The sequence below is a fragment of the Schistocerca piceifrons genome, chromosome 10 (genome assembly GCF_021461385.2).
Source record: "Schistocerca piceifrons isolate TAMUIC-IGC-003096 chromosome 10, iqSchPice1.1, whole genome shotgun sequence".
Classification (NCBI taxonomy): Eukaryota; Metazoa; Arthropoda; class Insecta; order Orthoptera; family Acrididae; genus Schistocerca; species Schistocerca piceifrons.
In genome coordinates, this window is record NC_060147.1 from 125,558,528 (window position 1) to 125,630,616 (window position 72,089).

Below are 72,089 nucleotides of genomic sequence, written 5' to 3' on the forward strand. Positions count from 1 at the left end.
CACGCAGCACTTTATTCACGCCAACGCCAGCACACGGTGAATTGTAGGTTGTGAACTTTGTTCGAAATGGCACGGAGAGTACTACTATCTGATTGGGAAATAAGTGACTTATTCAGGAAGAGTTTTTAGATGATACCGAGTGTGCAGAAGAAGATGAGGAACAGAATGGCATTTTTGAAGGTACATGAATTATTACTTGTAGGTATTAAAATTCATGGAGAAGAAGTAAAAACTTTGAGGTTCGCCGATGACATTGTAATTCTGTCAGAGACGGCAAAGGACTTGGAAGAGCAGTTGAACGGAATGGACAGTGTCTTGAAAGGAGGATATAAGATGAACATCAACAAAAGCAAAACGAGGATAATGGAATGTAGTCAAATTAAATCGGGTGATGCTGAGGGAATTAAATTACGAAATGAGACACTTAAAGTAGTAAAGGAGTTTTGCTATTTAGGGAGTAAAATAACTGATGATGGTCGAAGTAGAGAGGATATAAAATGTAGACTGGCAATGGCAAGGAAATCGTTTCTGAAGAAGAGAAATCTGTTAACGTCGAGTATAGATTTAAGTGTCAGGAAGTCGTTTCTGAAAGTATTTCTATGGAGTGTAGCCATGTATGGAAGTGAAACATGGACGATAACTAGTTTGGACAAGAAGAGAATAGAAGCTTTCGAAATTTGGTGCTACAGAAGAATGCTGAAGATAAGGTGGGTAGATCACGTAACTAATGAGGAGGTATTGAATAGGATTGGGGAGAAGAGAAGTTTGTGGCACAACTTGACTAGAAGAAGGGATCGGTTGGTAGGACATGTTTTGAGGCATCAAGGGATCACAAATTTAGCATTGGAGGGCAGCGTGGAGGGTAAACATTGTAGAGGGAGACCAAGAGATGAGTACACTAAGCAGATTCAGAAGGATGTAGGTTGCAGTAGGTAGTGGGAGATGAAGAAGCTTGCACAGGATAGAGTAGCATGGAGAGCTGCATCAAACCAGTCTCAGGACTGAAGACCACAACAACAACAACATGAATTATTACTTATACATTTCATGGTGTTGTTACTATTTACACAAAAAAACTTACACCATGTTATGCATTTTGTTAGGCTTGTTGCAACCACACTGTCACGGGCTTTATTATTCTTTTCAGTTGACGATCTGAATGAAAGTAGCTCGTCAGGAGGAGCTGGAAGCGATGATGAATTTCAGTACACATTGCTTGATGTTTCTGTTGCTGAAACTGACGTCTGGATTTTTTACTGTCTTTGCCTATCAACACAATGCTGAGGAAAATACTTTCAGACATCTATTCTACAAGTTCGGTATATGACTGTGCTAAAGTATTTCTAACAGATGAAGATATCAAAGACCTGAAGGCACAAACAAATCTATATGCAGCACAAACAATTATAAAGAAAAATAGTAAAAATGAACTGAAACCTCATTAATTATTGAGTTCGTGGAAGCCAGTTACGTTGGATGAAATAAGGTGTTTCTTGTGCATTGTCTTCCATATGAGCGTTTCCAGACGGTCAAGAATGGCAGATCACTGGTGCTCTAATCCAGTTGTAAGTTGCAATTTATGTCCGCATACAATGAGTAGTTGGTGGTATGATCAGATACTGTCTTGCTTACATCTCACTGATAATCATAAGCAAAAAAAGCCAGGAGAAGAAGGATTTCATCCACTCTTCAAAACCCTTCCTTACTACAACAGGCTGAGGGAATGTTGTATTCAAGCATATCGTCCATTAGAAAAACTTACAATAGATGAAGGTTTATGCCCATTTCGAGGTCGTATAAGTTTTCGAGTGTACATACAGATCTCACAAATACGGCTTGACTCTCTACACTGTTGCAGACGCAAGCATTGGTTACGTCCTCAATTTTGAAGTGTATGCTGGAAAGCAGACACTCGACAACGCGTCATTAGCAGTTTGTTTGAGGCTCCTGTCTGAAGACAATCTGTTGCATAAAGGCCACACTGTGTACTGAGACAGATTTTACTAGAGTCCAGATCTGTTTCAGCAGTTGGCTCAAGCAGGAACTGGTGCTGTAGGCACTGTGAGCAAGTCAAGGAGATCGATGCACAAAGATTTAGTAGCAACTAAACTACAGAAGGGAGAAATGACATATAGTCGTAGAGGTAATGTGTTGGCAATGAAATGGAAGAACAAGACGGATGTGTATTCATTATCAACTAGACATACGGCATCATTTGGTACACACACAAAAAGGAATGGTAGATTTGTACTAAAGCCACTTCAAGTTCTAGATTACAATTGCAACAAGGCTGGGGTCAACCTTGCAGACTGACGCTTACAGTACAATGTATTTCGACACACAACAGTAAAATGGTGGAGGAAATTGGATTTTCAACTGCTGCTTATGGGAGTGTCAAATTCATTCTTCTTCTAGAAGGAAGTAGAATTTAAATGCTGGGCAATTTGTCAAAATATATTTACAAATGCCACCACAGCAGGTCTCTAAATATTGATAAAATTGTCTGGTTTCTGGAGCCGGATACATAGAACAGGGCTGGCACAGAGTGTTAAGGCAAGAAGTGGTCCAAGTTCATGAGCCTCCTGTCGACCGCTGTTCATTAGTTTGGGTATTCTAACATTGGCCTCTCAATATATATTCTTTAATGCCATTTCTTGTTAACAATATCAGCTCATTCCTGAGAAATAGCAGCTTTCACTCAGTTAATACTAAGCATAAATCCAATATGCATTTGGATCACACTTCCTTGACTCTTGTGCAGAGAAGCGTGCAGTATACTGCTGCATCAATTTTCAATAATTCAAGCCTCTCAATATATGTTCTTTAATGTCGTTTCTTGTTAACAATATCAGCTCATTCCTGAGAAATAGCAGCTTTCACTCAGTTAATACTAAGCATAAATCCAAAATGCATATGGACCGCACTTCCTTGACTCTTGTGCAGAGAAGCGTGCAGTATACTGTTGCATCTATTTTCAATAATCCATCACAAAAATTCAAAAGACCTTAGCAGTAATCCACATGCTTTCAAATCTAAACAGTAGGGTTTTCTCATGGGTCACTCCCATTCTGTTGAGGAGTTCCTTGAAAAATTAAGCTGATTCCTGTGTTACATTGTTGATTGTGTTTACATAAACTTATGGCTTGTTTTTTCAGATTCATAAACATTTTATCTGTTATTACTTTTATGTTGCAATTTCATGTACTGACACATTATACGACCTATGAGATTATCTCCTCAGTTTGGTCCTATGTAGACGTCTAAAATAAAATTTAAAAAATCAGTACCCCAGTCTGCCACCAAGAACACCAGCACAGTGCACAATTAAGATTACTACTTTCAGTGGTGTGAAGTGTGATTGCTGTGTCTTTTGGTTTCAAGAAATGAACTCTGGAACAACTGTTTGGCGTTAATTTCGCACTGAATATGTTAAGAACCTCCTAGTAGGCCTAAAATTTACTCTTGGGCAAGAACTTTAATGAGACTGGTTGTTCACTGCAACACGATAGATCTCCAAATTGCACATATGTTGTTGATCATGTAGAACAAGTTAGGAAGAGTTTTGCCTGCAGTTTACTGAACTCAACACGACGTGGATCCCGCAGGACTGTCACTCCACAAAAGACTGTTTGGCGAGTACTGCGAAGATATTTACAGTTGAAACCATACAGATTCACAATGACACAGCACATTAGTGATGCAGATAAGGTTGCTCGTGGGGACCTCTGTGCGGAAGTGATGCATCAGATAGAGGACGATGAGACATTCCAGAACACAATAATCTTCAGCGATGAGTCAACATTTCATATCAGTGGCATGGCAAACACCTACAACTGCAGAATATGGAGCAGCAAAAATCCACATGCAACCCTGGAATACATTCATGACAGCTCCAGAGTTAATGTGTTTTGTGCCCTTAGCGAGTTGAAGGTGTACAGACCTTTCTTCTTCAGGGAGAAAGTTGTCACTGGTATTGTGTATCTGGATGCTCTTTTCAATTATACAGATGGATGGAGATGACCGAGATGGCATGGTTTACTACCGGCAAGATGGTGCACCACCCATTTCCTCGATAATCGCTTCCCAGTTTGGTGGAGTGGCCACGAAGGGCCAGTCAATGAGCACCTACCTCGCTTCCCAGAATTGACACCACTGGCTTTCTTTCTCTGAGGGTTTCATTAAAGACCATGTGGATTTTCTTCCCCTACCAAATAGTTTAGCCAATCTGAAAAATTGAATCTATGCTGCCACTGTACAAATTATGCCCAATTTGCTGCGACGAGTGTAGAAAGAAATTGATTACAGAACAGATTTTGTGGCATCACAAACGGTAGTCATATTGAACCAAAATGACACCTGGCACTTTTAATGCGAAACTTGAGGTTGTTTTTTTACAAAATGACACATCAACCAATTCTGTAAATTATCTCAATAAATTTCTATACCATTCCAAAGTTGTACAGTTCTTTTTGACATTCATAGCTGTCAATTTGTTTTGGATGAAGAAGTGCACACCAGGGTACAATCATGCTTTTACAGGCAACCACAAACTTTTTCCATGGAGTCATTCACCAGCTTGCTTCACAGTGAGAAAAATGTATTAACAGATTCTTAATTATTTCCAAAGCAGTAAACAGCTTACTTAATTTCTTCTTTCCACTAGCTACGTTCTCATTTGACTGCCCCTTACATTAATGGGAGGAAGAATATTCCTAAAGTGGAATATTCAATGCCCACAAAAAGTTTACAGAGGTGGCAACAAGCCACTGTTTTTGGAGAACACGTCAAGTGTTGGAACAGGTGGGATGTGCGACAAATGGCAGTTCTACCTCTCTAGCTTAATAAGCTCGCTGTGTGCTCATGTCGAGTTAACGATGTCTTTTAAAGCACGTTGTAGTGTCTCGCGTAAGATTCCATTCCCGCAATCTGAGTACACAGCTGTACAGGACGCCACAGAAGTCACAAGATGATAGCACCGACAGAGGCTTCCACGCTCAGATGCACATTCAGCCTCTCCTCCATACGCTTTATGGGTGTGAGGATGGTTTGACAGTTGCTGACAGCTGTCCAAGGAGCACACATGCCCGTGTGAAATAATATTTACGAGACCAGTTCCAGTGCTGCTGTGTTTTATAACACAAAGGTTACTCGATTTAAGCAGGCCTGAAGTCGAAACTGGTAGCCTAAAAAACACCTAAATAACAGCTATTGGTATTCTATTATGGGACTCTATGGGCTGAGCAACGGCTTACAGAGTCGGCCCCAGCCAACCTGATTCTGAGTAACATGTGGACTTTCAGCCTATGTGCCCCAACTAGCGGTACAGCCACTCTGTGCCAAGTGTCTTCCCTTACCAGTATTTTTTAAGTAATAATGTGTTTTGTTTGTTATTACCTTTGAGTTCTTATAGCCACAACACACAGTCACATAGGCGGTGAATTTTATGAAGTATCTACTTGCTTTATGACAATCTACACATACTTACTTAGACAATGGCATATAATGAGGAAAGCCTATGCAGTGAGATATGCCATCACTTCATTTCAGTTCATTAACCCAAATCATCCCAACGTTGCCATATGGCAATGCAGTGCAAGCGTCATCATTTCCGCGAATTGGCGCTATACACTTGCACCACAGACAATCGCATCAGAATTTCATTGTTGGAAACTCGAGCACGCATCTGGTACAAGCTTGGATCAGTTCTTGCTTTGCCATCAGTGAGATAAGACTTGGAAAGTCAGCACAACGTCTGAGAAAGATGATCCCTCATATATGACAAGGTAAAAGTTACTTTTGAATTATTTACTTATTCAATGCAGTAATGATACCTATTGGAGATTCTTGTTGAAATACGTATCTTTATTTTAGTATTGACGTTTTCCAAAAGAATTGTGTTTTAAAAGTAGTTTTATGGTATATTGTATTTTTGCTGTCATATGGCAATGATAGGTCATACAGCACTTTTCCCTATTGTTGACATTTTTGGTACGCTAATAGTTTCATTTAGAACTGAAGCTTGATTACAATAGATGGATAACTTTCTCTCTGTTTTCACATTATTTTAGGTCCATTTCACTTAAAGACGCCCTTGATTACTTAGCGGAAATTATGGATGAAGATGACAAGCCAACAGCATTGTATTTACAACCCCCTGAAACCGAAGATGGAGCTGTTAGTGGAGAAGAAGATGAAGAAGGTGAAGAAGGTGGGTTACCAGATAATTTGTGCTGTGGACAGTTAAAAGGCAATTGTGAAATAGTTGTGAAAAGTGGCAGCCATATTGAGACTATTGAGCAAATGAGATCACAACAAAATGTGGAATCAGCAACTGGAATAGATGACAAGATTTTGACTGAAGTTTTAGAATGTTCTCAACAAACTGTGAGTACTAATAATGAAGATATTATAAACAAACAATCTTAAGCCTTCAGTGAAGTTACAACATGTTCAGTCAACAAGGTCTACATGTAGAATTCCATCATTCAACAAGAACGCAGATTTCAAATGGGTGGAAGATGAATCTGAACCAACTACTGCATTATTTCCTCCAGCCAATTACCAGGATTGTTTTGGAATGCCACCCAATGAACAATTTGAGAAATTTTTCGATGATGCTCTATTACAACATATTTGTGATGAGTCAGGGAAGTACGCTATATTTCTTGGGAAGCCCAATCCAAACATTACCATGGAAGAGTTTAAAGTCTTTATTATTGGCATTTTACTTGTAACTGGATACAACTATCACCCATGTGTACGATCATTTTGGAGCAATGATGGTGATCTAAAGAATGAAATGGTCTCGGATGCTATGTGAAGAAACCGCTTTCAACAGATACTGCAGTTTCTTCACTTTGAGAACAGTCAGAAAAAAGAAAGTGATGGGGATAAAATGTGGAAATTACATCCCATTACAGACCATCTGGAAGCAAATAAAACATTTCCAACCCGAGCAGAATCTTTCATACGATGAAAGTACAATAGCGTACTTTGGACGTGATGGCTGTAAGCAGTTTATAAAGGGAAAACCACTGCGGTTTGAATACAAGGTTTGGTCTTTATGCACACAAGCAGGTTATCTAATAAATTTTGAAATATATCAGGGTAAAATTCCACAAACAGTTCAAGAGTATGAAGAAAGATTTGGAAAATCGGCAGCTCCACTTGTGACTGTGATTGACGAGTCTGAAACAGATATCCAGCAGCTCCCTTTCTCATTTTATTTTGATAATTTATTTACTGGATTTCCATTGTTAGCGGAACAGATCTCATGGGTTCTCTGGAACAGGAACTATCCATGAGACCAGAATTCTGAAAAACTGCCCACTTTAAAGCAAAGCAGTTCTAAAGAAAAGGCCAAGAGGATATGTTACTTCTAATCTGTTACTTCTAATGTGTATCTGACACCAAATGGTTAGATAATATTGTTGTAAGTGTTGCATGGACATCATATGAAAAGAATCCTGTTTCATTGGTGCAGCGTTATTCCAGAGAACACAAAAAGAAAATCAATGTTAGCTGGCCCTGTGTTATCAAAGAATACAGCACATCAATGGGAGGCGTGGACCGAATGGACCTGAATGTAAACCTTTATCGAATCGGGAATTGTGGTAAAAAATGGTTGGTTGATGTGTGCATGCATAATGCATGGCAGCTACATAGAATTGTCCAGCCTACCATATCTCACTTAGAATTTCACCGCTACATTGTCATCTACTACTGCAATCACTATGGAGAAAAATCCAAAGGCCCAGGATGCAAGTGTGCATTACAAGATAAAAACATTATTGTTCTTAATGCAGATAAGGGTAATGCCACTGTCATACTGAACAGTGAGGACTATCATGGAAAAATCAATGATATTTTGGTTCCCTCCAATTACAAAAAACTCCAGAAAGATCCGACTATGAAGATTTTAAGAATGACAAATCGACTGGTGAAAGCGTCTTCATTTGGCTCCGACGATAAGAAGCTGCTTTGTGAAACAGAAGCATATCCACCTAGACTTTGGGTAAGCCATAAAGTTCATAAACCTGGGATTCCGTTGAGGCCAACTGTCAGCACTATAGGCGGACCAACACACAAGTTAGCTAGACACCTTGCCTCAATGCTGCAGCCTTATGTTGGTAGGACGGACAGTCATATTACAAATTCAGCTCATTTCATTGACAAGTTAAAGGAAATGAGTGTGGGCCCGGATGATATCCTCGTCAGTTTTGACCCATGTCGTTATTTACCATGATTCCGATAAACGAAGCTATCTTATGCATAGCAGATATTTTTCCTACCGATATTGTGGCATTATTCCGACACTGCCTCACCACACCTTACTTTCAATACAATAATAACTTTTATGAACAGATTGACGGGGTGGCTATGGGCAGTCCTCTCAGTCCTGCTGTGGCTAACTTATTTATGGAGACTTTTGAACAACAGGCGTTGCAGACTGCCAGTAAGAGACCAGCCAGATAGTATCGCTACGTCGATGACACGTTCGAAGTATGGACACACGGAGCAGAGGAGTTGGATGCCTTCCTAACACATTCAAACAGCATTAATCCGAAAATCCAATTCACTATGGAGACAGAAAGGAATGGGCAATTGAACTTCCTGGATGCGTCTGTGATTAAACGACGGGACGGAACGTTGGGCCATAAGGTGCATAGAAAGCCCACACATACTGATCGTTATCTACACAAAGAATCGAACCACCACCCTAGACAAAAAAGAGGTGTAATGAAAACTTTGGTAGACAGGGCGTACAAACTTTGTGAACCTGTTTATTTAAAAGATGAGATTGAACATCTACGGTCAACGTTCGTGAAGAATGGCTATTCTAGCAAGGATATAGATCGAGCACTTCACTCTAGGCAGAGAATCAGGAGTAATGACGAACAACAGTCGTCCAAGGGCAAAGTTTTTCTTCCGTTCATTAGTAAGGTCACAGACAGCATTGGGAAAGTTTTAGGCAAGTATGGGGTAGAAACTATTTTCAGACCCACCAGAAAAATAAAAGAATTTTTAAGGTCGGCAAAAGATGCACGAGACCCTTTGGCTACACCGGGGGTATATAAAATTCCTTGTAGTTGTGGACAGGTTTACATCGGCACCACAAAGAGAAGTGTGAACACCCGTCTTGTTGAACATAAGAGGAATTGCCACCTGGGTCACACGGATAAATCGGCCGTAGCGGAACATGTTTACCAGGAAGGTGATCAGGAAATAAAATTCAGCGAGACGAGCGTCATATCAAAAACCTCACATTATTATGCACGCTTGTATAGAGAGGCTATCGAGATTGATAAACATCGTAATAATTTTAACAGGAAAGACGAAGGTGTTAAACTGGATAAGATTTGGATGTCAGCGTTGCACCGCAAGCGTGACGATCGATTACTTTCAATCGAGAATGTTGGCATTACCAGAGACAATCTCATAGCCTACGCCACGTGATCGACTGTGGCGCCCTCTGTACTGCTTATATAATCAGCGCTTCGTCGAGTTCTCTTCACAGTTCGTCGCTTTACCTCCGACGATGTCTCCCGCAGTCGGAGACGAAACGTCAGGAGATAGTTTCATACTTCGACCACGGCCTATCAGCCCGGAAGTTTTAAGTGAAGAAAAAGTAGATGTGCTGGTGAAAACAGCTCCACAATTGGTCAAACTGCATACTCGAAGTGTGAAACTGAACTATGCATAAAATGTTTTCAAAATTACCATTTAAAAATTTAAAAAAGATATAAACACATGTAAAATATTATTGTATGTTCATATTTCATGCAAATAATGAAATTTCTCATGTCATGTAAGCAATAAAAGCTAGTATGGGATGAAAAGTGCGTTGGAGTATTATTTTCCTCTGTATGAACCAGCACTGATATATGGCAATGCATTGTTGGAAGAAAGTGAGGAGTGTGAAAAGAAAAGTACTGATAGTTTTTAGTTACAGGCATCTCTCTAGTTATGGTTATGAACATTTTTTGTATTTTTTTAAAATTAATTTCGGACATAATGGGTTAAGTGGTACCATGTGGCCTACCTATAGAGTGGGCCAGAAGGCAGAGACGGATTTAATGTGTACAGGACCAGTCAAAAGTTGCAATACACCCTGTTATGTCAAAAACCCTGCAGGAATGGGGAAACTTGAATATTCCAGTAAGGTATGGGTGATGTGGTCCATCTTTTACAGTATGTACCAAACATGGGTGCCATCCTGTAATAGAACATCTTGAATCAAACTCAATTTTTTAAATGAAAAGGGGTCATTTGATATATCAGATAAACATTATTTAATTGGATGGATAAAAAAATCTACTCATCAAGCAGTGGCAGAACACACACATAAAAGACTGTTGTGATTGGCAAGCTTTCGGAGCCAGTCGCTCCCTCTTCAGGCAGAAAGGTTGAAAGGGAAGGAAGAAGGGTGAAGGAAAAGGACTGGAGAGGCCTTGAGAAAGGGGTAGACTTTGGGAAAGTTACCCAGAACAATGAGTCAGGGGAGACTTACAGTACGGGATGAGAAAGAAAGACTGACTATTGGGGCCCGCATCAGACGAGATTTGAAAACCTGAGAGCTTAAAGTCTGAAGACAGGGTAATATACAAGACAAAGATTGCTACTAAAACATCGTGGACAAGTTAATGAGAGTGAGAAGCTAAGTGCCTCGTATCTTTAAGCTCTCAGGTTTTCAAATCTCGTCCGATGTAGTCCCCAATCAGTCTTTCCTTCTCATCCCGTACACTAAGTCTCCCCTGACCCATGGTTCTGGATGACTTTCCCAAAATCTACCCTTTCCCAAGACCTCTCCAGTCCTTTTCCTTCACCTTTCTTCCTTCCCTATCAACCCTTCTGCCTGAAGAAGGAGCCACTGTCTCCGAATGCTTGCCAATCACAATAGTCTTTTACGTGTGTGTTCTGCCACCGCTTGGTGAGTAGATTTTTTACCTATCCAATTAAATAATTTTATCTATCCAATTAAATAATTTTATCAAAAATTGATTGTTTACCTTGTTGTATCAGATAACATTAGCATTTTCTGACAAGTTCACTCCTGTAAAGAGTTTCGAAGTAGTAGTTATGGTTCAAAAGTTACAACACTCTTTTTGTTGCAGGTAACTGAAGATGGCTTTGACCAAGGAGAAGAGAACTGATATCACTTTGATGTCTGGAGAACAGAGTTTCCATATCGTAGCAGCAGATTTTAACAACCGGCACCCAGAAAGTCCTCCAGTTTCACACAAAATTGTCAGGTGCTGAATTTCCACATTCTGAGAAACTGCGACTAAGGCTGACATGGCATGGAGTGGTTATCCACTACTGATAAGACCACTTCAACAATGGTTTTGGCAGCCTTTGTGAAGAGCTCACACTGCAGCACATGATGTCCGTCAGCAAAATATGGAATCAAGTCGTCATCAATCGTACGAATCCTTCAAGCTTATCAATGGCATCCATTCAAGATTCAGCTACTCCAGCACCTAGCAGAGACATATGCAGTTTTGCATGTGGACCCTAGAGTAAGTTCCACAAGATCCACCTTTCTCACCAAGGTATCTTGTTCAGTAATGAGGCAGACCATTTTGTCTGTGGTGATGTCAACCGTCACAACCACAGACACTGGAGTGACCACAATCCACACTGGATGGAACCTTCCAAGAGAGTTGCTGACATGAAGGTTACTGTGTGGTGTGGAATATGATGTACCCATGTAACTGGACCCATTTTCATTGATGAGAACCTAAATGCTCAACACCACCTGGAAATGCTGCAAGAATTGGTGTTTCCCTTAGTTCTGAATGAAAATGGCAGCTTTCCTTCTTACTTTCAACAGGATGGGGCTCCACCACACTACAGAGCAGTTGTTCATTTGTGATTAGATGGTCAATTTCCTGGTCACTGGATTGGCCAATGTGGTTCTGTGGAATGGCCACACAGATCACCTGATCTCTCACCATTTGACTCTTATCTGTGAGGTCATTTGAAGCAACTCTTATCTATAGAGAAAAATAAGAAACAGACACCATCTGTAGCAAAACAATGAAGAAGCATGTGCAAGCATTTCTGCAGAAATCCTTCTCTGAGTGCACGACGATTGGATTCAGCACCTTCAAACTTGCGTTGGTCAAGAGGGACACTATGTTGAAAACATTAAATGACTGTCCGTGATGGAGAACAGTCCAGCCTGTAATTCCAATGAAAATGTGTTTGAACCGTAACTGCCACTTGTAAACTGTTTACAGGAATGAACTTCTCAGAAAATGCAGACGTTATGTGATACATCACACGACCCTCTTTCAAAAAAAAGTCATACATTCAAGATGGCCAAGTTTAAGATGGCACCCATGTTCAGTATACACTGTAAAAGAGAGACCACTTCACCCATACCGTACCGGAATATTCAGGTTTCCTCATTCCTGTAAGGTTCTTAACATAACAGGGTGTACTGCGACTTCTGACTCGTCCTGTATATATCTTGTTTGCTAATGGTTCTGCTTCTTTTGTTACAGCTGCGTATCATAACTGATGATTTGGAGATAGTGCATGATGAATTACACTAAGGAGAACAGCTAAAAATACTGGGATTTTATTTTCAAAATAACAGATCTATTATTCTGATGCAAAGAGGTTATGGCAAACATTTGCAAATCAGACACAGAGCCTCGGCAATGATGATTCAGAAACTAATGTCACGCTCCATGGAAAAGGGTTTTGTGACGAAGCTTCCATCTACTGGCAGACCACATTCGGCTCGCAAGGAATGGAACACTGAAAGAGTTAGGACCAGTGTCAAAGAAGAACGAGAAACTTCAATGAGAAGACATTCTAGGGAATTAGAGATGTCTCAAACATCCTTAAGGAGGATTCTAAAACATGATTTAAAGATGTTTCCACACAAAATACAGTTAGAGCAGGAACTGAAACCCATGGACCACAAACTGAGCTAAAATTTGGTGATTCACATCCGAGAATTAGCCAAAGAAAACAGTGAATTTTTTCAACTTATTATGTCAGGCAAAGCTCATTTCCATCTGAATGACTTCGTCAATAAATAGAACTGTCAGTTCTGGGGTACAGCAAATCCAAAGATAATTCATCAGTGCCAACTGAACCCTATAAAGTGCACGGTTTGGTGTGGGATGACCTAACAGGAAGTTGTTATTGGGCCTTAGTTCTTCAAAACTGATAATGCTGACGTTCTGTCAATTACTGATGAGAGAGATCGGGATTGATTGATAATTTTTTTATGTTCTCCAGTTGAAAATCAGTCTATGGATGGAGTGATAAGCTTTCATCGATTTCATGAAAGCTTACGACTCCATCCATAGACAAAGTTTGTGGAATATAATGACTGAATTTGGTTTCCCAATTAAATTGATAACTCTATGCAAGGTATGCATGGATGAAAATACAAGCAGGGTTTTACTAAATGGATTAAAGTCTGACCATTTTAAAAATAAAACTGGATTAAGACAAGGAGATAGCTTTAGAAAGAGTTGTGAGGAAACAAACTGGTACCTGCTGGGATCCTACAAAAAAATCAAAATTAACATGTTAGCATATGCAGATGACATAGTGCTCATTGGAAACAGTGAAACACATTAGGCAATTATTTGAGGAGCTTGCAAAAGAAGCATCAAGACTTGGCCTGAAAGTAAATGACGAGAAAACAAAATACATGATAGTTCAAAGATGTAGAGATCAATGGGATAACCAATCACACCTAGTAGTTGGTGAACACAAATTCGAGCGTGTTGAACAGTTCATATTTCTGGGATCAGTGACAGATGAACAAAATCAGAGACAGGTAGAAATAAAAGCGAGACTGTAAAATGCTAATCGAGCCTATTATGCAATACAAAATCTCTTAGTGTCCAAACTGCTGACTAGAAAAACTAAAATAAAGTTATATAATACAATCATCAGACCAGTTCCAATCTATGGGGCAGAAACATGGAGCCTAATGAAAACAGAACACCACCATTTACAAATGTTAGAGGATAAAGTTTGTAGAAAAATCTTGGGTCCATTTTATGACAATGAATCACAATGCTGGAAGAGAAGATACACATAGAAATCCATGAGCTATCACAACAACCAACTATAGTAAACATAATAAATGTTAGAAGATTGCAATGGGCTGGACATCTGATGAGAATGAAAGAAGACCAAATATTCAGGGAGAAGTCATGTGGCAAAAGACCAAGGGGGAGAACCAGGAGTACATGGCATAATGAAATTGACTGCATGTGCGAAAGATTGGGAATAAATAATTGGCAAGAGACAGCACAAGACAGGAGCATCTGGAGGAACCATGTGAGATTAGCACAGGAGCTTCGACTCCCATTCCAAAACATGGTTTCTGGATGGAGAACCCCCCTTCCATACAGCCAGATCCACAATGAACGTTCTAAGGCAACTGCTCAGTGAGTGGATAATTTCAACAAATTCCCATATTAATTGGTCATCACGTTCCCCAAACCTCATCACCCCCAATTACTTCCTGTGGGGATATCTTAAGGAACATGTGTACATGAATAATCTCCGTATATTTTAGCAGCTCAAGGAGAATATCCATGCAGGAATTTGAGCATTAACCCCAGAGACCATTACTATTGTTATGAGCAATGCAATCTAAAGAGGATGACTTTGTGAGGCTGCATATGGAGGTCATCCGAAGGAAGCTGTCTTCCATACATAATCTCCATACGTTAAACATTGAGTGTATGGAATATCAATACAATTGGTTCACAACTAACAAAGTTATTTACATGTTTGATCCTACTCTGCCTTCTGGCCTACCCTGTATGACAGAGAGGAACTGAAACATGAAGTGGAGTCAGCAATTAGTGGCAGTGAAGGAGAAAGGAATCTACAGCCCATGAATTGACAGAGGCAGACACACCATGCACTGAAATAGACATCAAAAAAGAACCAATAAATAGAAGTCATCAGATTATAAACACCCTCTTCACCTGCAATGCAATTCTATGACAAAGAGGAGATGAAATATGATGTGGAGTCAGCAATTTGAGGCAGTGCAGGTGAAACTAATCTTCAGCCCAAGAACTGGCAGAAGCAGACAAACTGTATGGTGAAATAGACATCAAAGAAAAACCAATAAATAGGAGTCATCAGATTGTAAACAGCCTCATAACCTTTAATGAAATTCTACGACAGACAGGAACTGAAATATGAAGTGGTGTAAGCAATTAGTGACAGTGAAGAAGAATGGAATCTACAGCACAGGAATTAGCAGACGTAGGCACATGGTGTGATAGAATAAATATAAAATAAGAACCAATAAATACAAACTGTCAGATTCCAAACACCCTCTTTACCTCCAATGCCTCTTAACAGACAAGGTAACAAAGACAAGATATTACCAACTAGAGGTTTTTATAATTCCACTCAGTGGCTAAGAAACATCACTGACAAGAGATAAAGCTCTACCTATTGTTAAAGCAGAGGCTCAAAAGAAACTACCATTCTACCATTTAGTAAACGTTATGGTGCCTGGGGGCACCAGCAGCAACATGAATGATGGCTATAAACCACAAGTTGGTTCGAACCATAGAGGACGTGGAGTTAATTTGTAATTATAAACTGTGATGAACAATTATTTGGTTTTCAGAAAGACAGTAAAGAAGCTGTTGTACACCTGCTGGGACACTCTCTCAATTAGTTATAATACACAGATTTTCGAGTAACCTCACATGAAATCAATACTTCATGCCACATTACCTGTACACATTGATTCAAAAAAAAAAAAAAAAAAAAAAAAAAAAATGGAGATTCAAACCTTACATACCCAAGAAAGTAAAATGTTGAAATTTATATTAAATATTGCTTGTCAAATGCATTTGAATCACTTATTTCAGAAGGGCGCTAAGTCCACTTTTATGACACTTCAAGCTATGAACATTCCTTTAGGGGTCAAATCCTCATTGAGTGTGGAAAGGACCTCTGCATTTTATTGAATAGTCGAAATGAACAGCAGAGAAATTCTCGTTGATTTCAAATGAACCCAATGTCCAGGACATAGGGCACTTTTGCTCTCAACGATTCTGAACCGTAACTCCACATACTTTATTGAGCTGCTGTGATTGTCAGAAAAGGTGGAAGAATGACAAAAATAATACATCTCTGGTTTGTATAAAAGTCTTGTTGTTGTAGAGCAAGCAGTAGGATGTGATGATGTGTCCTCCTCATCGTATCTTATATGCTATCAATACAAGTGAATCAATTGTGAATTTGAACCCATCCACACAAAAAGGAAGAGGATAGGTTATGTCATCCTGAGCAGTACGAGCAAAATATAATTAAAATCGCTAAACTAAACGAATTGGTACATATCAATTACCGAGATAGCCTTTTATCAGCAAAATCTGTCGGGCACCCACGTACATGCAGTTCTAAGAGTTTTGAATCCATTAGTCAAGATGATCAGTTATCAATTCTCACACATTTTCTAGATCTTAATAGTAAAGATGAATCCTAGAATCCTGTAATACCTTTTGTCACAGGCCAACTGCTGCAGGAGCACTGGACACACAAGATGTGTGCTTTGCCATTTGATAAACAGTTTGTTTTCATGAACTGCAAATTCTTTAAATATTGTCTCCAACATTTATGAGGGGGTTTGAAAAGTTCTCAGAATAACAATGAGAGGTCGACGCTAGTGCACCGCACTGTTCATGTGATATCCATTGAACTGTTGCCTGTAAACACATTCCACGTCAGTACTCTTGGAAGAGAGCTGTGGTGGTGACATGGCTCTGTTGTTCCTGTGTAGTGATTTGTGAAAATGGAGAAAAAATTGAGATTAAAGCAGTGATTAAGTACTTCGTAATGAAAGGTATGAAAGCAAAGGACATTCAGCCAAGTTCCAGAATATACTGGGGGGACTCTGCTCCTTCATATTCAACTGTTGGCAAATGGACAAATGAATTTAAATGTGGTCGGGAGAGCTTAGATGATGATCAACGCAGTGGTTGGCGAAGATGTGTCACCCCTCCAGAAATCATTGCAAAATTGCACAAAATGTTCATGGAGAAGCACCAATTGAAAGCATGTGAAATTGCTCACACTTGCCAGATGTCATCTGAAAGGGTATATCATATTTTAACTGAATAATTAGAAATGAAAAAAATATCTGTATGATAGGTGCCGCAACTCTCAATGCTGGATCAGAAACGCATGAGAATGGACATATCGGAACAATGTTTGGCCTGATTTATGAGAAACGAACAAGACTTTTTGCGCCGGTTTGTGACTACAGATGAAACTTGGATGCACTACTATACCCCAGAGACAAAACAACAATCAAAGCTGATTTTCTGCCATTGAAGGAAGCAAAGACAATTCCTTCAGCAGGAAAGGTCATGGCAGCAGTGTTCTGGGATGTGAAGGGGATTCTGTTTGTAGATTATCTCCCCACTGGGCAAACAATTGCTGGAGAATAGTATGTTAACCACGTGGACAAATTTCAACTTGATACGTGAAAAAAGGCCAGGTTTAGCAAGGAAGGAAGTCATCTTCCATCAAGACAATGCGCACCTGCACATGTGCCATCACCATGGCAAAATTACACGAACTAAGGTATGAATTGTTGCCACACCCCCCTTATCCACCTGATACGGCTCCATCACACTTCCGTCTCTTCACAAAACTGGATATTTTTCTTGGTGGATGAAGATTCACTCCAAACGAAGAATTGATACCGGAGTTGACAACTATTTTGCAGGTCTGGAGGAAACTCATTTTTGAGATGGGATCAAGGCACTGGAACATCACAGGACCAAGTGCATTAATCTACAAGGAGACTAAATTGAAAAATAAAAAAGTTTCAGTGATGCAAGTACTTTTTTTCTATTCCATTCCGAGAACTTTTCATACCCCCCTTGCACTTAACGTGTTCATTAAACAGTTTGCTTGAGTGATGTAAAGGTTTTAAGATTTTTATTTCTCACTATTTCAGAAAAAGTACTATGTCCAAGAGAAATATTCAGCTCCGGTCAATAAATAGAACCAATATTTGAGTATATAGTACACCAGAATAATTGTTTATAGTGGTATCTCTCACATGGTCATTGCAAACAATTAAGGAAATGCCCCATAAAATATTAAAACAGTTTTTTTTCCACTTTTCCCAGAATTATGTCAGATACACATAGGGGCATCCTGAAATAAGCATATCACCTGAAGTTGGGGCTGGTTGACAATCAGCAATTTGTGGCAGTGCAGGAGAAACAAATCTACAGCTGAAGAAAATGGCATGGGTAGCCACCAAAGAGAAACCAATAAATACAAGTCGTCAGGCAGTAACGCCCTTTTAACCTGCAATGCAGTTCTACAACAGCCAACTGCTTTAAAACTGTCTCCGATTCCTTTGGTCGGTCTCTCTCTCTCTCTCTCTCTCTCTCTCTCTCTCTCTCACACACACACACACACACACACACACACACACACACAGTGTCCCACCTAAACTTTTCTCCACCAATATCTCTGGAACCACAATAGATATTGAAAACAGCTTTCACAGGTACGAATGTATGGCGGGGACTCGCAAAAAGTAAATACTGCGAGACATTTCTAACTGTGTGCAAATATTGGTTTCACCACAAACTTATGTTTTTTAATGGACACTTCATATTATTTGATAGGCAATTAACATGAGAAATCACAATAATAATGGCACTGATTGCATCGCAATACATCAATTACATACTAAGAAATTGGAATGCGAAACTGATACACGAAATGAATGAAATGAGCTGTTATTGCACTTCCAGCGATGCAAGCGTGACCCACATGTTGCTCGTAATCGCGATGTGGTTGATGTATGTGTTCTTACTTTCACTGTTATCATGAGGGCTGAAAGTAATAATAAGGATACCTGTCACACAAACACTGACATGTAAATAATAGCGTCCCTCTTGTGTGCTGTATTTATCTACATGGAGACTACGGATCAGTACAGGCCAGTGCACACCGCTCCAACCCTTCGCCTCTGCAGCCGAGTACAGGAACGAGTCACAATCGGTGCTGTGTGTGGGAACGGCTCGCTATGAAGCAGGTTCTTTTGTGTGGAAGTACGAACTGGTACATGGCACCGGTGTATTGTACACCGTATATGGTGTCATTATTGCGATTTTCTAGGCATTCGACATGGTATTCACAAATGAGGAAATAGTTCTTACTGTACAGAGAATGTCACCAAACTACCACATGTGCGGCACAGGTCTACGGCCAGCAGTAACCTAGTAGACATCGCCCGACCCACCCTAATTTGTTGAATATTGTTAAAAGGCTTCATACGACAGGGCGGTTGTCTCCGAGAACGCGGATCTGGAGCAGAGGCTTTAAACACGAAGCAGTAGAGGTAGCTGTTCTGGCAGCTGCTATAATACACCCTCATACAGGTATTCGTGAAATGGAGAGACAGATAAGAATCCCTCGAACAAACGTCATGCTATCCTGCACAGGCAGATACCGCCCCTATCTTGTGGCACTACATCAAGACTTCTGCGGCAACGACATTCACAGTCAACTGGAATACTGTCAGTGGGTTCTGCAGCAAGGCCACAACTGTATGCGTGAGGTACTGTTTACCGATGAGGCCACATTTACAAACCATTGGAATGTTAACTTACATAATATGCAGTAGTGGTTACAAGAAAACCCACACTTGATTCCCCAGTTTGAACATCAACGTCAGTGGAGTGTCAATGTGTCGTGCGGTATTGTAGGTGGAGTGTCAATGTGTCGTGCGGTATTGTAGGACACCACGTCAGTGGCCCATATTTCATTGACGGACTCTTAACAGGTGACAGTACGAGCAGTTCCTGAGGTGCACCTTACCTGGACTGATGGAAGACCTACCCCTTCATTTGTGTCAAATATTGTTGTACCAACACGATGGATGCCCTGCACGTAATGCCACGGTGGCACGACAGGCATTAAACCGTCAATTCGCACACTGATGGATTTGACGGGGCAGTCCCATTCAGAGATTTCCAGCACGGTTGCAGGACCTCACCCCCATGGACTTTTTTTTCTGGGGACACGTGAAAGATGTGTATCAGCATGTCGCAACAAAAATGAGTGACACAAAAGTCCGTATTACTGCTGCATGTGCTGCAATAACACTACAAACACTGACCAGCCATAAGTGGATCCACGATGGAGCGTGCACAGCAGTGTTCCCAAGCTAATGGCAACCTCTTCAAACATATGTTGGGGCGTTTCGGCTGTGAGACTCGATTGCACACTGTCGTACATTTTGTGTATTACTGAGAACCTCCGTAACATCCTTGTCAAACCCTACAATATTCCCAGACCACCGTCTCTACCCAGCAGTTCCTAGCCCTGTAACCGACCCCGCTTCAAAACCTGCCCCATGCATCCCCCCCCACCCCCCCACAACCACCTACTCCAGCCCTCCAGCCCCGCTACTGGTAAAACACACACAATTCACAATTCAAGGCAGGGCCACATGTGAAAACACGTCATTTATCATCTGACATGCCTGCACTGCACAGCCTTTTACATTGGGATGACGACAACTAAACTGGCTGAGCGCATGAACAGGCACAGACGAACTGTCCACCTAGGAGATGTCCAATGCCCAGTAGCAGAGCATGCCCTCCAGCATAATTCTAGGGACCTAGGAACCCGCTACACCCTACGTGCCATTTGGCTTCTCCCACCCAACACCAGTCCCTCGGAACTGCGGAGATGGGAACTTGCACTCCAACACATCCTTTCATCCCGTCATCCCCCTGGACTGAACCTACGTTAACCAAACTCACTCCCATTCACTCTACAGTCTTCTCCTCTTTCCCTTTCCTCTTTAGCCATTCACGCATCTTTTCATCCTACATAGTTGTGTTTATCTTTATACTATATACCTCTTTACTTCTGTATGCATCCTCTTTGGTTTGAAGCTGGCACAGTACTTACAGTAGAATATCTTCGGCTTCCCTCTGGCACCCATGCCTCCATCTTTGCTACCCTCCCTGTTTACCTTTCCCCTGTAGCTTCATAACCTGGGACGTGAGTAACTGAATCCACTTTCCCTTCTTCCCCTTTTTTACCCCTCTCTCCTCCCTGACGAAGGAACAAAGTTCCAAAATCTAGGATACGTAAATTTTCTGTTCTGCTTTGTGTATCTATCGGCTGTACTGAGCTGAGGTAAGTGAGATTTTCCGTTAATCATTTAAATTCTCTTGTTAGTGGACTGTTACCCTGCGCATCCCAGAAATATGTGTCTACGTAATGTGCAATTAGAGTTTCTGCCACCAAACTGCACAAGCAAATTACAGCCTTTGGATTTGGGTACTATCCATGTCTTCAAAACACACTATAGGAAGACGATTGTGCAGAAGGCATTAACTTTGATGGAGGTTGGGAAAGACCCAGCCTCCTTTAGAGTGTCAATTTTAGATGGTTTGCATTATATTGTGTGCCACCCTCTCCAATTGCTTCCGAAAAGCAGGATTCCTTGAAGCCGACAACAGAAATGGATGTAACGCACCAGACCCGAGTGTTAGTGACAATGGTGAAAAACTGCTTGTTTCACCATGGGAAAAGCTGCAGCTGCAGCATCCCATTCATAATTTCATACACATTGATAATGATGTTGTCGCTCTGGAAAGTGTTTCTGTTGATAATGTGATCGACTTTCACACACAAGTAAATGCAGAAAGTAACACTGACAGTGATAGTGAAGAGGACAATGAGAATCCCTCATTTGCAGTTGTTAATGTAGCAGTGGAAAGAATTAAAAAATATATTTCAGCTCCAGATGTTGATGACAAAGTTTTATATTGTCTTCACGAGCTCAAAAACCTCACTGAAAAAATTCATCAGAAAAAATTAAAACAACTCACAATTTTGGATTTTTTTTGCCCAAAAGTAGTAACTACCGTATCCATTTTCTCATGATTTATAGACCATTGAAATTGAAGGTTAGTATAATAAATAAAAATGGCTTATCAATGCTTTGTATATGTGTGCTTGAAACGCTGAAATGTAGTATGGTTCCCTTCCCTTTAATCTTGATTCTGGATACAGACCGATCTCTATCATAACCCCGATGTCTACGTTGATTTGAAAGTGATAATTTGGCTATGAACTGACAAAGCCAGTAAATGTGAAATAAAGACTACAGCAACAGATTGATCTGTAGTGTAGTGCCACATTTAACACACTTTACAATATTTCACGCACCTATATTTAAAAAATCACAAACGGCTAGATAATTGGCTGGTACTGTATACATCTGCTGATGTCACTTTCGGAGGAAAGTTACACTAAGAATAATGCAGTTTAGAGAGAGCTTTAATGCAGTATACACTTGACCTGCACTTTTCGTAAGCATCAAGTATAGAAACCATCAAGTATAGAAACTAAAACTGCCAATTGCATCACTTTAGCTTTGCAAACACATAAACCAACAAGGCAACTGCTTGGTTTGTGTTATTTTTAATGCGATTTGTTGTGCTAAAGCGTCGGTGAATGTCATGTCACCTGCTAAACACAGCACTAAATTCAGATAACCTTTAGTAAACAATAAACATTCCCTGATCATTCCCTGACGAGTATTTTGTTGCCTATTATCTACATATATCATAAACGGGCCCTATACATAACCAGTAAAACTTAAAAAAGTCATTTCCCACATTTTACATTTTCCTGCAATTCATGCCATTTTTTCAAGTCCCTTGAAAAGTGTAGAAGTGGGATTTTACTGTAGCGGATCGCGTAACTTCTGCGCTTTTCTGTAACCACAGCAATTACTTTTGATGAAAGTAGAGTTCATATGGAGAAACATAAAAATTACGTAGATATTGGCATTTTGTGCTCAACAAAATGTTCATCATCATGCTCAAATGCAAGTGTTTTCTGTTATTACAGATAAATGTGATAATCATTTCTGAAATTAATGGAAACATGTCACGTTCAAGTTCAATGAAGTACTGAAACAAAGTGATACACTTTTTGTTATGGAAATTGTGTTTCCTAGGCCTATATGGTAAATCTGTATTGTTTTCTTTAGTTTTACTACAGTATCCCCCTGCTTTTACGTTACAGATCTACAATTTTCAAATAACATCTGAATTAAACACTGCCAATGTCAGCCTTTTCATCTTTTTGTTGAGGTAATTGTGTTTTCTAGTGTTATATGATAAATCTGTATGGTTTTCTTCAGTTTTACTCCAACATCCCTCTATTTTATGTTACAAATCAACAATTTTCAGATAAAATCTGAATTAAAAATTGATGTAAGTTTTTTTGTCGATACTGTTTATTCTTATGTAGCAGACAGGAGGATAACCACATAGAAAAAACATGTTCCATATGTTACCTATCCATTAACATATCCTCAGTCAATTTCTAGATGGAAAACCGCTTCCAGTTTATGGGGCAGCAAGACACCATTTGCATATGTAAAGAAGTGACCGTTACGAGGTAACACCCGATAGGTATGTAACACACATGATGTACAGTTAATGTGGGTACAACCTTACCTGACCAAAGCTAGGAAAACTGCCACACAGACTACGCATGCTGCTGGTAGCCTATGGTAGTTTCACAACTCCAGTTACCAATCATGAAAACAATATGCTCTGGGCTTATTGTCTAACTCATTAGCGTAAGAGTGAAGCTTGTTATAAACATACCACAATACAAAGCAAGTCATGTTAGATAAATATTACTGTCATTATAGAAACAATTCGAATCCTCATTTTGACACCTAATATAAGCATAAAATTTCAAAATGGATAATACCTGCAACAACATTAACTTATTAACAGTAACAGCCAATTTCCCTCCATGTATCACTGCAGGTGATGGTAACAATATCAGCAAAAACAATCTGTACCATAGTCCATTTTACATAATATATGGGAGGCACAACAGCAAATGTCAGGTGCTACATTTCAGTACCTCCAGTACAGTGGTTTCTCACATACTGGTCACTCAAAGCAGTACGGCCTACCACATAGAAACCTCCCCTCGAACTGGTCGAGCTGCTCTTTGGAGATGACGACCTCGATGTAGACTTACCGCTCCTACTGCGGGACGGTGTTCACACCGACGACGGCCACCTCCTCATACAGCTGGTGGGATTCCTAGGAGGACACACTGACGGCCATCGAGGTCCTAGCCACTGCGCGCATAACAGCCCCTCTATCTTCTTTCAGAGAGCATCCAACCCAGCTGTGTGTGTGGCATAGACCGGCAGACAGACAGTCCCGCACTCACTGGCCATTTCTGTGTGTAACTGGTGACAGAAGACAGATCCAGGTACTAATCATATACAAGCGAGACATATAATGCAAATGACAGATGAACGAAGGAGGTTTTGATGTACCATCCTCTGGGAAGAAAAATAAGAGGAAGACTGAAGGTTGCCTGGTTACACGGAGTAAAGGAGACAAAGAGAAATACAGTGTAACCCCACTTTTACATTCCCGGAATTAATGTTTCTCCCACTGTTTAAATTTTTTTTTATCTCTCCCATCAAATTTCTTACGTTCACAATGTTAATTTGCTCCCTATTTTGCGTGAACATATGTATAATTTTCCCCCAATTTACAATTTATGAAACAATGTTCATGTAAAGAAAACCGATTAAATTGGCTAAAATGACACTGGCCTTCAAGTAATGTTTTCAAATGTTAAGCAATGATGTTACTTGACACCAGAGTGCTCTACTCAACAGATCTGAACTGATAAATGCCAGAAAATTTGTGGTTTATCTCCTGTTGCCACCAAGCTCTCCTTGATGTCGTAGCTGATAGGAATAACTAATAACTAATAGGTTCGTTCGAATAATGACCGATCACAACAGTTTACAAACTGCCTCTAATGCACATTCACAACTTCGTGATCAGAATAATACCTCGGACACACATTTGTTGCCTAGCAGGCAACAGCATATTTCATATTTTCATTGTCTGGCCACGTGTAGCACTAGTTCAGACCTTTTTGCGCTGCTCAAATGTTTCTTGTTTAAACAATGAAACACTGCACCTGTTACCAATCTTTTCATGGTTAGTAAAACACATTTCGTGGATTTGTTCTCATTGTCAAGGGCAAATACTTCTGGAAGTATTTTTTGTGAGGTTTCACACACAAACAATGTAAGTGATGGTTTACATGTGTATGTGGTTTTCTGCGTAATGGAGGAGGAACAATACCTTATAACCTTAAAAAAACAACTAAAGTGCAAGAGACAAAAAACACTTAAAATGCAAACCTCACACAAAACACTTACATAAATATTTGCACTTGACAATGAGAATAAATTCTCGAAAAGTGTCGAGCTAAGCATGAAAAACTACATGAATGGTAGAGTGTTTCATTCTTAAGTAATGAATGACACAGTTGCAGACTTTCAAAAAACATCGATAGTGATTATAAGTCAAATGTTTCTACTTCCCAGACAGTTACCCATTCCACTTACATCAGCGGCTAAAGAGAGTACTGGATAATAAACAGGTCCCTGATGAGTATTTTGATGCCTAATGTGTACCTATATCACACATAAGCTATGAAAATGCGAAGGGAGTATCATATTTGTAACTTTCACCACTTTAAACATTATTTCCCACATTTTACACTGCTTTTTAAAGTTCCATGAAAAATGTAAAAGCAGAGTTTCACTGTGCAAGAAGAGGGGAAAGCATGGTTAGATGTAAACTTATGGCGACAGATAGTGGATGCAACATCAGTTGTTGGGACCCCATATATGAGACAGAGTCTCCTTTCAGCTCAAGTTTAAAATTTTATGTAATGCACAACATACTGCTAGAGTATTTAGTATGATCTCTTATTACTACATGTCAGTGTTGTGTTATTCTGAATGCTGTTCTGGCTCAATCTACTTTGACCCTGTGTCACGAAATAATGCAAATTAATGATGTCTTAAACAAGAGTTTGGTAAGGATTCATACAGCTTAACCACAGCAACAAACAAAAGAGCTTCTGACCAAGTCAATCTTATTTGTCCCTACTACAACGTTTTGGAGCAACTCAGGACTGAGACCAACAGATTTGAGTGTCTTGACCACACTGACAGCCTGTCTTCCAAGCCATGACAGATGACGTCCTGGATAAGGAAGAAGTGTAGAGATGCAAGGGGTACCAAATTTGTCATAAAAGTCTATAAATTACTCAACTGATAGTATTTTTCAGTACTGGTTGCAAGCTGCAGACAGTTGCAACTGTTCACAACAAATACCAAAAAATTGTAAATTTGTAATAATGTGTATTCTAAATAATTCTAATTGTTATAATAGAGGGAAACATTCCACGTAGGAAAAATATATCTAAAAACAAAGATGAGGTGACTTACCAAATGAAAGTGCTGGCAGGTCGACAGACACACAAACAAACACAAACATACGCACAAAATTCAAGCTTTCGCAACAAACTGTTGCCTCATCAGGAAAGAGGGAAGGAGAGGGAAAGACGAAAGGATGTGGACTTCCTCAAATCCTGCCCTGAAATGAGATCCATCCTTCATGAAATCCTCCCCACTCCACCAAGAGTGTCATTCCGCCGTCCACCTAACCTTCGTAACCTCTTAGTTCATCCCTATGAAATCCCCAAACCACCTTCCCTACCCTCTGGCTCCTACCCTTGTAACCGCCCCCGGTGTAAAACCTGTCCCATGCACCCTCCCACCACCACCTACTCCAGTCCTGTAACCCGGAAGGTGTACACCATCAAAGGCAGAGCCACGTGTGAAAGCACCCACGTGATCTACCAACTGACCTGCCTACACTGTGACGCATTCTATGTGGGAATGTCCAGCAACAAACTGTCCATTCGCATGAATGGACACAGGCAGACAGTGTTTGTTGGTAATGAGGATCACCCTGTGGCTAAACATGCCTTGGTGCACGGCCAGCACATCTTGGCACAGTGTTACACTGTCCGGGTTATCTGGATACTTTCCACTAACACCACCTATCCGAACTCCGGAGATGGGAACTTGCTCTTCAATATATCCTCTCTTCCCGTTATCCACCAGGCCTCAATCTCCGCTAATTTCAAGTTGCCGCCACTCATACCTCACCTGTCATTCAACAACATCTTTGCCTCTGCACTTCTGCCTCGACTGACATCTCTGCCCAAACTCTTTGTCTTTAAATATGTCTGCTTGTGTCTGTATATGTGTGGATGGATATATATGTGTGTGTGTGTGTGTGTGTGTGTGTGTGTGGGTGTGTGTATACCCGTCCTTTTTTCCCCCTAAGGTAAGTCTTTCCGCTCCCGAGATTGGAATGACTCCTTACCCTCTCCCTTAAAACCCACATCCTTTCGTCTTTCCCTCTCCTTCCCTCTTTCCTGATGAGGCAACAGTTTGTTGCGAAAGCTTGAATTTTGTGTGTATGTTTGTGTTTGTTTGTGTGTGTGTCGACCTGCCAGCACTTTCATTTGGTAAGTCACATCATCTTTATTTTTAGATATATTTTTCCTATGTGGAATGTTTCCCTCTATTATAACCATATCATTAATTTGAACCCAACAATTACGTTTGTTATTGTCGCTGTTGCATTTCGAAATCTTTCCTGTCGTCTTATTTTCTCTTTCTTTTCTCTTTCTGTTTTTACCAGTAGTCTCCACTTTGTATTCACCTTCCCCTTTTTACCGTAATACAATTTTATCCCGCCTATATATACTCAGTAATACGTAACCCACTTCCAAACCATAACCAAACAATTTTTATTTTCCACTTTCAACACTACCGCTGCTATAAAATCCACCGTTTCTAGTTCAATAACAGCTGCTTTCACGTATTAAACAACCATTTTGGCTAGTTCTAATAACTTTCACTTTATTTCCACTTCCGTTTTTCGCACATCACTGATCATTTTTAGCCGCTCCCCACAGGTTTTAACGTCATTATTTCTTCGTCAGACAATTGTTAGCCCCATTTTCGTAATCTTTCACCACAACACCACTCCTTTTAATACATTCACACGTTTTTTCGAAATTTTCCCGAATTTCCCCGTCCTTTAACGTGTTTTAGCGGCAACACAACCACCTAACCTTCATGCACATCACTGTCTACCAACCCAAGTTCACCACAGGATCAACTTAACCAACACTTTTTCGCCTTTTTTCATACCAGATCTCCAGTTACTTTCTAGTTCACCCTTATCTCTCCCCATATATTTTTATCTTTCATTTTCATTTAAACCTCATGTTACACTTTCCACCTTCTAATACCATGTCACCCTCACAACACCCCCACAACGACCCCATTAAGTTTTATTTACATTCCCTTCGCAAACATGCCTTCACCCTATCCAGATTACGCTCGCATATTTTATTTTCTCAGGCTTGTCTGACATTTGGCATAACCCCCAAAGGACTCACACTTAAAGTTCCCATCTCTGGCTGCAACCCTTCTTTCCATCAGTCCCTATACCAGTTCCAAACTGAACAATCCATTGCCCTCACCCACCTAATCCTTCACCTACACATCAACTCAGCCAATGAACACACCCGTCAACTCCTATCCTTAATAAAAGTCCTCAATCTTTCCTCTCCCACATCCACACCGGCTATTCAGAGCATCCTCCTACAGGCCAACCGCAAATTAGAACAGCATGCCACCCTTCACCTCAAAAAACTATCCAATCTCCTGGTTTCCCACCTCCGGAAAGGCAACTCACTCACCCTTCACAACCTTTCCAGCAAACCTCAACCACCTCTCATTGCACACAAACCCAGTCTCTCCCATCTACTCAGTCTCCCACTTCCAGCTCCACTCCCTCCAAAACCTCAAAATTCCAATCAACACAATCTGGCACCACAACACCCTAATTCAGTAGTTAACCTTTCCTCCAAACCTCTCTCCCAATCCGAAACCTCTGTCCTATCCAAAGGCCTCACCTTCAGCCCCACTCCCAGATTCAACCAAACAGCCCTCGTCACAGATTTACTGTCCTACACTCGTACTCTCTGCTGGAAGTATCACTTTGCCACGAAGAAAAATGATCCTAATCCTACCCCTAATGATCCAACTCCGCAAGACACTATCCAAATTGAACCCTGCCTGGAACAGTTCCGTCCTCCGTCACAGCGGGACCCACCTCCTCTTCCTCAAAATCACCCTCTCCAAACCTTCCAGGAATTTCTGACTTCCAGCCTTGCCTCTCAATCCTTCTTAAAAAACCTTAATCCTACTCCCAACATCACCACTGCTGAAGCCCAGGCTATCCGTGATCTGAAGGCTGACCGGTCCATCGTCATTCTTCCGGCGGACAAGGGTTCCACGACCGTGGTACTTGATCGTCGGGAGTATGTGGCTGAGGGACTGCGTCAGCTTTCAGACAACAACACATACAAAGTTTGCCAAGGTAATCCCATTCCTGATGTCCAGGCGGAGCTTCAAGGAATCCTCAGAACCTTAGGCCCCCTACAAAACCTTTCACCTGACTCCATCAACCTCCTGACCCCACCGACACCCCGCACCCCTACCTTCTACCTAAAATTCACAAACCCAATCAACCCGGCCGTCCCATTGTAGCTGGTTACCAAGCCCCCACAGAATGTATCTCTGCCTACGTAGATCAACACCTCCAGCCCATTACGTGCAGTCTCCCATCCTTCATCAAAGACACCAACCACTTTCTCGAACGCCTGGAATCCTTACCCAATCTGTTACCCCCAGAAACCATCCTTGTAACCATTGATGCCACTTCCTTATACACAAATATCCCGCACGTCCAGGGCCTCGCTGCGATGGAGCACTTCCTTTCACGCCGATCACCTGCCACCCTACCTAAAACCTCTTTCCTCATTACCTTAGCCAGCTTCATCCTGACCCACAACTTCTTCACTTTTGAAGGCCAGACATACCAACAATTAAAGGGAACAGCCATGGGTACCAGGATGGCCCCTTCGTACGCCAACCTACTCATGGGTCGCTTAGAGGAAGCCTTCTTGGTTACCCAGGCCTGCCAACCCAAAGTTTGGTACAGATTTATTGATGACATCTTCATGATCTGGACTCACAGTGAAGAAGAACTCCAGAATTTCCTCTCCAACCTCAACTCCTTTGGTTCCATCAGATTCACCTGGTCCTACTCCAAATCCCATGCCACTTTCCTTGATGTTGACCTCCACCTGTCCAATGGCCAGCTTCACACGTCCGTCCACATCAAACCCACCAACAAGCAACAGTACCTCCATTACGACAGCTGCCACCCATTCCACATCAAACGGTCCCTTCCCTACAGCCTAGGTCTTCGTGGCAAACGAATCTGCTCCAGTCCGGAATCCCTGAAGCATTACACCAACAACCTGACAACAGCTTTCGCATCCCGCAACTACCCTCCCAACCTGGTACAGAAGCAAATAACCAGAGCCACTTCCTCATCCTCTCAAACCCAGAACCTTCCACAGAAGAACCACAAAAGTGCCCCACTTGTGACAGGATACTTTCCGGGACTGGATCAGATTCTGAATGTGGCTCTCCAGCAGGGATACGACTTCCTCAAATCCTGCCCTGAAATGAGATCCATCCTTCATGAAATCCTCCCCACTCCACCAAGAGTGTCATTCCGCCGTCCACCTAACCTTCGTAACCTCTTAGTTCATCCCTATGAAATCCCCAAACCACCTTCCCTACCCTCTGGCTCCTACCCTTGTAACCGCCCCCGGTGTAAAACCTGTCCCATGCACCCTCCCACCACCACCTACTCCAGTCCTGTAACCCGGAAGGTTTACACGATCAAAGGCAGAGCCACGTGTGAAAGCACTCATGTGATCTACCAACTGACCTGCCTACACTGTGACGCATTCTATGTGGGAATGACCAGCAACAAACTGTCCATTCGCATGAATGGACACAGGCAGACAGTGTTTGTTGGTAATGAGGATCACCCTGTGGCTAAAAATGCCTTGGTGCACGGCCAGCACATCTTGGCACAGTGTTACACCGTCCGGATTATCTGGATACTTCCCACTAACACCAACCTATCTGAACTCCGGAGATGGGAACTTGCTCTTCAGTATATCCTCTCTTCCCGTTATCCACCAGGCCTCAATCTCCGCTAATTTCAAGTTGCTGCCACTCATACCTCACCTGTCATTCAACAACATCTTTGCCTCTGCACTTCTGCCTCGACTGACATCTCTGCCCAAACTCTTTGTCTTTAAATATGTCTGCTTGTGTCTGTATATGTGTGGATGGATATGTGTGTGTGTGTGTGTGTGTGTGTGCGCGCGAGTGTATACCCGTCCTTTTTTCCCCCTAAGGTAAGTCTTTCCGCTCCCGGGATTGGAATGACTCCTTACCCTCTCCCTAAAACCCACATCCTTTCGTTTTTCCCTCTCCTTCCCTCTTTCCTGATGAGGCAACGGTTTGTTGCGAAAGCTTGAATTTTGTGTGTATGTTTGTGTGTCTGTCGACCTGCCAGCACTTTCATTTGGTAAGTCACATCATCTTTGTTTTTAGATATAATTCTAATTGTTGTCATACGTGGTACTGACAAACCACAAAAAGTGATTTTTATGTTAAAGAACAGTTTTACAGAACAAAATGTCAAAAGACCCGTTTGACAATTCCAAAGACAACACCACAACTAAAGATCGTATATAAGTGCCTTGTATCTTAGTCCAGAATGTTTGGTTCATAAGAACACAAGCTCCTTGTAAACAATAGCCAGTAGTTATCTGAAGATGGTCAAATAGCCGAAAACTAGTTCACACAAATAAAAATCAGTAGAGCAAAAAAGTGCGCAAGTGTTATTCAACCCTCAATATGGAATTGTTCTATCAAGAAGCTACAGCAGAATCCATAAATAAGAACAACAGATATACATAACAGAGACTTTAGTCATGAATAATATATTCTCCTTCAATATTTACAACAGTCTTACAATGGTGGGTCAGTTTTAAAATCCACATCTATAGAAATCGTGGGTTTGAGGTGAAAAATTCACCGAGCCACATTTGCAGCGCATTTTCATCCAGAAAGGAAGTTCCTTGAAAATTGTTCAATAGATAGCAGAAAACAGGAAAATCTCAGGGCGCAAGATTAGGTGAATAAGGTAGCTGCAGAACGATTTCCAAACCAATTCCTTTACAGTGTTTTTGTCAGTCTAGCAGAATTCGGGCAGGCATTATTGTGAAGCAGTATCACTTCCTGCGGTCTTCCTGGTTGTTGTTCTTGGACTGATCTCAGTGACATTTCAGCTGTCGACAATAAATGTCAGCAGTGATCATTGCATCTTGGGAAAGCAATTTGTAGTACACCATACCGTCGTCGGTCTACCAGATTCATAATGTTATTATTTGTGGACGCATGCAGGTCTTTGTACAGGGAGTTGCTGCTTTGTTTGGGCTCAACCATTCTTTTCTTTTTCTTATGTTAGCACAAATACATCATTTCTTCTCACCAGTGACAATATAGGACAAGAATGGTCAGTGCCATTCAAGAGCCAACTGATGACAGCAAGCAGAGATGCATATATGGCCACCCACAGATTTTTGTGATTTTGGCTTAGAGCACGCAGTACCCACTCACCCAATTTTTGAACCTTACCCGTTGCATGTTGCACAATGGTGGAATGACCACGGTTCATCACATTTGCCAGTTCTCGAGTACACTGATGCGAATAGTTGTGGGTTAATGTGTTTAAACGATGTTCATCAAATCTTAAGGTCTTACTGGATGTGGAGAGTCGCCAACATCAAAACATTCCTCCTTAAAACGAGAAAACCATTTTCCTGCTGTGCCCTGTCCAATGGCAATACCCCATACACGGGGCATATATTTCTGGCTGCCTCCGCTGCTGGCACCCTCTACTGAACTCGAACAGAAGAATATATCTGTAATGTTCCTACATCTCTGCTTGGCATTCCATTTTCTAGCATCCATGTCTCCACTTGCTATCTCCAAACGATGAAATAACAACACAAAAACTCAAATACAGACAATGAACTACAAATAAAAAATGGCAATTGATAAATAAACCCACAGCAACCACAATCCCACCACATGAAACAAAAACATTACAAACTTATGCATCACCTTAACATTACAAGAGAATTCAGTATGAGCTCTTAATATTACATGACAATGTTGCGTTACTGTGAATGCTGTTCTGATGCAATCTACTTTGATCCTAATGTCACGGAATAACAAAAGTTACTGATGCGTTAGACAAACAGCTATGCAAGAATTCATACAACTTAACCTTAGGAGGAGAAAACAGTTCTTACCAAGTGAATCTCATTCTTCACTACTGTGACTTTTTGAGCAGCTCTGGACTGAGATTAAGAGACTTGGTGACTTAAGTGTCTTGTCCAAAGTGACAGTCTGCCCTCTGAGTCACGACAGCTGACGTATAGGACATGGAATATATCTACCAACATTGCATCCTCCAGCGTAGTGTGAAATGGCTATAGCAGCTGCTTTGGCATATCCATAGAAATGTACTGTACCAATGTCCAGCACCTGCAACATGATATTCAACACATACTTCGTAACACATCCACGAAACTCAACACTTTAACATTATTTATAACGAACAAGAAAAGTCAAATACAGGAACTGACAAAGAAAAGTGGACCTCAGTCAGGTAGCAGCATGAGGAACGAGAGAGAGAGAGAGAGAGAGAGAGAGAGAGAGAGAGAGAGAGAGAGAGAGAGAGAGAGAGATGATGTAATAAGGATCCCTGGCATAGAGAAATAACTGAAAGAGTTGAAAACAAATAAGCTGTCAGGGTCAGACAGAATCCCAATTCAGTTTTACAGATAATACTCTACAGCACTGGCCTCTCACTTTGCTTAAATTTATTGTGAATCGCCCAACCAGTAGCAAGTCCCACATGACTGAAAATAGAGCAGGTGACAGCTGTATTTAAGAAGAGTAAAAGAATGGACCAGTAAAATTAAAGACCAATACCATTGACATAAGTTGGCTGTATGATTCTAGAACATATTCTGAGTTCAAATGCAATAAATTTCTTATTGACTGAAACACTGATGTCCACACACCACCACAGTTTTAGAAAGCATCGCTCATGTGAAATTTGCCCTATTCTCACGTGATATACTGCAAATTATGGACAACGGGCAATTGGTAGATACCATATTTCCAGATTTCCAAAAAGCACTGACACGATCCCCCACTGCAGACAGTTAATGAACGCACAAACATACGGAATAGGTTCTCAGATGAGTGGTTCAAAGAATTCTTAATTAATAGAACTCGGAATGTTGTGCTCGATAGAGAGTTTTCATCAGAGATAATGATATCGTTAGCAGTGTCTGAGGGCAGTGTAACTTGACCACTATTATTAACTATATGCTTAAATGATCTGGTGGACAGGAAGGCAGCAATTTGCAGTTGTTTGCTGACAATACTGTGGTTTATGGAAAGATGTTGCTGATGAGTGACTGTAGGATGGTACGACAAAATTCCTAGTTGGTGTGATGAATGCCAACCGGTTCTAAATATAGAAAAATGAAAGTTAACATGGATAAGTAGGAGAAACAAACCAGTAATGTTTGGATACAGCATTTGTCATATCCTACTTGACACAGTGCCATTGTTTAAATATCTGGGCATAACATTGAAAAGCAACATAAAATGGAACAAAAATGACCAAAAATCGTATATGTAACGGTCGAACATTACGATAGTCGATATACAAATAACAAAGAAGTAATTTTTCATAATATTTAACTACAAATCAACACTTTGTGGCGTTTTGTCATAAAAATTGCTGCTAATTGTCGTCTCTTGCCAAATGTTACACTTCTAGGTCAAATGTGAAGTGCCCACAATGACCTATAAGTGAGTTATCGATTACCAAAATATCTAACAGAAATTGTTGTAATTGTCAATTGCAATGACTTTTGGAAGCTTCTAGTTTGTACAGAATGAAGGGGCCAGACACCTTCGTACGTGACAAATTTCCACTCGATAGCACCACTCAGTTGTCAGAGAAGACGTGATATGTAATGGTCGAACATTATGATACATGATATACAAATGACAAAGAAGGCACTTTTTCATAAGATTTAACTACAAATAAACACTATTCGAGTTTTGTCATAACTATTGCTGCTAATCCTCATCTCTTGCCAAATATTACGCTCCAAGATCAAGTGGGAAGCGCCTACAATGACCGATAAGTGAGTTATCAGTTACCAAAATATCTAACAGAAATCGCTGTACTTGTCGATTGTAATGATTTAGAACCTTCTATTTTGAACTTGACAAAGGGACTAGACACCTTAGTACGTGACATAAATTTCCACTCTGCATGTGAAGATTGTGGTAGAGAAGGTGAATGGTTAATTTTTATTTATTGGGTGAATTTTTAAGGAAAGTGTGATTCATCTGTAAAGGAGACCACAAAGAGGACCATAGTGTGACCCATTCTTGAATACTGTTCGAGTGTTTGGGATTCACATCGAGTCAGATTAAAGGAAGACATTGAAGCAATTCAGAGGTGGACTGTTAGATTTGTTACTGGTAGGATCGAACAACTTGCAAGTGTTACAGAGTTGCTTCGGAAACTCAAATGGGAATCACTGGACGGAAAGTGTCATTCTTTTTAAGGAACACTTTTGAAAAAATTTAAAGAATCGGCATTTGAGACTGACTGCACAATGATTCTCCTGTCGCCATGCATGTAACAACCATGAAGATAAGATTACAGAGATTAGAACTCGTACAGATGCATATAGACAGTTGTTTTTCCCTTGCTCTGTCTGAAAGTGGAACAGGAAAGTAAATGACTTCTTGTGGTATAGGGTACCCTCCACCACGCACCATACGGTGGCTTGCAGAGTACGTATGTAGATGCAGAGATAGGGAATTCTAGCTCTAAAGAAGGGAATTTTGTCTTTGCCTGCTAGCTAATGAATTTTCTGTGTATCAGCACTTCTCCATTTTATTACAATGTTCAATCTAGATACCTTATACTTTTAGTTTCTACACTTCACAAAATATTTGTGATCTAAGACTGTCAAATAATGATTGCTAGATCTTACACAGAGAGAGATATGTAATTATATTTGAGGACACACTCTTGCAAGTAAAAGATGCTTTTTAGTGTTATGAAGAATTACTAGAACCATCGTAAATACACAAATACACAAATACACCTGTAAAGAAACTCATATAAGCTGCTGTTTAAAAAAAAAAAAAAAAAAAAACTCCTTGCACTGCCTTACTTATGTCTTGAAGATCACATCATTTTGAACCAAGTCCAGCTTGTTCATAGAGACCAGGATGTTCATCCACAGAATACCACACAAAAATCTGCTACTGTGAAGAGAGTATGCATACACAAAAATGAAGAAAAATCAGTCATGATAAGCAGGGGTAAAGCTTCACAAGAAATAACCTGACCAATTTAAGCAATACAAAAAATTATGCACTTTGAAATTACTCTTACAAGGCACCTTCTCAACATTTTTTCTCTTGTGGTACATAAACTGTAAAGTGGGAACATTCTTGTACCTATTCAAGTAATGACACATACTGCTAACAGCTAGTAGTAAGATTGTTAAGATAATGTACTATATTAGCAAACCCAGCAATGCTTCACAATTGCTAAATATGTTTTGGAATTGGATATACATCATAAATTTCTCTCCGCCCCCCCCCCCCCCCCTTTCTGTCTGTCCTCCTCCTCCTCCTCCCCCTGTCTCTGTCCCTCACCTCCTCCCACTTCTGCACATACATTCCCCCCCCCCCATCATCTAACTCCTCTTACTGACCTTGAGCCTTGTTTATTGTCATTGTGAATGAAATCATGATTGGGAACTGAAAGAGACTTTGGTCATCACTAATATATTCTCTTTCACTATTCACAACAGCCTGCGAATGCTGGGGTAACTTCTCAATTCTGCAAATGCAGAAATCACATGGTTTTGAAGTGAAGAATTCATTGAGTAATGTTCAGGGTGCATTTTCACCTGGAAAGGAAGTTCCTTGAAGATTTTTCAATAGAGAGTGGAAAAGGTGAAAATCTGAGAGCACAAAATCAGGTGAATAAGGTAGGTGCAGAATAACTTCCCTACCCAACTCCTGTATAGTGTTTTTGTCAGTTTAGCAGAATGCGGGTAGGCATTATAGTGGAGTAGTATTGTTGACAATAAACGTCACTAGTGATTGTTACAGTGGGGAAGCAATCTGTAGTGCACCACATCATCACGGTACCACCAGAGGCATAACATTATCTTTTGTGGACACATGCAGGCCTTTGTTGCTGCTGGCATAACGCAGCAACTGACAGATTGAACATGTCTTTGTTGACATGACCTACAAAAGATTTAATGAAGCTTGCAAATCTTCCCAATGAAACCTCTGAGCAGCATCTTTAACAACAAACCAATAATTATCAGCACAGTCTTTGGAACATAAATTAAGAAACCAATTACAGGCTTGGGAACCTGGCATGTATTGTGTGAACACTATGGTGATGGGGTTGCCGGATCAAATCCTTGAATAGATAGTGACAAAGTCACCATACACCAACACAATATAGTGAGATATTACTTGTCGATCTAAAAATAAAAACCACATGCACAGAACATGGACAACAGGTTGCTTCAATGTAGTCAATTGTCATGGCGGTACATTCCCTCACACTTGTTTATCATTTTCAGGTACTGTTAGTGCACACTGGAAAATCGAACGCGATTTTCTGGATTCTTGAAAATGTGCACTTTCCAACTGTGACTAGTTTGAAATCAATTGTGGAAAACAAATTTTCTAAGATCGAACTTAATGTGATCTATTCTTGTAATTTTTATGAAAATTGGGTTTGAACTCATTTTGTAGAAATTTGGAAAGCAGTGCTTGAATGATATTTTATCCTGATAAACCTTATGTTGCCAAGTTATTGTGTACAAGTTTCACATGTACTATTTTTGCAGCTACTTACGTCAATTTATGAAGCATTCTTACATATATTGGAAATTACACCCATTTTTCTGGGAGGGGGGTTAAACCTGTTGTTTAGAATGAGACTGGTTTTGAAGCTTTAATAGAAAACAGTCTTTGTAAAAAGGATGTTGAATATACACTATTTTCACAAAAATCAACATGACTTTGACAAATTAGTAGATTATTGGAAAATAGTAGATGAATGGATTTTTGTGTTCCACATCCTTGCACTACAGAGGTATGCTTATTAAGTTTCATATTCAGCAGGCATTCAACATTTTCTTCATGCTACAATTTTCAAGCACAATTTTCATTCAGATTATGTAGCCCTGTTAGTCCGTGTTGGATAATCAAATATACTCTGTCAAATATACTCTGTTTTATTATTCAAATCATGGTCTTTCCAACGAGCCAAGTTTGGAGTTTTATAATATAGTTCTTTTGCAACAAAGTTGACAGTACCATACTTTTGGCCTTTTCCCAACATCTTCAAATTTGCGCTTAATTTATTCAGTATAGGAAAGTGGTACATAAATGAAACTTTAAATTTGAGAACCTTTTGCTGTTAGGTTACTACATGCCAAGTGTCATATTCTTCATACTTTTAGGCCCTGAGATGTAAGAATCCAGAATTTGAAGTTTTTTCTGGTGCTGATATTTTTTTTGCCAGGTTTTTCAAGCAATTTTGCCTAAAACTTTTTGGCTAAGTATCATTCATAAAATTCTTTTCATTGTTATGCTTAAGAGAATGTACAAAATGTACAACATAGCTAAATTTCATTTGTGGTAACAAAATTTTGCCCAAAATATAACAGCTCAAAGGCACCAGAAATTCACACTCTTTCTGCACAAAGTCGCACTGGGAGTCAAACAAGTGACTAATCTTGGCCAGTATTGCTTTGACGAACGTTTAACTTTACCAATGTTCATTCAGGACATGTGCGTACGTTCACATAAAATTTCAACAAAATCTGAGATGGTCAAGCAGGGAGGCCAAGGTGAGGTGACACGGAATGACTCACAACACACCTGAACACATCCTTAATAGCCCGAAGCTTAATGCTAGACATTGCCTAATGCACTATACGGTCATCCGAGCATTTATGTTTGCAGAGAAAACCATAACATGAAATGTTTACCTTTGTATGCTCTAACAGTTCTTGCTACCACAGATCAAAGAGTTGCAGCAGCCTTCCATCATCTTGCAGCACGATGGCGCACCCCTTCCTCCCTCCCCCCTTTGGAGTCTGAATGTGCTGAATGGTGCACTTCTTGAGAGGTAGATGAGTCGTGATGGCCCCAAGCCCTCCACACTCTCCTAATATCAAGTCATTAGACTTCTTTTTTTGGGTTATATCACGGATCTCATGTATGCAACAGTAGTCAATAACACTGCTACCCTTATGAATTTTAACTCTGCAAACCACTGTGGGGTGCATGGCAAAGGGTATGTCCCATTGTACCAGTTATTAGGGCTTCTTCATGTTCCATTCATGTATGGAACACGAGAAGAATGGTAGTTTGGATGCTTCTGTGCATACAGTAATTATTCTAATCTCGTCCTCACAATCCCCACGTAAATGATACATATGGCGTTGTAGTATATTCCTAGAGTAATCATTTGAAGCCAGTTCTTGAAACTGTGTGTTAATAGACTTTTTTGGGATAGTTTAAGCCTGGTTTCAAGAGTCCTTCAGTATGTCTGTAACACCCTCCCACAGATTAAACAAACCTGTGACCATTTGTGCTGCCACTCTCTGTATACATTCAATGTCCCCTGTTAGTCTTATTTGGTATGGATCCCACACACTTGAGCAATATTCTAGAAAAGGTCACATGAGTGACTTGTAAGTAATCTCCTTTGTAGTCTGATTGCACTTCCCCAGCATACTACCAGTAAACCAAAGCCTACCACCTGCTTTACCCACAACTGAACCTATGTGACCATTCCATTTCATATTCCTACAAAGTGTTACATCAGGTTTTTTGTACGAGTGGCCCAATTCAAACGACTCATTGACATTATAGTCATAGGATACTATGTTTTTTTTTCCATTCTGTGAAGTGCAAAAGCTTACATTTCTGAACATTTAGAGCAAGCTGCCAATCTCTGCACCTCGTTGAAGTCTTGTCAAGATCTGACTGAGTATTTATTGACCTCCTTTACTTCCTTCAGATAGTACTCCATTAGATAACTGCATCACCTGCAAAAAGCCTGATTTTACTATTAATATTATCTTCAAGGTCATTAATGTACAATATGAACAGCAAGGGGCCCAACACATTTCTCTGGGGCCCAACACATTTCTCTGGGGCACGCCCGAAGTTACTTCTACATCCAACAATGACTCTCCATCGTAGATAACATGCGGTGTCCTCCATACCTTATTGAAGTCCTCAATCCAGACACAAATTTCACTTACCATCCCATACGATCATACTTTTGACAATAAGTGTAGGTGAGGTATTGAGTCAAATGCACCAACCCATGATGCCATCAGAACTGTTTATGCTGAAATACTAATCTGTACATGGGGGGGGGGGGGGGGGGGGAACTCTAAAATCACCCTAAATGTTTAACATGCGATGAGTGGGGGGGGGGGAGGGGGGGGAGACAATGAAATTCTTTCTGAGGGGGAAAAAAAAAACCGCTGAGAGCTGCTAAACATTTTACAACAAACCACAATGCTCTGTTTCTAACAGTTTCACGTTACAATTTTTTAAAATGACATCTTATATATGTATGATAATGATGTAGGCTGAAGCAATGAATTAAAATTTGTACCAGTGACAGGATACGAACCCAGGTCTTCTGCTTACTAGGCAGATGCACTAATCACTACACTGCACTGGCACTGCGCTACCACACCTGCACGGATTACCCTAGTGTGTCTCCCTAATACAAATTCCAATTTGTGCCTCAGTCCATTGCTATGCCTCCTCCTAAACTCACATCAGTATTGCCACAACTCTCCAATACTGGAATAGCACCTTATCAATGAGCAATATGAGGTTAATCCTGCCTATAACTCAGGTGCAGGTGATATATTCAACATATATGACTCAGGAACATCAACTGTTTACGATTAACCACCATAATAACTTTTACACTTTAATAAACAAACAATTACGCTTTTCACGCTTCATAGACTCAGTGACTTTGATGTTGGATAATGTGACCTAAGTCACATACAGGTGCAAAGGGATGTCTGATTCACTAAATGCATCATGAAACAAAGTTATGACCTGTGTCATCAGACACAGATAATAAAAACAGACCAAAAAGAAAAATCTAAGACTTTCTCAAGGTAGAAGATTGATAAATAATCATGATCAACAATCATCATCAGCAGATATTCAACTTAAGTATACAAAAATAATGTTACATTCCCTGCTCCACACATTTTAAGATGGTTTAGTAATCTCATTTTATTATTTGAGAAGAGTAAGACGTATAATTAAAAATTTTGAGCTAATTTTTACAATTTTTTTCTATACTGAGAGCTGGAGTGTTACACACACACACACACACACACACACACACACACACACACAGACAGAGAGAGAGAGAGAGAGAGAGAGAGAGAGAGAGAGAGAGAGAGAGAGAGTGGGGGGGTCAGTTTTGTATTCCTCCCCCCCTGAAAATGTTGGAGTTATTTAGACTGCAGCCTGCACAACTTGCATGAGAAAAATTGTACTGTCTGAAAAGTACAGTAAACAGACATCCTACCTTTACGAGAGAAGTTTCGCCCGCATTTTTGTAGCCCCTGGCCACAACCACTGGCACTGTCAGTGAAGACCCTCCAGGGTGTGCCAAATCATCTGCTCCCACCCAGATAAGATCGTCTGTCTCACCTGCAACAACCGGTACATGGCATTCACTTTTTTTCACACACATTACGAAGTTTTTACCCATCTGCAGCAACACTTGTCACATATATATATAGTATAAAATGGAAGACTGGAGACAGGATTCTATCATTCCTGAAAAACAGGAGCCAATATACAGAAACTGAAGAAATGTCAGGAGAGAGAACAAGACCTGAAGCAAGAATTCCACACTTTCTATCCCACAGGGATCCACACTTGGCTACAGCTTTTCATTTTATACATAAATCGCATACAAGACATGGGTATTATGAAAATAACATATTACAAACTAATTAATTTTACAATAAGTTATGGCAGAATTTTTATGGGGAGGTCCCTCCAAAACCAACACGAGTGGAAACTCCTGGTTAGCATATCAACAATATTTAGAAAATACATTGCTACTCACCGTACAGACGACCAGTTGAGCTGCAGAGAAGCACAGCAAAAAGACTTTAACACCTTATAGCTTTTGGCCAACGCCTTCTTCAGCAAAGAAAACGCACACATATTCACACAGCAAGCACACCTCATCCTCCAACGCACATGACCGCTACATCTACATCTATATCTATACTCCGCGAGCCACCTTACGGTGTGTGGCGGAGGGTACTTATTGTACCACTATCTGATCCCCCCTTCCCTGTTCCATTCACGAATTGTGCGTGGGAAGAACGACTGCTTGTAAGTCTCCGTATTTGCTCTAATTTCTCGGATCTTTTCGTTGTGATCATTACGCGAGATATATGTGGGCGGTAGTAATATGTTGCCCATCTCTTCCCGGAATGTGCTCTCTCGTAATTTCGATAATAAACCTCTCCGTATTGCGTAACGCCTTTCTTGAAGTGTCCGCCACTGGAGCTTGTTCAGCATCTCCGTAACGCTCTCGCGCTGACTAAATGTCCCCATGACGAATCGCGCTGCTTTTCGCTGGATCATGTCTATCTCTTCTATTAATCCAACCTGGTAAGGGTCCCATACTGATGAGCAATACTCAAGAATCGGACGAACAAGCGTTTTGTAAGCTACTTCTTTCGTCGATGAGTCACATTTTCTTAGAATTCTTCCTATGAATCTCAACCTGGCGCCTGCTTTTCCCACTATTTGTTTTATGTGATCATTCCACTTCAGATCGCTCCGGATAGTAACTCCTAAGTATTTTACGGTCGTTACCGCTTCCAATGATTTACCACCTATGGCATAATCGTACTGGAATGGATTTCTGCCCCTATGTATGCGCATTATATTACATTTATCTACGTTTAGGGAAAGCTGCCAGCTGTCGCACCATGCATTAATCCTCTGCAGGTCCTCCTGGAGTACGTACGAGTCTTCTGATGTTGCTACTTTCTTGTAGACAACCGTGTCATCTGCAAATAGCCTCACGAAGCTACCGATGTTGTCAACTAAGTCATTTATGTATATTGTAAACAATAAAGGTCCTATCACGCTTCCCTGCGGTACTCCCGAAATTACCTCTACATCTGCAGATTTTGAACCGTTAAGAATGACATGTTGTGTTCTTTCTTCTAGGAAATCCTGAATCCAATCACAAACCTGGTCCGATATTCCGTAAGCTCGTATTTTTTTCACTAAACGTAAGTGCGGAACCGTATCAAATGCCTTCCTGAAGTCCAGGAATACGGCATCAATCTGCCCGCCAGTGTCTACGGCACTGTGAATTTCTTGGGCAAATAGGGCGAGCTGAGTTTCACATGATCTCTGTTTGCGGAATCCATGTTGGTTATGATGAAGGAGATTTGTATTATCTAAGAACGTCATAATACGAGAACACAAAACATGTTCCATTATTCTACAACAGATTGACGTAAGCGAAATAGGCCTATAATTATTCGCATCTGATTTATGACCCTTCTTGAAAATGGGAACGACCTGCGCTTTCTTCCAGTCGCTAGGTACTTTACGTTCTTCCAGCGATCTACGATAAATTGCTGATAGAAAGGGGGCAAGTTCTTTAGCATAATCACTGTAGAATCTTAAGGGTATCTCGTCTGGTCCGGATGCTTTTCCGCTACTAAGTGATAGCAGTTGTTTTTCAATTCCGATAACGTTTATTTCAATGTTTTCCATTTTGGCGTCCGTGCGACGGCTGAAGTCAGGGACCGTGTTACGATTTTCCGCAGTGAAACAGTTTCGGAACACTGAATTCAGTATTTCTGCCTTTCTTCGGTCGTCCTCTGTTTCGGTGCCATCGTGGTCAACGAGTGACTGAATAGGGGATTTAGATCCGCTTACCGATTTTACATATGACCAAAACTTTTTAGGGTTCTTGTTTAGATTGTTTGCCAATGTTTTATGTTCGAATTCGTTGAATGCTTCTCTCATTGCTCACTTTACGCTCTTTTTCGCTTCGTTCAGCTTTTCCTTATCAGCTATGATTCGACTACTCTTAAACCTATGATGAAGCTTTCTTTGTTTCCGTAGTACCTTTCGTACATGATTGTTATACCACGGTGGATCTTTCCCCTCGCTTTGGACCTTAGTCGGTACGAACTTATCTAAGGCGTACTGGATGATGTTTCTGAATTTTTTCCATTTTTGTTCCACATCCTCTTCCTCAGAAATGAACGTTTGATGGTGGTCACTCAGATATTCTGCGATTTGTGCCCTATCACTCTTGTTAAGCAAATATATTTTCCTTCCTTTCTTGGCATTTCTTATTACACTTGTAGTCATTGATGCAACCACTGACTTATGATCACTGATACCCTCTTCTACATTCACGGAGTCGAAAAGTTCCGGTCTATTTGTTGCTATGAGGTCTAAAACGTTAGCTTCACGAGTTGGTTCTCTAACTATCTGCTCGAAGTAATTCTCAGACAAGGCAGTCAGGATAATGTCACAAGAGTCTCTGTCCCTGGCTCCAGTTCTGATTGTGTGACTATCCCATTCTATACCTGGTAGATTGAAGTCTCCCCCTATTACAATAGTATGATCACGAAACTTCTTCACGACGTTCTGCAGGTTCTCTCCGAGGCGCTCAACTACTACGGTTGCTGATGCAGGTGGTCTATAGAAGCATCCGACTATCATATCTGACCCTCCTTTGATACTTAACTTAACCCAGATTATTTCACATTCGCATTCGCTAATAACTTCACTGGATATTATTGAATTCTTTACTGCTATAAATACTCCTCCACCATTGGTGTTTATCCTATCCTTGCGGTATATATTCCATTCTGTGTCTAGGATTTCGTTACTGTTCACTTCCGGTTTTAACCAACTTTCCGTTCCTAATACTATATGCGCACTATTTCCTTCAATAAGAGATACTAATTCAGGAACCTTGCCCTGGATACTCCTGCAGTTTACCAATATTACGTTAACTTTTCCTGTTTTTGGTCTCTGAGGACGGACGTTCTTTATCAACGATGATAATGTCCTCTCTGGTAAGCCGTCAGGTATTTTATCGTTTCGCCCAAGGGGGGGTCCCTCTAACCTAAAAAACCCCCGTGTGCACGCCACACGTACTCTGCTACCCTAGTAGCTGCTTCCGGTGTGTAGTGCACGCCTGACCTGTCTAGGGGGGCCCTACAGTTCTCCACCCAATAACGGAGGTCGATGAATTTGCAACCATTATAGTCGCAGAGTCGTCTGAGCCTCTGGTTTAGACCCTCCACACGGCTCCAAACCAGAGGACCGCGGTCGACCCTGGGCACTATGCTGCAGATATTAAGCTCAGCTTGCACTCCGCGTGCGATGCTGGTTGTCTTCACCAAATCAGCCAGCCGCCGGAAGGAACCAAGGATGGCCTCAGAACCCAAGCGGCAGGCGTCATTCGTTCCGACATGTGCTACTATCTGCAGCCGGTCACACCCAGTGCGTTCAATAGCTGCCGGAAGGGCCTCCTCCACATTACAGACGAGACCCCCCGGCAAGCACACCGAGTGCACACTGGCATTCTTCCCCGACCTACCCGCTATTTTCCTAAGGGGCCCCATAACCCGCCTAACGTTGGAGCTCCCTATAACTAATAGGCCCGCCCTCTGTGACTGTCGGGACCTTGCCGGAGAATCGGCCACTGGCCCAACAGGCGAGGCATCCTGTGGTGGCTCGGAAACGATGTCATCACCACTAGGAAGCACCCCGTACCTGTTGAAAAGGGGTAAGGCAGCTGCCACGCGGCCAGATCCCACCTTCGCCTTTCGGCCAGGCACGCGCGAGCCCACCACTGTCCGCCATTCACCCTGGAGTGATGGCTGACCGGTAAGATGCTCACTGCCGGAAGACGCAGCGACATCAGGGGTTCCATGTGATTCCAAGGCCACCGAAGTAGGCATAGGTCTCACCACAGTTGCCCCAACGCCACTACGAGCCGACGCCTGCGCCTCGAGCTCGATGAGCCTAACAGACAAAGCCTCCACCTGCCCCCGAAGAGTGGCCAATTCTTCTTGCGTCCGCTCACAACAACCACAGTCCCTACACATGACTATGTTTACCCTACTCTATACGGTGACAAATTCCCAAGATAATCTTCTGATGAGCTACTCTGATAATCAAGAAACACTCACTGAAATACGGGACGCGAAAACTACGCTAGGTTTTCCCAGAAAAACTATTTAAAAGCTAAGCGCAGCAAATAAGTACAAAAACGCTTTATACAAACAGTACTCGCTGCTGCTGGTGCTCTCGCTCTGGCTGTCACAAGACAACTGCTGATTCAAGTGACTAGTGGCTAACGGCCGCGAAACAAACAAAAGACGGTTTTAGGGCGCTTTCTGTTCTAAACGATCAAGAAAACACTAAGAAATCTAACACGAAAACTACGTAAAGTTTTATCAAGAACTGTTAGTTACTATGCAGAGCAGATAAACACAAATAGAATCCCTTCCTTAGTGGAAGGTCATAAACAAAATGCAAAATAAACGCTTTACACAAACAGTACTCGCTGCTGCTGGTGCTCTCGCTCTGGCTGTCACAAGACAACTGCAGCTATGACTGGAATGCAACTGTCACATGAATAGCAATCTGGAGTGAGGCAGGGAAAAGGGAGGGGGGGGGGGGGGGGATAGCAAGGTATGAGTGTCAAGAGAAGAATGCTGTCTGGATGGGTGCGCATGGACTACAGACTGCCAGGTACAGGGAGTGGAAAAGGAGAAGAGCGGGGAAGGGGACAGGATGGGTGGGTACAATGGCAGAGGATGGCACACAAACAAGGCGAGGGAATGCAAAATGGGAGGAGGTGACAGGATGAGGGGTCGGAAACTGTTGGTGGAGGGTACGGGACAGCAGGTTGAAGCAGGGATAATTTCAGGAGCAGTTCAGAAATGCTGATGGTACACGAGTAGGGTCAAAAGGCCATCGAAATTGAGCATGTTATGTTCAACTGCACCAGTGGCTGTTCATCCTGGTGACAGCTAGTTTATTCATACCACTATAAAAAGCTGTGCACTGATTGCAGCAGAGCTGGTGTACAATACGGCTGCTTTCACTGGTGACCCGGCCTTTGCTGGGATAAGATGGATGACAGGACTAGAATAGGAAGTGCTGGGTGACTGGACTGGGCAGGTCTTGAACTTGGGTCTTACACAGGGATAAGATCCATGTAGCAAGGGGTTGGGATTGGGAGTGCCATACAGTTGGGTTAAGATGTTGTGGAGGTTGGGTGGGCAATGGAAGACCCCTTTAGAAAGGGTGGTAAGTATGAAGGTTGGAACTTAAATAGTGGCAACTATTTAGTCACACCCGATACAAAAGAGTTACATGTTTGCACCTGTAACTGTCCTTCAAAGTAATCACCAGCATTATGTAGAATCTGTTGCCAGTGATGCTGAAGGCGTAGTATACTGTTAGCAGAGCCCGTCCTGCTGATGGTGCGAATGGAGCAGTCTCCTGCATGTCAAATCTCTGGAACAGTTCTGAAGTGAATGCCACCAAGTGGTTCCTTCATCTTCAGAATCAAATCAGAGACACGAGGACTTAAGTCTGGGGAGTACGGTGGATGGTACAAGACTTCCCAGTCTCATCAACCAAACAGGGCAGCCAGTAAGTATGTGGGTGAGGAACAGGGGTCATATCACTTTTTGGCAAGAACTGCCATACAGACTGGTGTGTTGCAAAAGCCGTCAAGTGCCCATGCCAAATGGCAAAACACAGCCTTCAGGTTAGTTGCCAGCTCAGTCCCTGCAACTACAGGACGTTCCGACTGTCATTTGCAGTGCAACCTACAGATGTTCTCTACGTACACCGGATCACAGTACAGAGAGCATGTAAATCAGGAAGGGAGGCCGCTCATACCACTAACCTTTAGCTGCATCTGCCAATGTCATGGCTGTACGGGTGTTTAGGACTGTGTTTGCGACAATCACAGCAGTTACGACACATCCAGCACCACTGACCGCACACTGCCAAGGGGCCTCGGAACTTGCTCGTGAGCCTGTTGATATTCAGTCAGACTCACTTGGCAAGACTGTAGAAACTGTGAACTTGTGCAGACTGCAACTTAAGTGTTTAACTGTTCCAATGTGCTCTGCCCAAGGAGAGCAAGGACTTAACCATTTGATAGCCTGCAAGTAGGAAACGTACTCTGACTGTGGAAGCCTTCCTTTTGTTGTTTCAACTACTTGCCTTAATTCTTCCAGTAATTTTCGGGTTGGCAGCTGTATCCCATCAACATTCTCCCATGATATTTCGGCCCAGAGACATCCGGCCATCCTCAGGTGAGTAAACGAAGCATTCTCAGGTGAGTAGACTAAGTACTTCATCTACTCACCTGAGGATGGCCGGACGTCTCTGGGCCGAAATATCGTGGCAGAATGTTGACGGGATCCAGCTGCAAACCCAAAAATCACTGGAAAATTTCAGAAGTACTTGCCTTAGTTGTGAACTTATTTCACTGTTAGGAAAGAGATACAAAGCTTGTTACGTGTTTCTTTCGAACGTCAACGGAGACCATTTGTGTTGAATTCTTTGTGTTCTTAGATATGGGGATAAACTATATCCTCACATGTTTCTTGTAAAAGTGTTCAAAGTTCAGGATCCTTCACAGACAGAGCTGTGCGAGCAGGGGCTTTGTCATGATGGAAAAATCAGTCATCCAACTCCCATAAATAAGGTCACTTGCACTGCACAGTGTTGCATAATCATTTCATAACTTCCAAGCAGAAAGCCTGGTTAACTGTCTGATCCTGCAGAACAAACTCTGAGTGGACAACTCCTCTCACATACAACAAACAAACCAGCATTGTCTTAATGTTTGATTTTAGTTGAAAAACTTTCTTGGGTTGAGGCAAACTAAGTCTTCCACTAGCTTGACTATTACTTTGATTCAGGATCATAAGCATATCACCCAGGTTCATCACCTGTGATAATTTTTGAAAACAAGTTTGGAACATTTCAGGGTTCTTCTTTCAAAGCACAGCATGCTTCCACATGACCTCATTTTTGTTCATCAGTCATGGCACAAACTTGGCAGACACCCTTTTATTTCAAGGGCTTCTCTTGCACTTTTTCCTAGCAAACAGCACAAGTTCACCATTGCACGCTGTTCACAAAAATCAGCCACTGCAAAAACAACAATCACACTAAACAGTTATCACTAAAAATTCTGCCACAACTAGTCTTGGCCTCCTTCCGAAGCGGCACTCAACTTACTGACAGGAATGTTCACTCTACGCACTCCCAGTGGCAAAATATGGCACTACAAAACCTCTGTGCAATGAAAAATGTTCGTTTTCTTTTGGGTACCCCCTTGTATAAGCTCCACAGTGCTACCAGCAGTCGAACTATAAAATTGTGTGTAGTGAGTTAAAAAGAATGGGGTACAATGGTAAAGCAACTCCTCATAAGCCAAACACCACTTGAGGTAACATACGTCACTCGACAATGGATGACTGGAAATGAGCGATTTCCAGTGATTAACTATGCTACGTCCTGTGACAGTCTGATGGCAGAATTGGGGTCTTATGCCAACGGTGAATTATGGCAGTGACTGTGTTTTACATGGTTATGGTATGGTGTCCTTATCACGCTTAAGAGAACACTAAATGATCTAGATCTACTCTAGATCTACATTTATACTCCGCAAGCCACCCAACGGTGTGTGGCGGAGGGCACTTTACGTGCCACTGTCATTACCTCCCTTTCCTGTTCCAGTCGCGTATGGTTCGCGGGAAGAACGACTGTCTGAAAGCCTCTGTGCGCGCTCTAATCTCTCTAATTTTACATTTGTGATCTCCTTGGGAGGTATAAGTAGGGGGAAGCAATATATTCGATACCTCATCCAGAAACGCACCCTCTCGAAACCTGGCGAGCAAGCTACACCGCAATGCAGCGCGCCTCTCTTGCAGAGTCTGCCACTTGAGTTTGTTAAACATCTCCATAACGCTATCACGGTTACCAAATAACCCTGTGACGAAACGCGCCGCTCTTCTTTGGATCTTCTCTATCTCCTACGTCAGACCGATCTGGTACGGATCCCACACTGATGAGCAATACTCAAGTATAGGTCGAACGAGTGTTTTGTAAGCCACCTCCTTTGTTGATGGACTACATTTTCTAAGGACTCTCCCAATGAATCTCAACCTGGTACCCGCCTTACCAACAATTAATTTTATATGATCATTCCACTTCAAATCGTTCCGCACGCATACTCCCAGCTATTTTACAGAAGTAACTGCTACCAGTGTTTGTTCCGCTATCATATAATCATACAATAAAGGATCCTTCTTTCTATGTATTCGCAATACATTACATTTGTCTATGTTAAGGGTCAGTTGCCACTCCATGCACCAAGTGCCTATCCGCTGCAGATCTTCCTGCATTTCGCTACAATTTTCTAATGCTGCAACTTCTCTGTATACTACAGCATCATCCGCGAAAAGCCGCATGGAACTTCCGACACTATCTACTAGGTCATTTATATATATTGTGAAAATCAATGGTCCCATAACACTCCCCTGTGGCACGCCAGAGGTTACTTTAACGTCTGTAGACGTCTCTCCATTGATAACAACATGCTGTGTTCTGTTTGCTAAAAACTCTTCAATCCAGCCACACAGCTGGTCTGATATTCCGTAGGCTCTTACTTTATCAGGCGACAGTGCGGAACTGTATCGAACGCCTTCCGAAGTCAAGAAAAATAGCATCTACCTGGGAGCCTGTATCTAATATTTTCTGGGTCTCATGAACAAATAAACCGAGTTGGGTCTCACACGATCGCTGTTTCCGGAATCCATGTTGATTCCTACATAGTAGATTCTGGGTTTCCAAAAACGACATGATACTCGAGCAAATGCATACGGCTATGAACATATTTTACAACATTGTGCACTACATACAGTAGAAGAAGAGTTCAGAGAAAATGATTGTATAAGCACGCCACTGCAGCCTTTCATAAAGTATAATGTGGACAACATACCTAAACAATGACATAACCAACAATGGATGGATCCAATTTATAGTTAATTATACTACCCCTACACATAACATCTATTTAAACAGATTCACACACACACACACACACACACACACACACACACACACACACACACACACACACACACAGACCTAGCGCTACAAGTAGAGTTGCCATAGGTGGGGGGGAAAAGATAGAGAGGGGGAGAGAGAGGGGGAGAGAGAGAGAGAGAGAGAGAGAGAGAGAGAGAGAGAGAGAGAGAGAGAGAAGGTTCCAACAATAAAAATTTATTTTTAATACCTAAAAACCTGTTAAATTACGCAAAAAGGAGGTGGAGTACCTAACTGGCTTCGTAACTCCTCAAATTTCATGCAACAGTTGGCCTATAAATAGTTGTTAACAACTTTTTATGGGAATAAAGGTACTGTGGATCAGTTGCTTGTATGATGAGTTACTTAAACAGTAAGCTAAAAAATGTAATGTAACTTCCCGACATCTTGATCACCAAAAGGAATATGCTTTACATTCTGATGCTTCAAGCTGCTTTATGTAACTTAAGCATTCCATGATCATAATATTCTAGCTACGAGGTCTCTCAATCACTGTTTCTTAAACAAAAAGCATATAGGCCTAGTTTGAAAGCAATATGAACTCTCAGATATTTATCATGAAACCATATATTTGGAACAACACCAAAATATGCTGAACATAGAAACAACTAGTCAATATCAAAACATTAAAAAATATAAAACAATTTCTTATGCCTCTGTTTTTATTAGAAAGAAGTCTTATTTCAACCCTAAACTATAGTAGTATTCCGAGTCATGACAAAGTTTTCATTCACATATCTTTAAACTGCTTACATCCTACAACTGACCTAAGGTTATGGAACAGTTTTTCAACACACGATACACAATTAACTCACACATTTGATTATTAGAGAACATCTCAACTAGAATACACATACAATGGAATGGCAAAATTTCAAGACACTACAAGCAACAAGTGCTACACTAAACAGTTGTTTATTATTTACTTAGGAAGCATCCATGTAACAATGTTCATAAGAAAGCAATCATGTAAAGGTACTTCTTGACCAGCTTTTTCTAAAAAAACTGGCAGGAAATGCATTATCTGATCAAAAGTATCCAGACACCCAGTGCTACGTGAAGTGGAACTGTCCCCTAGATGTCACAAAACGCAGACTCGGCAGTGTAAGCGAAGGTAGGGAGTACAGTGTTGTCAGTGGACAAGCAGTAACAGCAGAATAAGTTGATCAGCAGCGATCAGTTACTTTAAATGTTGACTAATATTGGATGTCATCTAAGTGACAAATCCACCAGGACTTCTAAAATTGCCTAAGCCAATTACTGGTGATACAACCATGAAATGGAAATCCAACGGAACGGCCACAGCTAAACCGAGACCAGGAAGACCTTATGTACTGACAAGCACGGATCATCAATTATTGTGGAGAATGGGTGTAAAAAATTAGGTCAAATCAGCAGAAGTGATCACTCATTAGCTCCACAGCTCCTCATAAACCACATATTCCTGTAGTCAATGATATGCAACACTTGAGGCAATGTATGCCATTGGACAGTGATGAGTAGAAAGGAGCGATTAGCAGTGATTAACTATGGTATACCCGATGGCAATCTGATGGTAACGAAGAAGGATGATTGGGTTTAATGTCTCATTGACAGCAAGTTCATTAGAGATGGAGTCCAAGCTTGGATTGGGTCAAGGATGGTGAAGGAAATTGGCTGTGCCCTTTCAAAGGAACCATCCAGCCATTTGCCTGGAGAAATTTAGGGAAATCATGGAAAATCTACATCTGGATTGCAGATTGAGGGTCTAAACTGTCACCCTCCCAAATGCGAGTTCAGTGTTCTAACTACTTCACCAATCCGATGGTTGGACTAAGGTCTGATGCCAACAGTGAAATACGAAGGAGATGGTATTTTTTCATGGTTAAGATATGTCACCCTTAGTGTGCATTAGACAACACTAAATGAATAAGGATATACACACATTTCACAGCACTGTGCACAGTACAAGAAGAGCTCGAAGATGGGTTCGGTTGTTTGGGGGAAGAGACCAAACAGTGAGGTCATCGGTCTCATCGGATTGGGGAAGGACAGGGAAGGAAGTCGGCCGTGCCCTTTCAAAGGAACTGTCCCATCATTTGCCTGGAGCGATTTAGGGATATCACGGAAAACCTAAATCAGGATGATTGGATGCAGGAGGAGCTCAGAGAAAATGAATGTTACAGCACGAAATTGTACCCTGTCATAAAGCAGTTTATATGAGGCAATGGTTTGTGGACATTAACATATTTCTGAAATGAACTGGCCTGCCCAGAGTCCCAATCTCAACCCAATGATATATATGGGGATGAGTCAGAATATTACCTTCATTCCCTATCCAGCATCAAACACCTATGTCTTCTCTGGTTTTCTCTCCTGAGGTAGAATGGACTACCACTCCTCCAATGATATTCAGACACAGCAATGAAAGTAACCCCAGTAGAGTTAAGCCATCATAACACTGGAAAGGTGGACACACACAAAATTAACATCTACTACAATGCCTGATTACATCTTATCAGATAGTGCTATATATAAGTGTTTAGTCATACGTACCTGGTTAACAACCGTGTATTTGTCCAAAAAAATTACTCTGAACTGATCTCCAAGTTCATTGTGTTGAATGCGTGTCAGTATGTTGGTGCTGATGAAGACAACAGTTCTTTTCTTATCCTTCTGAAGCCTTTGTTGCAGTACCTCCAAAGATTTTCTAATAACAATTTCTCAAACAAATATTCTCTGTGTCCACAATGTCTATCTACTCATTGTTATGACAAGTGCTACAGCTTCCTTGAACTGTAGTTATGAGGCCGAAATTGACCACTTCGACGGCACCCATTTACATACAAGGTTGATTAACAGGTAGCTGGTGTCTTATTTTGGCCGTGCACATACACCAGTTGCATAATTCCTGATATTCTTGTTCGCCGGCTTCACTGTCAGGTTCATAATTGAACGCGTTTCTGTCGTCCTATCTATTCTTGGAACAAAAATGTACACACGACGCTAATGCGACAATCTCTGTTCATAATTATGTGCTCAATACGTCGTTCAGCTTTACGTTTGCTAAAATACCGTAGGGCATGAGCTGTCTGAAAAATACTTGTGGTGGGCCGTACCAAAGGGACTGCCATTTTCCGACCTTTCATCTTCATCCGATAATTTAGCAACGAATTCCGATTCAACAGCGGTCAGATAAGTGTGTGTATTTCACCGGCAATCCAAGTGGACAAGCGTTCGTTCATGACTTTATACAAAACGCCGGTAAATAGTATGCTGGACAGAAGAATAACAGCATTTCTGATATTGAGTATCGCGTCTGAAGAAGCGTCTGCCCGATGTAGGAAGCAGAGACTATCAATGCCAATCCAACTCATCGTCTTTAAAACGATCGCGAAATGCAGTCCCGGTTCGACTAGAACCGGGATGTTTTTCTTTCTGTTGCTCTTCCGAACTTATTGATCTCCCTCATTATGGCGGTATACCAACACTTCGCAGACGCACGTACAGAACAAAAATATGGGTAAAGCTTGTACCTCACTTACAATGCCGTACACAACATTTAAATGTACATAATTACTTTTATTACTCAATGCAAAAATACTCGCTTTCTAAACTTCTTTTCACGCTGTACCTGAGAGCAAGACACTGAGAGTAACTTCAGAGTTAAACTTTGTACAGCGATAACACTCACTACAGTCGGCTACTGGATTAATTCTTACCTCTCCGTTCTTACCAAACCCCAAGATTCTAAGATTTACTATTTTTCATAGTAGTACAGAAAGCAACACCAGAAACAGAAATCTTACAACGAAGAACTGCACGCATCTGCTACGAGAACTCTGAAAACAGAGAACCCTGGAATCGGTCTGTACTAGTACTGCACTATATACCTCAGGTTTAGTTACCGATTCAAGATTATAGTTTTTACGTGAATTTTCGATACTTGTGTAGCGCCTTTTCTTTTAGGATTTCCATGTTGCTTTCTCTGTACTTCCCTTAAAAGTCCTTTTTAAGTTTCCTATACGTTACTATTTATCTAATTTTGTGGTTGTTGCATTAGATTTTGGTTTGTCCCCACTCAAAGCTCCCACTTTCCCGCAGTAGTCCCTTTGCATTCAATATTTATTACTATGAATTACCGTTGTTCAAAAAGCCGGGTCCACACACGCAACAAAAGTGCCGCCACAGCCACTGGCATACTGCAGTTTGCATGTGTGAACTCGCAGTTTTTAGTGGCGCAACTTAAGAGACGTAACTTTTGTGACGCCACAAAAAGTTCTGCTTGGTTGTACTTCCTTGAGGCACTTCCCAACCACCACTGCTCCCAAGTGGCAGTATTTAGAAACACGAGCGTTCTATCGCAGTTATCGTGGTGTAATTGTTACTGCATTCCATTCGATTACAGTAGTTTTTTTATTTTACTTACGAAAAAAGTGAAAACACTGATCGGCAGGTACACTTTCGCAGCTTCAAAAACTACAAGAACAGCAACCCATCCTCACAGATTTACTTCCGCCACTACCATCTCCAAACTTGCGAACTTCACAGAAGCTCTCCTGTGAAACTTGCAAGACTAGAACTCCTGGAAGAAAAAATAATGTAGAGACGTGGCTTAGCCACAGCCTGGGGGGATGTTTCCAGAATGAAATTTTCCCTCTGCAGTGAAATGTCTGCTGATTTGAAATTTCCTGGAACATTAAAACTGTGTACCAGAGCGAGACTTTGACTCAGGATCTTTGCCTCTTGTGGGTGGGTGCTCTACCGACTGAGACACCCAAGTACAACTCATGACCTATCCTCACAGTTTTACATCCTCCAATGCCTCGTCTTATACCTTCCAAGGCAAAGGTCCCGAGATCAACTATCAGTCCAGAACACATTTTTAATCTGCTAGGATGTTTCAGATCGCTGAGTTGTCTACTGCTTTCAGGCACAAATGTTCATCTGCTTTATAGGTAGTGCACACCAGGCTGGGAGCATGCTGACACATGAGACAGTGTCAACAAGTAAGGTCAAGCCTGTAAGTATGGATGGTACATTCAAATGTTGTTGCAAAGGAAGACGTTCTGTCGGCAGTAGTCTTTGTGGAGCCTGTGTCTAAGTCTTACTGCTGCAACTGACATAAAACCTGTGGCAGTGCTGTTTGTTTATTGCAGCACAATGGTGTTCTGCCTAGTAATTATCTTACATCTACATATATACTCTGTGAGCCACCATGTGGTATGTGGCGGAAGGCACAATTCGCGCCAAAGTCATAGTTCCCCAGCCCCCCCCCCCCCCCTCTGCCCCTCTGTTCCACTGGCGGATCGTGCGAGGGAAAACCGACTGTCTGAACACCTCTAATTTCCCTTATCTTTGAGTGGTGATCATTGCGCGATTTGAAAGTAGGTATTAATAGTATATGCTCTACATGCTCGGAATTTAGTGAGCAGCCCCTTCCGTTTAGCGCATCGTCTATCTGCAAGTGTGGCGCACTTCAAACTTTATATGAGACTTGTAACGCTCTCGCCGTGGCTAAATGTACCAGTCACGAATCTTGCCGCTCTTCTTTGGACCTTTTCAATCTCTTGAATCAGACACAACTGGTAAGGGTCCCATACAGATGAGCAATACTCTAAGACTGGACGAAATAACGTATTGTAAGCTATTTCCTTTGCTAAAGGACTGCAGGATTCTACCAATAAACCGTAATCTAGAGTTCGCCTTACCCATTACTTGTGTAATCTGATAATTCCATTTGAGATCATTTCGAATAGTCACACCCAGATACTTGACAGATCTTACCATTGCCAAAGACTGGGCATTTATTTTGTACTCGTACATTAATGGGGATTTTCGCCTTGTTATATGCAGTAGGTTTCACTTACTAATATTGTGAGATAACTGCTAGTCATTACACGACACATTAATTTTCTGCAAATCCTCATTGATTTGTTCACAATTTTCGTGTGATACTACTTTCGTGTAGACTACAGCATCATCAGCAAACAGTCTAATGCCGCTGCCAATACCATCAACCAGCTCATTTATGTCAAACGTAAAAAGCAGAGGACCTATTACACTGCCCTGGGGCACACCTGAAATTACACTTGTTTCTGTTGAAGTCACCCCGTTCAGGACGACATACTGCTCCCTGTCTGTTAGAAAACTTTCTATCCAACCACATATGTCATAGGATAGACCGTAAGTGCGCACTTTTTCGAGCAAGCGACGGTGCGGAACTGAGTCGAATGCCTTTTGACATTCGAGAAACATGGCATCAAAATGCCTCTGAGCACTATGGGACTCAACTGCTGTGGTCATCAGTCCCCTAGAACTTAGAACTACTTAAACCTAACTAACCTAAGGACATCACACACATCCATGCCCGAGGCAGGATTCGAACCTGCAACTGTAGCAGTCGCACGGTCCCGGACTGCGCGCCTAGAACCGCGAGATCACCGCGGTCGGCAACATGGCATCAACCTGGGAGCCGGTATCTAGAGCCTGTTGTATATCATGCACAAAGAGGGCTAGCTGTGTCTCGCATGACCGCTGTTTCCTAAAACCGTGCTGGTTTCGACAGATGAGCTTCTCAGAATCTAGAAAGGTCATTACATCTGAACACAAAATATCATTCTACAACAAATCGATGTCAGTGAAATTGGCTGGTAATTATGTGCATGCGATTTTCTCCCCTTTTTATAGATTGCTGTGACCTGGGCCCTCTTCCAGTCCCATGGAACTTTCCACTGTTCAAATAATCTCCGATAGATGATGGATAATATTCTATAACAAATCGATGTCAGTGAAATTGGCCGGTAATTATGTGCATGCGATTTTCTCCCCTTTTTATAGATTGCTATGACCTGGGCCTTCTTCCAGACCCATGGAACTTTCCACTTTTCAAATAATCTCTGATAGATGATGGATAAGAATGGTGCTATATTTGTAGCATAGTCAACATGTAATCTTACGGGGATACCGTCTGGGCCAGATGCCTTCCTGGCGTCTAAGGATCTTGACTGTTTTACAATCCCAGATATACTAAACACTATGTCAGCCATCCTTGCGTTTCTTCGATACTTGAAAGGGGAAATGGTGTTGCAGTCCTCTACCGTAACTGAGTTTTTGAAAGCTAAGTTTTGAATTTCGGACTTCTGTTTATCATCATCAATTACATTACCCATACTGTCAGCAAGAGAAGGTATTGAATTATTTGTAGTGTTCATAGATTTTAAGTACGATCAAAATTTTTTGGTTTTTTTTTTTTAGAATCTGAAGATAAAATATTGCTTTCAAATTCGTTTGTGGCTATTCCTGATACGCGGAGCAGCGGCGATCATTAAATAACACAACAAAATACATGAAGACAACTTTATTAAGCGTGAATATTTACAAAGTCATACACAATCGCGGCACAAAACCGAACGGGAAGCAAAATGGCGGCGCACAGCAGGTCCGCATGGGTCAGAGAGCCTGATATGGCAAAGATATATCACTCGTAGAGTCAATAGTCGCTACAGAATCCTTGTAGTGCGGAAACCGTGGTGCGTCTACATCATCTACATCTACATCAACATTTATACTCCGCAAGCCACCCAACGGTGTGTGGCGGAGGGCACTTTACGTGCCACTGTCATTACCTCCCTTTCCTGTTCCAGTCGCGTATGGTTCGCGGGAAGAACGATTGTCTGAAAGCCTCCGTGCGCGCTCTAATCTCTCTAATTTTACATTCGTGATCTCCTTGGGAGGTATAAGTAGGGGGAAGCAATATATTCGATACCTCATCCAGAAACGCACCCTCTCGAAACCTGGCGAGCAAGCTACACCGCAATGCAGAGCGCCTCTCTTGCAGAGTCTGCCACTTGAGTTTATTAAACATCTCCGTAACGCTATCACGGTTACCAACTAACCCTGTGACGAAACGCGCCGCTCTTCTTTGGATCTTCTCTATCTCCTCCGTCAAACCGATCTGGTACGGATCCCACACTGATGAGCAATACTCAAGTATAGGTCGAACGAGTGTTTTGTAAGCCACCTCCTTTGTTGATGGACTACATTTTCTAAGCACTCTCCCAATGAATCTCAACCGGGTACCCGCCTTACCAACAATTAATTTTATATGATCATTCCACTTCAAATCGTTCCTTACGCATACTTCCAGATATTTCACAGAAGTAACTGCTACCAGTGTTTGTTCCGCTATCATATAATCATACAATAAAGGATCCTTCTTTCTATGTATTCGCAATACATTACATTTGTCTATGTTAAGGGTCAGTTGCCACTCCATGCACCAAGTGCCTATCCGCTGCAGATCTCCCTGCATTTCGCTACAATTTTCTAATGCTGCAACTTCTCTGTATACTACAGCATCATCCGCGAAAAGCCGCATGGAACTTCCGACACTATCTACTAGGTCATTTATATATATTGTGAAAATCAATGGTCCCATAACACTCCCCTGTGGCACGCCAGAGGTTACTTTAACGTCTGTAGACGACTCTCCATTGATAACAACATGCTGTGGTCTGTTTGCTAAAAACTCTTCAATCCAGCCACACAGCTGGTCTGATATTCCATAGGCTCTTACTTTGTTTATCAGGCGACAGTGTGGAACTGTATCGAACGCCTTTCGGAAGTCAAGAAAAATAGCATCTACCTGGGAGCCTGTATCTAATATTTTCTGGGTCTCATGAACAAATAAAGCGAGTTGGGTCTCACACGATCGCTGTTTCCGGAATCCAAATTGATTCCTACATAGTAGATTCTGGGTTTCCAAAAACGACATGATACTCGAGCAAAAAACATGTTCTAAAATTCTACAACAGATCGACGTCAGAGATATAGGTCTATAGTTTTGCGCATCTGCTCGACGACCCTTCTTGAAGACTGGGACTATCTGTGCTCTTTTCCAATCATTTGGAACCCTCCGTTCCTCTAGAGACTTGCGGTACACGGCTGTTAGAAGGGGGGCAAGTTCCTTCGCGTACTCTGTGTAGAATCGAATTGGTATCCCATCAGGTCCAGTGGACTTTACCCTATTGAGTGATTCCAGTTGCTTTTCTATTCCTTGGACACTTATTTCGATGTCAGCCATTTTTTCGTTTGTGCGAGGATTTAGAGAAGGAACTGCAGTGCGGTCTTCCTCTGTGAAACAGCTTTGGAAAAAGGTGTTTAGTATTTCAGCTTTACGCGTGTCATGCTCTGTTTCAATGCCATCATCATCCCGCAGTGTCTGGATACGCTGTTTCGAGCCACTTACTGATTTAACGTAAGACCAGAACTTCCTAGGATTTTCTGTCAAGTCGGTACATAGAATTTTACTTTCGAATTCACTGAACGCTTTACGCATAGCCCTCCTTACGCTAACTTTGACATCGTTTAGCTTCTGTTTGTCTGAGAGGTTTTGGCTGCGTTTAAACTTGGAGTGAAGCTCTCTTTGCTTTTGCAGTAGTTTCCTAACTTTGTTGTTGTACCACGGTGGGTTTTTCCCGTCCCTCACAGTTTTACTCGGCACGTACCTGTCTAAAACGCATTTTACGATTGCCTTGAACTTTTTCCATAAACACTCAACATTGTCAGTGTCGGAACAGAAATTTTCGTTTTGATCTGTTAGGTAGTCTGAAATCTGCCTTCTATTACTCTTGCTAAACAGATAAACCTTCCTCCCTTTTTTTTATATTCCTATTAACTTCCATATTCAGGGATGCTGCAACGGCCTTATGATCACTGATTCCCTGTTCTGTACATACAGAGTCGAAAAGTTCGGGTCTGTTTGTTATCAATAGGTCCAAGATGTTATTTCCACGAGTCGGTTCTCTGTTTAATTGCTCGAGGTAATTTTCGGATAGTGCACTCAGTATAATGTCACTCGATGCTCTGTCCCTACCACCCGTCCTAAACATCTGAGTGTCCCAGTCTATATCTGGTAAATTGAAATCTCCACCTAAGACTATAACATGCTGAGAAAATTTATGTGAAATGTATTCCAAATTTTCTCTCAGTTGTTCTGCCACTAATGCTGCTGAGTCGGGAGGTCGGTAAAAGGAGCCAATTATTAACCTATTTCGGTTGTTGAGTGCAACCTCCACCCATAATAATTCACAGGAACTATCCACTTCTACTTCACTACTGGATAAACTACTACTAACAGCGACGAACACTCCACCACCGGTTGCATGCAATCTATCCTTTCTAAACACCGTCTGTACCTTTGTAAAAATTTCGGCAGAATTTATCTCTGGCTTAAGCCAGCTTTCTGTACCTATAACGATTTCAGCTTCGGTGCTTTCTATCAGCGCTTGAAGTTCTGGTACTTTACCAACGCAGCTTCGACAGTTGACAATTACAATACCGATTGCTGCTTGGTCCCCGCATGTCCTGACTTTGCCCCGCACCCGTTGAGGCTGTTGCCCTTTCTGTACTTGCCCAAGGCCATCTAACCTAAAAAACCGCCCAGCCCACGCCACACAACCCCTGCTACCCGCGTAGTCGCTTGTTGCGTGTAGTGGACTCCTGACCTATCCAGCGGAACCCGAAACCCCACCACCCTATGGCGCAAGTCGAGGAATCTGCAGCCCACACGGTCGCACAACCGTCTCAGCCTCTGATTCAGACCCTCCACTCGGCTCTGTACCAAAGGTCCACAGTCAGTCCTGTCGACGATGCTGCAGGTGGTGAGCTCTGCTTTCATCCTGCAAGCGAGACAGGCAGTCCTCACCAAATCAGATAGCCGCCGGAAGCCAGAGAGGATTTCCTCCGATCCATAGCGATACACATCATTGGTGCCGACATGAGCGACCACCTGCAGATGGGTGCACCCTGTACCCTTCATGGCATCCGGAAGGACCCTTTCCACATCTGGAATGACTCCCCCCGGTATGCACACGGAGTGCACATTGGTTTTCTTCCCCTCTCTTGCTGCCATTTCCCTAAAGGGCCCCATTACGCGCCTGACGTTGGAGCTCCCAACTACCAGTAAGCCCACCCTCTGCGACTGCCCGGATCTTGCAGACTGAGGGGCAACCTCTGGAACAGGACAAGCAGCCATGTCAGGCCGAAGATCAGTATCAGCCTGAGACAGAGCCTGAAACCGGTTCGTCAGACAAACTGGAGAGGCTTTCCGTTCAGCCCTCCGGAATGTCTTTCGCCCCCTGCCACACCTTGAGACGACCTCCCACTCTACCACAGGTGAGGGATCAGCCTCAATGCGGGCAGTATCCCGGGCAACCATAGTCGTAGTCCGATCAGGGGATGCGTGGGACGAGCTGGCCGTCCCCGACAAACCCCCATCCGGACCCCCACAGTGATGCCCATTGGCAACAGCCTCAAGCTGTGTGACCAAAGTCAACACTGCCTGAAGCTGGGAGCGAAGGGATGCCAACTCAGCCTGCATCCGAACACAGCAGTTGCAGTCCCTATCCATGCTAAAAACTGTTTTGCAAAGAACGTCTGAACTAATCTACAGAGAGCGCAAACAAATCGACAAAATTTAAACGGTTATTAAAATACAAGATTGCCTAGTAAATGCAGTAATGCTGCTACTTGCGCACTGCTGACACTGCTCGGCGGCGGAAGGAGACTACGCGAATTTACACTATTCAGGTACTAAAACGCGATGCTACACTCTCAAATACTATAATACGCCCGAAATTTATGAATTAAACAATGCAAGTACCAAAAACACGCAAAGAAATTAAGAATTAAACTATGTAACAAATGAGTGAGCTAGGAGTATACGACTTGCTGCTGCAGCTGCTTATCCAAGTCCTGTGCCAGCCTGATGGGGGTGGAACACTTGATGATAACAAAAGCACTTGTCCATGGTGAAATCACACGCATAACACTTGGGAGTAGGTGTAGCAAGCTCGACTAAAGCTAGGACATAATCACTGTGCTAACGGGGTGGAACCACCGGTCGTCCAACCCGTGATGTAGGATGCAAGGGGGGAGGAAGGGGGATGAGGGGTGGTGGGCCCGTCCAAATCATGATAGGGTTCCTGGGAAGGAGAGCAGGTGTCGTGTATGTCGGGGTCACTTGCAGAGTGCTCCTTCAAGGTCCATGCAGGTTTCACCCGGTGGAGTGAAACAGTTACAGGTTTGCCGTTGTTAAGTATCAACAATGTGGAAGGGCCTCGGGACAGGACTTCAAACGAGCCAGTGTAGGAAGGCTGTAGGGTCGTCCGTACTGTGTCGTCACGTAACATGATACATTCGCATGTGGCCAGTTTCTTATGCATGAACACACGAGGCCTACAGTGGGCAGAGGGCAGGGGAGGCTCGATGTGCGCGATGTGCCCTCGGATGCTCTCGACGAGTGCTGGGAGTTCGGAAGAGCTTGGTAGCGGCGTATCCTCGACAAATTCGGCTGGTAAAACCAGGGGTTCCCTGTAAAGGATCTCGGCGAGGGAGTCTTGCAAGTCCTCTTTGTATGCGGTGCGGAGGCCTAGCAAAACCAAGGGGGAGAGCATCAGACCACTAGCCACTGCGGCACATAAGTGTGGCTTTAAGCATGCGGTGCCAGCGCTCCACAAGTCCATTGGCCTGGGGGTGATAAGCGATTGTTTGAAACTTCGCGATGCCACAGTATGAACAGAGGGAGGTGAACAACTGTGATTCAAACTGCCTACCTTGGTCGGTGGTCAGTGAGGTAGGGCTTCCGAATCGGGAAATACAAGTGGCAACGAAGGCCCGAGCCACAGACTCAGCTGAAATATCTTCCAAAGGGACTGCCTCGACCCATCTAGTGACCCTATCAATAACGGACAGGATATATCGAAAGCCCTTGGAGGGAGGGAGGGGACCTACAGTATCAATATTGGCATGTCGTAGACGTCCTTTAGATATGTCGAAAGTGCCTGGCAGATGTAGTTCATGGTGGCCCACTCTAGCTCTCTGACACGATACGCAGGCGCGAGCCCACATCCTGCAATCATGTTTAACACTGGGCCAGACGTACCTTTCCATGACCAATCTGGTGGAGGCTTTAATGTCTGGTTGAGCTAGGTCCTGGAGTGCATCAAAAACAGAGCGGCGGAGAGCTGCGGGTACGAGAGGGCGGGGGCTACCAGTGGAAACATCGCACCAGACTGGTTCTGTGGTGCCGGGGAATGCATGTTGTTCCAGTTGGAGGGAAGAGGTTGTGTCTTGTTGCAAGGCACGAATATCGGGGTCTTCAGTTTGCCTGTGGGCCAGGTCAATAAGGTTAAGTGGGGTAGTGGTGATGTTGACACGAGACAGGTAGTCAGCGACTACAGTGTCAGCACCTCGGATATATTGTGCATCAGTGGAATATTGGGATATGAAATCCATATGGCGGAAGCGTCGTGGGGGGAGATTGCGTGAGGGGTTACGGATTGCGTCTGCCAAGGGCTCTAAAATATTTGACCGCCTCGTACAGGGCGAGGAGTTCACGGTCGAAGGCAGACCATTTGCACTGAGATTTGGTTACTTTCTTGGAGAAGAAACGGAGGGTTTGGGGGGTAACCTATACATGTTGCTGAAGGACCGCGCCAACTGCATTGTCGCTTGCATCAGCTGTAATAGAAATCGGTGTGTCAGGAGCAGAGTGAGCGAGTGTGACAGCTTTAGAGGCTTTTGAATGAATCGGCCATCTCCAGTGTCCAAACGAGTTTGCGTTTGCCTTTAGTATCCTTACCCGCCAGAGTGTTGGTCAGAGGGATCTGGATAGACGCAGCATGGGGCAGGTGGCGCCTGTAGAAGTTCACCATGCCTAGAAAACGGCGAAGTTCAGCGAAGTCCTCTGGGGGAGGGGCAGAGGGGAGAGGGGCAGAGGCTGGCCGAACCATTAATGAGGTCGCAGCTGCAGAACAATGTCCAGGCTGAGGAGGCGTGTCCACGATTGCAAGAGTGGGTGTGCAGAGTTGCAGAAGCTGCTGTTGTGTCTGCAACAATTGTGCATAGACTTCGTCAATGGGAACACACAAGTCGACATTCTGAATGCGCAACGCATCGACGTCTGAACGCTGGCGCAAGAAAGCTGAGAGAGCAGAGGAAAGGTTTGCAGCATGTGAGATACATTCTGAAAGGGCAGAGAGTGAACAGTCAGTAGAAACTTCGAGCTGAGGGGGGGGGGGGGGGGAGGGGGAATGGTGTGACGCACCAGGAACACTCGAACCGGACACGTGAGTCAGACAGCTGGCTTGCAGATTAGGGGAGAGGGTATTGAGGACCAGTACAGGTGCCTCAACTTCCGCGACGTAAAATGTCCAGGGGAAAACCTGATCCGGGGCAAATTTGAGCAGGAGATGTGAGGAACCTAGCACCAGAATCGGGGAATTGTTAGCAACTATCAGTGACAGTGCAGATAAGGGATCTATGTTAGGGGCGAGGGAGGGTGGGATAACACTAACGTCGGCTCCAGTGTCCACTAGAAAACGATGTTCGGTGTTGGTGTCCTCGACGAAGAGGCGCGAAGTGGATAACAGTGCAGCAGGCATCAGATGAGATGCCGGTAGGTGCCGTGAGGCAGCGCAGCAGGACGTGGAGCCTAGACGTGCCCGCCATAAGCGTTTGGGAAAGTGCACGAGGGTTTGCAGTTGTGAGCCGCATCACCAAAGTTGGCGTGGAACCAGCAATAAGGAAAGCCAGCTTGCGGTGCAGGAGCATGGCTGGGCAGTGAGGAGGCCAGATCTGCGGCCAGAGTGTACTCAGGTGCTCGCTCGGCCGTCTCTGGTGACCTTTGTGGTGGCAACGTAAAAGTAGGTAGTGCAGTCGGGCGAGCACGGGGTGGCGGGGCCGTTGCTTGCGCTGACAGCGAGGCGCGTGTCTTGCCGCGGCCGCGGGTAGGTGTAGCTTCTGTTACTGCATAATGCATGGGGGCGGCGGATACCGGACTCGAATGCTGGAGGTACCGGTGTTGAATGATGCTATAGGCATGGTTGGCGATGCGTAGGCGTGCTTCGATGGGCTCAGAGACATGGGACTGTAGCTGCAGTTGTAGCTCAGAAGGAAGTTTAAGTAGCCAAATTGTCCAAAGTGCAACGTCTGGTAGAAAGTCTGTGTCCACAAGGGTGAGTAAGTGGCACCACAGCTGTGACGGGGTAAGGTCATCGATGTGTTCCCCATGGATAATGCGTTGGATCGACTCAGCAGGAGGACGGGATAGGCATTCAACGATACAAGCTTTAGCAAATTCGTACTTATTCTGAACAGGAGGCGACAGCAGCAGGTCACTAATAAGATCCGTGTGATCGTGCAGGTGACTAACAAGGCACACGAATCGGGCTCCATCGTCTAGGATGCCGTGAATGTCCAACATTTTATCCACTAATGCAAACCATGTCTTAGGGTTCTTGTTTTGTAGGGCTGGCAGTTTTGGGAATCTACTAGGCGCGAGGTACTGAGGAACAGTCGATGCAGCAAACACACTACTCGGTGGTGCAGGCGGTGTAGCAGTGTAGAGTGGTGCCAAATCAGGATTGTAGGCACCAGGAGACTGGCACACAGTAGCTGTACTAACGTGGTTAATAGGGACAATACCACACGATTTACAAGCAGCAGGAGTGCAAGAAGAGAGTTCAGTCTTGACATGTGAGTTCAGTTGCATAGTGTAGGCAGGTACAGTTGCTTGGGGCCCCGGCTGGTGGGAGCACAGTTGGGTGCGGAAGACTCTCCAGTACCGTGGAAACAGGTGCAGTTCGGACTGGTGTGCACACGACCGGTGTTTGCCAAGCGAAAGAACCCAGCGCGGAAGTCAATGAAACGTTGTGGACCGGCGTGGGTGGGGCTGCCGGTACCGCCACCAGAGCGGGCGGTAGGCATTCGGGAGCTGGTAACAACAGGTGCAGGAGTGTAGCGGGCTCGTTTGAAACCGACGTGGCAGAAACGGACGAAACTGTCGGGCAAACGTGCGGAAGATGAACAGGAGCCGGGACGGGGCGCGGCATGGGAGGCTTGGCTACATCATTCCTGAGGGATTGTAAGATGTCTGTGGTGTGTTGCGTAGTCTGCGGCTGTAGAGCAGGCGTCATGTGTGGGTGCAGCAGATGAGCAGGAATGGCAGGAGCTGGCAGTGCTGGGGCGTCGATAAGCAGAATGCAGTCCGGCGGTCGTGAGGCAGCCGTAGGTGCGGGAACGTGCTGTGGCGGCCAAGTGGGAACCGTTAAGGTTGTCTCGGGACTGCATAGGTTAGAAAGCGGTTGACAGCGAAGTTCACTTTGGCACTATAACTGCGGCTTGATTTCCGGCATGGGTTCATTTTCCACTTTGAAAAACCGCGGCTGTAAAGTCGGATTACAGGGACTGAACGGTTGTTGAAACATTGTTCATAGCACAATACAATCACTGTTAACAGCACTCGCGAACTGAATGAAAACAGAAACGCGGAGCGGCGGTGATCATTAAATAACACACCAAAATACATGAAGACAACTTTATTATGCGTGAATATTTACAACGTCGTACACACTCGGCGGCACAAAACAGAATGGGAACCAATATGGCGGTGCACAACAGGTCCACATGGATCAGAGAACCTGCTATGGCAAGGATATATCACTCGTAAAGTCGATAGTCGCCACACGTTAAAAGAATCTCTCATTGTCCTTCTGACAGCTGATTTCATTTCGCATAATTTCTGTCTGTCAGCGGGGCAGTGACTATGTTTAAAACGACAGTGCAAAATTCTCTGCTTTCTCAGCAACTTCCTAATATGTTTGTTGTAGCAAGGTGGATCCTTTCCCTCTCCTATATTTTTGCTAGGCACATACTTGTCTAGCACATCGTGGACAATACCTTTAAATTCCGACCAAAGATACTCAATATCTTTGGGTCCCATGATTAAAGCTTGGAGCAGACTGTGAAGATATTCATTATGACACTTTTATTTGCTTTCCCAAACAAGAAAACTCTACATTGTTCCTTTGGTTTTTTTTTTTTTTTTTTTTTTTGCAACTTTCGCTGACATAGAAGCCACAATGACATTATGGTCACTAATTCCTTCTTGTAGATTAACTTCCTAGAGTAACTTCACACCAATCTTTGCTTCTGCCCCTGTGATAAACGTGTCATTTTCCGCATCAGTAGATGCCAGATTAAAGTCCCCACCAATAACTAATGGATAATTTGGATTTATACTTCCTATGTACTCAAGACTTCCCCTGAAACGTTCTGTGACGTTTGTTGCGGATGCTGGTGGTCTATAAAAACATCTTAATACAAAGGTCAACCCTTGTCTGATTGACAGCTTTAGCCAGACTATTTCACAGTCCAACTCAGTATCGATCTCAACTGCAGTTTAAACAGCTTTTAACTCCGATGAACACACCACCTCCCATAGCTTCAGTCCTATCCTTCCTAAACATTGTCCAATCCGGGTTCAAAATTTCACTGCTTTTTATGTCTAGTTTCAATCAGCTTTCGGTACCTAATACAATATTAGCATTGCTACTGTTTATTTCGGAGAGTAACTCAGGAATCTTGCTGCAGACACTTCGACAGTTTACTGACGTGAGATTAAGCAAATTTAAATCCTTTGGAATGACCTGTTTAGGCGAACTAACAATTTTTACAGTTGGCACACCCACATCAGTGACATGAACTGGTAATTTTTCAGGCCAATGACCTGTTTCCCATGGGGAGGAACCTAACCTATAAATCCTCCATGTGCTCACCACAAGTACTGTGCTACCCATGTAGCTGCTTCCTGTGTGTAATGCACTCCTGATCTATCGAGGGGCGTCCTACAACCTTCCACCCCATTGCGTAGCTAGAGGAATCTACAACCATTTTCGTCACAGAGTCGACGTAGCTTCTGATTTAGATCCTCCACTCGACTCCAAACCAGAAGACCCTGGTCGGTCCACCCTGGGTACGATGCAGCAAATCGACAGCTTGGCTTCCACTCCTCGAGAGATGGAGACCACCTTCGCCAATCTTACAGCCATGGCTGGTTGTGCTTACTGTGCAACTTGCGAACCATTGGCCATGCACCATATGGTGGCTTGAGACTACCTATTTAGATGTAGATGTAATGCAGATCTCGATTGTCCTTTGGGTAGGTGGATGATTTTGTGCGTTTTGGTGCTTGCCATCCAAAACACCAGCGTTAGCAGCAAATATTTATTAAGTTCGCCCCATGTTGCAGGTAATTTTGGGATTGCAGCACTGTACTGTGTCAGTAACATGGCTGTTTACTAAGCCTGCCATGTTGCTGGTGCTGCACCGAACCCACGTGCCCAATGTCTCAACTGGGATGTATATGTAGTACAACTTTATGGGACCTGATTCACTTTGCATTTAAATGACCTTGCAAAGTGCAAATGCTGTTGTAGGTGGGCAGATGCCAGGGACAACAATGATGTCATCAATGACCTTGAACACATGACGTTTTCAAGATGGCAGTGGTGGGAAATTCAGAATTGCAAGATGGCTGAACTAACCATGTGGTGCTAGTGGGAAATTAAAAAAAAAAAATATTTAAAACATCCGAGATGGCGGAAATAGCTCACATGTGCTAGCAGCCATAATAACACCATCTTCAAATGTATTAGATCAATCTGATATTGGCTTTATGCCCAACAAATTGTAAAAATATTGACAGTACTGCACTATATCAATGTCAAAAGGAGATAAGCTGCACCTGAACTTTGTATAAACTGACTTCATGTTCAAAAGTACGCAATTATTCATAAAAAATGCTTAAAGATATTGGCAATACCAATGTAGCTTGGAACTCGTTATTTAATTTATTGGTTAAGCAACATCTGTGAATGTCCATATTCCGATCTATACAACATGCTTAGTGTAAGGCACAGCAGAGCAATAGTTAAATTGTTCTATGAAATACACAAAGCTTTTCATGTGTTACAGTGTTCTTTAAACGACTAAAAGTCTGCAAGAACATGTCAACAACACAAAAATTCAGTGTATATATCAAGTATCACGACATCATTTCCACACACACAAGCACACACATGCACACACACATACACATACGTATCTGTCAAAATTGCTGTCTGAATGTGATTGTGAACTCTCAAATTAGCTGCCCCCACACTATTTCTATGTCTAAATTTTTGCAAAACACATTTGACTAAAAGTAACATCCTAAGCAGGCAGTTGACAGTTCATGTTTAAGCTTAAATGACAGTATGATAAAAATCAAACTTGAACAAGTACCTCTCAAGGGAGAAAAACTTAACAAAATACATAATATTTTTGTCAAAATGTTATTTTCATGTTTAAAATATCGGTCAAAATATGTAAAGCATTTAACTTACAGTATGCTCATGATCGATATACATTTCAAAACATATTAGAAAATTTTCAGTAATGCATCACCTCAACAAAGATCATTGTAGGGGGAGGAGGATAATGCATCATGTTCTACGCTACAAAAATATGATCGGTAATAATGACAGGTTAATATCGGCTTTTACTAATTTGAACTAACTCTACTTGAGGTTTTATAGGAAAACGAACTTTCGAGGATGGCTGTAACATTTATTCGTTTGACCTACGGAATCAAGGCCTTCTAAAACTGTATTCCCACAAAAAACTACTAAATAATACCAAACATCTAACCATAACACTCTAAACTTTGTATGTAAAAGCACACAACATGACGAAATGCAAATGAACTGACCAATCACTATTTTAGGAGGAGAGAAGGCGTTTTTAAGAGATCTTTACTGCCTTGTAACATTTAAACTGTAATATGCATTTTTGTAATATGCAAATATAAGTTTGTAGTGCAGAGAATACGAAATATTCATGTACAATATGGCCAAAGACGATGGTGGAATAAGACAGAGATGAAACAAGGCCAGAGACAATGGTGGAACAAGAGAGAGATGAAAGGTCAGCAACTCGGAAATACAGTCTTTGCACCAAAATAATATTATTTATCAAAATATGTAACAGTTTTGAGCCCAAACATACACACACACACACACACACACACACACACACACACACACACACACACACACACACACACACACACACACACACACACACACAAAAGTTGCTTATCATAATACGCAAATATAGATCTCTGATCATGAATGAAAATTAGAGTTTTGCACCAACATAAAATTGTGCTGTGTCTCAAAATATGTAGGATTTGGAGTATGTGGTACTGCTGTTGTAACTTAATTGTCCTATAAGTTTTATAAAAATACATATGGGTTGCACATTTCCACACTGTCCCTCACATTTCATCACATCATGTCTCATCAAAATATTCTACAATGCATCACAAATGGCAGCATCCGCACTGGCTGTCCCATCACATCACATTCCACTTTCAACTATTTTTCAAAATTACATAAATATAACTGTATCTCCATACTAGATTATTAACTTTATCTTGCAGTACAAAGTGTCTTTCACCTTCTGTTATCTCATAGTGGAAACTACATGTCACTTCACCCTCTATATGTCACTATGTTACAGCAAAATAGTAACAAATTGTCTTATGTTTCAGCAAAATTGTAACTAAATGATCCGTCTTAGAGAAAAAATGAAACAAATTGTTCCATTCATGGTGACATTACAGCAAAATTGCAACAAATTGCTACATACATCGCTATATTACAGCAAAATTGTAACCTCTCTCTCTCTCTCTGTGTGTGTGTGTGTGTGTGTGTGTGTGTGTGTGTGTGTGTGTGTGTGTCTGTGTTTGTGTGTGTGTGTATGTGTATGTGCGTGTCTGTAATGGTTATCTGAATGAAGCATCAACAATGTAATATATGACAGCAGGAACACGTTAGAAAACAAAAATATTCTAGATATAAATTTGTTATACAGATTTTTTACATTTTTACACAATAATGATCTACAGATCACATCTAAT

General features: G+C 42.3%; 1 long non-coding RNA gene across 2 annotated transcripts; it reads right to left on the reverse strand.

The window, feature by feature from the left end:
- Window positions 1–23,240: 23,240 nt before the first annotated feature.
- LOC124718895 lies at window positions 23,241–54,949 on the reverse strand. 2 transcript variants are annotated; one of them, XR_007005933.1, is made up of 6 exons: window positions 53,840–54,949; window positions 53,609–53,744; window positions 41,676–41,800; window positions 40,024–40,149; window positions 33,259–33,493; window positions 23,241–24,292 (listed from the first exon to the last, which is right to left on the reverse strand). It is a non-coding gene; the product is annotated as an uncharacterized LOC124718895 (long non-coding RNA). The 2 variants fall into 2 exon arrangements; XR_007005932.1 differs by lacking the exon at window positions 40,024–40,149 and having other exon boundaries at window positions 23,248–24,292.
- Between the last annotated feature and the right edge of the window lie 17,140 nt (window positions 54,950–72,089).